A 72,089-nucleotide genomic window follows, 5' to 3' on the forward strand; every position below is an offset into this window, starting at 1 on the left:
CATGTTGGCCCAGCGTGAGACAGGAATGCAGGATGTTGATACACTAGTTTAGCAACTTATCAGGAGATGGTTACATGAGCTTTGCAGCAGTGTCTTTGAACAAAAGAGGCAACTGAGATGCAGAAGGAGAGAAGGGGAGGGGGTTCTCTTTTTTGTTACATTAAGCAAAAGAATTTTCATAGTGTCTAGCCAAGCATTATACAGCTCCTTACTTCAGCAGGGAGCTTTTGCAACTCCCGCTCCTCAAACGGAACTCCTTGTTTTTATAATACAAAAGACAATGAACAAACATTTATTGTGTATTACAGTTTGGATAATAGAACTGGAAATTGCTATTTTTTTCCAAGAAAACATTATCTGAGCTTGGATTGGCTTCACTATTATTTTTATTCTATAGTAAAATTCACTATTTCATACACATTTTAAAATTCACTATTCTATTAACCTAAAAGTATTGATTTTTCTGGTCTTGTGGCCTAAATTTATGTTGACATCTCCTCTCAGGCTGTCTATACAGTACATGGTGACTGGTTTTGGCTTTAGCCATCCTGATTTTTTTCCCTGCATATGCTGGCAACTTCCTTGTGCTTTTCTCAAGTTGCCTGTCCCTTCTTCCACCGGACATAAACTCTCTTTTTCTCCTAGACACCAGGCAGGGCAGACCAGGTCAGTGGCGGGAAGCCGCCGGGCTGCCGAGGCGCCCCGGGGCGGCCGGGCCCCGCGTGGCCGGCGGCGGCGGCAGCAGCAGCAGCAGCAGCGGGCCCCGGCGGCGGCCCCGGGGGCTCGGCAGCGAGCGCGGCCGGCGGGATGAGCGGCCCCGGCCCGGCCCCGCCGCCGGCGGCCCCGCCCGCCCCTGCCGCGGCCCCTCCTCTTGAGGGCCGGGAGCTCCCGAGCCGCGGGGCAGGGTCGGAGGAGCAGCGGTGGAGCCATGGCGCCGCTGAGGGACTGCAAGGTCCGGCGGGGCGGAGGGGAGCGGAGCGGCGCGGCGCGACCAGGGGAGGGCCGGGCCGGGCCGGGCCGGGGGAGCCCCGGGGGTGCCGGCAGCCCTCGGGGTCGGGGTCGGGGCTGGGGCTGGGGCTGGGGCTGGGGCTGGGGCTGGGGCTGGGGCTGGGGCTGGGGCTGGGGCTGGGGCTGGGGGAGAAAAACAAAAAGCTCCTCTGGGTGCTGCAGGTTCTGCAGAGCGCTGCGAAACGGCCGCGCGGAACCAGAGGAGTAAAGAGGAGGGATCGCTCACAGCCGGCTGGCATGGCAGCAGGGACACCGCTAGAAGGGAAGAGTCAGCAGCAAAGCAGCAGCAAGGGCGAGGCTTTGGTCTGGTCCAAGAGAAAAGGCAAAGCAGGAAAAGGAGTGGAGGCAATGGCACTCTCCTCCAGGAAGCCTGGCAGCGGGCAGTCTGTTCTGGGTTTAGGGAGAAGGATGAGGGGAAATGAGCGCAAGGAGCAGCAGAACCAGCATGTGTGTTTAGGCTCCCTAAAAGTTTTGACGACGATGGCATTAGTTAGGTAAGTTAGGAAGGAAAGCCCCTGAGGTAGTGAGATGACAAATGTGGTGGTTGTGTGGCCATCCGGTTTAGGAAAAGGCAGTATTGCTTCTGTATATAGAAACCTGGAGTGTTCCTTTCCCGTGTCACTGTTTCATATGAGGTGTATCTTCAGCAGAGGCACCAGCTCAAATTTATGTGCAGGGAGTGAAGTGTGGTCCTCACCTTGTAAGGTATACAGCCTTTCAAATTCTACAATTTATAATTTTTGGTTCTTTATCCCCACTGCTAACCCAACAAATTGAGATGTATGGACAGGTGCACAAAAAGTGTCTGCATATGCTAACATTGTTCTCACAGCTTTTTCCTGTTTTGAAAAAAAAATTAAACATTTGAAAAACATCAGAATGTCACCACTCTGTCCGTCATCTCAGTGTGTGAAATCCTTCGTTTCTCATCTGTTGTGCAGGCCTGGCAGGATGCTGGACTCGGCCTGTCCACTGCTAGCAATGAAGCCTGTAAACTCTTTGATGCAGTGCTCACCCAGGTATGATGAAAAATGGGGTCTGAAGGGACTTCTGGATAAACCAGTCTTTGGTGTAGCTGATTTCTACATTCCTTTACAGCTGAAAGATTAGACAGAAGCTGTACTGAGTTTTGTTTCTTGAGGAAGGCATGATTAGGCAATCACAGTGTGTGTGTTTGTGTTCATGTATCTGCATTGGTTCTTTCCAGTAGCATGTGTGTTGGTTAGCTACTGGCTGTCAAGTCTGACAGGGAAGCTGTGGTATCAGAAATGTTACGTTCTCACACATGTTCTTCAAATTGGGCTGAATTCAGCTATTAGCAGTCAGCAGAAAACCCTCATAGCAAAGAGTGATGCCAGACACTGTAGCTGTAGGAAGAACTTCAGGTAGTGTGCTCATCCCACTGGACCCTGGACCCATAAGCTGCATAGAGAACAAAGGCTGTCTGTTCTGCTGGTGGCCAAGCTACCTTAAAGAAAGCAGCTTCTGTGTTTTCTTACTGAACTAATTGTATCTGAATGTAAAGGTTCTCTGCTATCATTTTTCTTGCTTCTGACTTTCACGTGGCTGGGAGGAGGAGAAGATGCCCAATGTCACTGGGGATTCCTTGACACAGTCTCTCTCTTTTATAGTATGCAACCTGGGCCAATGATGAGGGTCTTGGAGGTATCGAGGGATGTCTCTCCAAGCTAAAAGCAGCAGATCCAAATTTTAGTAAGTATAATCTTTAATGGTTAGTATGGAAAGTGTTGCATAATTCCTTGCCTCTTTGTGTTAACTGTGCTTTGTTTAGGCAAGTGGGAAGCAGTGGGCTGCAGAACTCTGTGAAGATTCTTTATAGTCGAGAGCAGGCTGGGATGATGTGTTTGGTTTTGTGTTTTTCTTTTCATTTCAAGTCTTCTTAAATGCTTATCATGAAGGGCCTAGGAAACTTCAGGCTTATAAGCCTTTCTGTCCCCTGTCACTACAGATCAGTCCCATTTTAAAACAAAACAAAACTGTGTTAATGCTTCTGTAGAGATGAGTTTCTTACAGTTCCGAATGGCTCAAGTTGTAATGTGCTGGTTTCTCTAGCAATGGGACAGGTCATCGCAAATGGTTTGGAGTTGATTGGTACTGGAAGTTCAGTGCGGCTCAACAAAGAGCTGGACAGTGCAATGAGAACAATGATGACACTGTCAAAATCCCAGCCTCTCAGTGAGCGGGAGAAGCTTCACGTATCAGCGCTGGACATGTTTGCCCACGGGTAAGTGTCTAGCCCTATGGGGAAGGGGGCAGGAGCTGGTCTTGTCATTCAGAATCTCCTTGCTGTTGCTGTGTACCACCTTAGCACGTCCCACTTGCTCTTCTGTTGTCGCTTTCCACCCATGTAAAGGACTGGGAAGAGTTTTACCTACCACAGGTAGAGGCGATGCTTGGGAGTGGTGTTGCCTAGCTGTCTAGCTAGACAACTAGTGAAGGATCAATGTGCAGTGTTGGTGGCTGTGCTGCAATTTATCTACCCAGGCTCTATCACCATGACTAGTTTTCCATCAGAACTGTAGGAGGGGAAGTGCTGTATGGCCTCTATGTTAAAACGTAAAGCACTCCTTGTGTTAAATCTGTCTTAGATCTGTCAGTGGAGTAAATGGTTTAGAACTAAGATACTTAATATTTAAGTACTCTGATGTCCAGTATAATATAATACACACTTGGACCCACATAAGTAAAGTCTAGAACAGACCTTTCTTCTCCTCTCTGTTGTCTTCCTATGTCAAAATAGATTTCCTCTGAAAAATGGAAAGCCTGTCCCACTGCATGGGGTTTTTACAACCCAAGTACAGCACGTGGCATTTAGCTTTGTTGCATGTCATGCAGTTGGACTCAGCACGTTGATTTGGCCTACCCAGATCACTCTACAGAGCCTTCCTACCCTCAAGCAGATAACAGCAGGTCTCTGTTCAACCCCATAAGAAAATCTTTAGATTTATGGTTGAGCTACTGTTTTTTTCTGTGCAGTTTATAGTTTGTTTTTTTTAACACAAGAATATTTATTTTATATTGTTTCCCAGAAAGTACCCAGTGAAGATAATGTCATTGTTTCTTACAGAAAAAAAAAAACAAACTTAAATTCTTTCAAGAAAAAAAAAAAGTTTTTTGATGTTGAATTTTCTCTTTTTCAGAATAGCATGAGTTTAGAAGTAACAGTAGAGTTGGGTGTGTGTGCCTTCTTTCAGCATTCAAAATATTTCTATATTTCTAGCCAGCTCCCCAAAGCTTGTGATCTATGGGAACAGATTCTACAGAGCCATCCAACGGACTTGCTAGCCCTCAAATTTTCCCAGGACACTTATTTCTATCTGGGATATCATATACAAATGAGAGACTCTGTTGCAAGGGTTTTTCCTTTCTGGACACCTGATGTTCCTCTGAGCAGGTAGGTCATGCTTCATTTTAAAAATAGGTCTTTATCTGGTGTAAGGTATACATGCTTTGTCTTTTTAACTTCAAACACATCTAAAGGATAGGATCTACTGAATAAAGACACGTAGAAAAGATCACAGCTTGTAAGTGAAGTCAAGTGAATTATAAGTGACCACACCTAGAACACCTCTCCTATATCCCTGCTGATACTGTTAGTGATTTTCTGTTTTGTTTGTTTTAGAAGTGAGCTTTAGGTCAGTTAGTAATTTTTGCTAGCAAATGTGGCACATCGTGTAGCACATAGGATAGTTTTTCTTTGCTTGTTTTATTTCATTTTATTTATTTAGTTAAGTCCTGAAAGTTTTGGTTTCCCAAGGTTAATTTGGGGTAATCTGAATCTACTGACAAGCAGTTAGTTGACAAAAACAATTACGTGGGGATAATTCTTTAAATTATTTTTAAGACCTGTTAAATTACTTGAAAGCTGCTAACTTTATGTAAAAATCTACATCAAACTATACATCAGTGTATACATTTAACACTTAGAATAGACCCTCCATAGTCAAACATAAATTTCTAAATGTTCTGTGAATATTTACATGTATGTAGACCCATGCTCTGTATCTTGATATCCGGTACAATCTTTTCTCCTTTTCTCTTCCACAAGCACTGTAAAGAATATAGACTGAATGCCTATATTCTTATAGAATGTCTATATTCTCATTCTTATTCTCTACAATCATAATAATGAATCTAAAGCATGCCACAAAATGTCTCATTTTTCCAGCAGTGTTATCTCAATTTAGAAAAAAAAGTAAAATACTTTGTTCTTCTTAACTACAGTACGCTGATGTCATTTCTTGGGGAAGTAAGACTCCTTAGCAGCTTTGACTGCATTTTTGTAATTTTTTTCTGGACACAGTGTTATAAAAGTGCATTCGTTGTCCACTTAAATGTAAATCAACAGGAAATACCCATATATTAAACATTTCTTGAAGTATAGAAATCTGACAGGCATGTAGAGTTTCGTATGAATCGATACCTTGACCAAAATAAAAAATCAACCTTTATTCCTCTCAAACCATGAAATAAATCAGATGCAATGTACCCCACATGTTTTAGTATTTTTTTTCTGCCTCCTGAGTTTAAAACCAAAACTCCAGCAGATACTTTGAGAAACAGAGATGTATCCAGTAGTGTTTTGCAATCTACAAATCTGCAAATACAATAGCAGTTAAATATTTCTTAAAATGACCACATCATGTACATGCACAGAAGCATACAACTTCCCTAATTTTCCTTTACATTGGACTTTTATTGCTTAACGGGGATGCCTTGTGACTTTAGAATGACGTTAACCAGTTTTGAAGAGCCACATCACTTAAAGGCACTTACCTATAGGTTAGTGGGCACTGGAGAAAGTGCAGAAGACTACAGCCATATGCATTGCATTTGAGATATACAGATAATTTTGGTGGCGGTATTTTCTTGCTTCTGACCATCTAGTTCTGCATTTTTATAAATGTTATAGAGATTAGATTCTTCTCTGCAACTCTAAATTCCAGTTTATCCAAAGAAGTAAATGTCAGCTCTCAAAACACTGGTGATGTGCATTTTGTTCCTGATTTCCATGCTGGTGTCTCTTGGCCTCTCATTTCCTATGAGAGCTAGCTTATTGTTCTGTATTCTGCAAGCTTGAGCCCTTTGAATATTATCAGTGTGGCTTACCACCACCAGCAGCAGCCTGACAGTGAGTTTGTTCTATCTCCAGCCTGTTGTATTGGGGGAGCCAGAATAGCCACTTTATACAAACCAGAAAGTGTTTTGACACATTCCCACTCACCCACTCACTGTTTCTAACTGTAAATCTTAAGTCACTTGTGGGTGCTTTTTTTTTTTTTTTTTTTTTTTTTTTTTTTTTTTTTTTTCCTGTTGGTAAAATTCAGTATGCTTCAGAATGTGTTGAATTTGAAAAATGCTAGTGGTGGTTTAGACTACCTACAGAAAAGCAGACGTTGAGTCTAAATATTGTCTACATACTCTACAATTCAGAATCAAAAACACAGTGTTCCCAGTTCCATGTGATGCTCTGGCTAGCACAATAAATAGATTGCATGTTTTTTAGTATACATGTTGGGCATGAGGAAGAGTTGGTCTTTTGTTAGATACACATTTAAAATAGATGGGATCTGAGCTCTTTGCATGGTTCAATATAAAGTGCATTGTAAGGACTGTTTTGAGTTAACTGTATGTTCTGGTATCTTTTTCAATCCTACCTTAAATCTAGTTCTTAATGATGAAGCATTGTTCATTTCTCTTTTGCTTAGCTACGTTAAGGGCTACTATTCTTTTGGACTCATGGAAACAAACCTTTTTGATCGTGCTGAGAAGCTTGCCCTTGAGGTAATTGCCTTTTATTGATGGTAAAATGTTTTAGAATTCTTAGTCATGCTCCCTATCTCTGAGTGATGTTTTGTGCAGATACTGTAAACTGACTCATCGTCATCCCAGTTGTTAAGAGAAGTAGCAAAGAGATAAAATTTAGCATGGAAATTCTCACAATTTCACAAAGAACTATTGATTAATATTCCTTAGAAAGATTCATATATCTATGCCATACCATGGCAATTTCATCTTAACTGTATTGCCTTCATTTCCTTACAACCATGCCATGCAAGATGGTATCAAAACAGCTGTCTAAAATCCACGAATATTGAATTTTCTGTTTCCCCCATGTATAACTGTCTGTTGACTCCTATTAAAGAATGTTAGATTGACTTGACATAATTTGCTCTTGACAATCCACCCTGTTTGGGTTCCTCCTCCATTTTTTTTCTAGATGCACATTCATGAATTATTGAGCAATTAAGTCTACAGTGTTCCTGGGGATCAAAATTACTTGGTGTGTTCCCTTTTTATGAAGACAGTAGTTACACCTGACTTTCTGCAGTCCTCCAGGGGTCTCAGATACAATTCATCTTTAATGGGTGTTTTTGCCAAGGTTCTGTTAAATCAAATGGCTGAAAGTGACAAGAAAGACTTAACTTTACGAAATAGCTAAAACTTATTGGTAAATGGAGTGGGAAAGAGTAAATTGCTCAATAGTCAGAGCTGGACATGTTCTTAAAGGAATGATTACCTGCAAGAATGTGCTATGGGGTATATTATGCCTGTGTATGCAATTCTTTTATGGTTTATATTGACATATGCCTTTGAAATAAAACATCATTTGATAATCTTCATTAAAGCCTGCATTCTAAAGCTGTTCTGCACATGTTTATCTCTGTGCAGTAGAAGTCAGGAAGTGAAGTCAGCCAATAAACATTTTCTTCCTTTCTGTCCAAATCAGTCTTCCAGGCTATGGTTAGTAGGAATAGTGCAGGGATGTACTTAACGTGCAGCTAATAAATACAAGTCTCTTGCTTCTATATCAGCAATAATAAATATGTTTATTTGCAAGTTTGTAAGATCACATTTTCCCTTTTTGACTCACAGGCTTTGGCTATAGATCAGACAGATGCGTGGTCTGTTCATACTATAGCTCACATAAATGAAATGAAAGCAGAGGTGAAGAAAGGGTTAGCATTTATGAAGGAGACAGAAGCCAACTGGAAGGTAAACTTTCTCATAGCATCTCTGAAAAAAAAAATCCTAGGTCTTCTTTATCTCCTCTAGTCAAGTTCTCTGATTCTTCATCTAGTTTATTCTTGTCTCCATACATGTTACAAGCAATGCAAATTTCCCACATTACGAGAAAAATCACTTGTGGTGCTGTTATCTGTGCCAATTTTGAAGCATAAAAAAATTGTATATTATGAACAACACATACTTTGAACCACTTTATGCCATCGTAACTAGGACTGCTGAGATTACACAAATGCCAAACACATTGGTTGGCCATGTTTCACAAAAAGTCTGTCTTTTCACACTGCCTTGTTTTATCTAGAAATATTGAAAAAGATACTGCTTTTCAACAAGTTTGTACACACACGCACCATAGTTTCTTTTTCTTAAGCAGATGGAACTGGCTAAATATTTTATATCTCATAAAGTCATGGCCATTGCTGGAAGATGAAATATTAGATATGAAAACTGATTTATTTATACTTGCATGTTTATAGAAGTAAAATGACAAGTGTTATTTTCATGAACTTTTTGCTTAGACTGAGGCTGAGCAACATGCATCAGTTGAGGAACCTATGTGATCTTCCTCAGGGGAACCAGCTCTGAGATAACACAGGCAAAGCAACATTTCAGAAAGCTCATGTATTTAATGAACTTTTTGATTATTTTTGTTTGTTTGTTTTTGTTTACTTCTTGATAGGAAAGGATGCTAGGTGAGCTGTAAAGAAAAGATAAATTATGCTTTTGTCTCTTTTCTAGTCTACTCAAGTTACTTCATACATCCAACTTATTTGAGTATCTCTCAGTGGTATATTGAACAGTTTTGTTAATTTGTCATGTAGTCCTTTGCTGTAAGTGGAGCTTAATTTTTATTTGTGTTGAACAGCATGTCTTTTCCTAATGATTAAATGAAGAGCAGATAATAATATTCAGAGCATAAGGTTGTGGAGTTTGAAGTTGATAGAACCCACAAGAGTTTGTTTTAGAGTCATCTCAACTCACTGTACCATGTTGCCCAAAGAACAGGGCTGGATAGTGAGGCTAGAAGGATGATTTTTTTTTTTTTTTTAAATTAAATCATTGAGGTACCAAGCTTGGATATGCAAGCAGTCAATCCTCTCTTCAGGTTCATATCTTTGATGTCTCAGAAAGGATTCTGTCCTTTGACATATTAGTTAATGAAACAGTGATACATGGAACTTACAGTTTGGGTGACACCTTCAAAACTACCAACAACCATTTCTGAAATCAGCCCCTGACTTTTGGAACCTGTTTGAACTCTGTTTCTTAAAATAGTTCCATTCTTCTGAGCTTTATACCCTTTATCCAAATAAAACGAAGTGCCAGATCAGTAAGTGGAATTGTCTAGAATACCCTCATGTCCACTCCAGTACAGTTAAGACTTATAACTGCTGACATTGTCATAATGATAATGTATATAATCACTTCTTTTATGCAATATTTTTCATCTTAGCCTTCATGAACCCATCTTTTCATCATGAACCCAGTTAAAATGTAATCATGTGGAAAAAAAAGCAGGGCTTTCTAAGGGCTTATGTTTGGCCTGGTGAATTGACAATTAGTACTTCTTTTAATGACCAGGATCTTTTATATCTAGCACCACTAGACTCCTTTTGGTGTTTTTAATTCATCTTTCTTTACAGTAAGAGTCATAAAGAATTTGTAAGGTTTTTTTACATGGTAGTTTACTTTTTATTGTTCCTCTCCACACAAAAAAATAAGATGCCTTTTTTTTATGTATGTTTCAGCACAAAATCAAAAGGGGCAGATTATGTTACCAGAGGGGGCCTCTGTGCCAGTACTGTTGGTTATTAAATGGGAAAGTTTTTCTCCAGAGCTATTGCAAAGAGTTCTCATAGTCTGCTTTTATTTATTTTAGCAGTCTGCAAGCCCACTTCTGCCTTAGCAATTTAATCTCATTCAGAACTCAAAATCAGCAGCAGAAGAAAGGTTTTGTTTTATTCAGTGAGGTAATCCCATGTTCTTGTTTATATGGCATTTGGTATTGTGGTATGGTAGTAAACGTGATATTATCAGGTTTATGCCAACCCCTTAACTATTTTAGTTGCTCATATTGGTTTTGTAGTATAATATTAAACAAGTAAAGATTACTAGAGGATTTATATTAGCACCATAAAGTTCACTGGGAACCTTTGTACTTCCTGAAAGTGAAGCAGTTTTCATCATTACAAGGAAGATTTTTCCACCTGTAAGAAGATTAAATTTAACTACAGTGTTGTAGACTATTAAAGAATATTTAAAATTCTGGTACCAGTTGAGAAGTAGGGTGCAAAGTTGGTACAGTTCAGTGAATATTTATGATATTCAGTTATAATAAATAATAATAATAAATATATATAATAAATATAATAATAACAAATTCAGTTATATAAACTTCGGTTTTCATCCTGAATTTCAAGTAGCATATGCATAATGAGAAATTTAAAGTAGACAAGCTGATTTAACGTTCTTGTCTCTTCTGTCACTTGAAGTACTCCTTTATGAAGAAGAAAACAGAAATCTGTCTAGATACATTTAAATGGAAAGTTATTTTGTATATAACATTTTTATTTTATTTTATTTTATTTTATTTTGCAGAACAGTGATATGCTTGCTTGTCATAATTACTGGCACTGGGCTTTATACTTCATTGAAAAGGTATGAGACATTTTCATACAGATGTTTTATGGTCCAGACAGATAATTGATCTAATGCTATTTAAAAGGCAGCCCTAGCGTTTATTTATTTTTTTTTTTCAGCTGTCTAGAGGGTTGTGTGTTTTTTTTTTTTGTAAAATGGCACAATGACATTTTTACAGGATAGTTCGCTAGTACAATTATTTTGAGAATAATTTTTTTGTAATTACATTGAACAAAGATCCAGTAGCTTCGTTGGAATGTTGAAAAGTTGCTTTATTACATGATTATTACATGTTCAAAGATAAAATAAGGTCACTAATTACATTTGGCACAATTATTGTATAGAAAGGTGAACCTGGATCTCTAATTTTTAGACAAAAACTTTGTCTAAAAATAAAATTCTCTTCAAATTCAGTACTTTGTTGTTGAACTCAAAATTTGCTGACACTAGAAAAGAGGAAGTACAACAGCTCTAGATTTGATAGCTAATGTTATTAGTCAATGATACTAATTCTTGCTCTTATAGAGAGATCAAATTTATTGAAACCCTTTAAGTTGCAACTTACCCAACCTATCAGGCTGCAATGCAGAATTTCCTTGGACTTGATAATTCTTTGTAGTTGTGGGTCTCAATTCATTCAGGAGACAAATGTGTCATCATGGAAAAGGTGCTGTATGTTGGTCAGCAAACAAGATAACTTGCTGATGTTCAGCACTATTAACACTATTATACAGCTTTTGTATAGCCTGCTTAACATTAGTTTTATTCCTACCTCTTTGCATAACTTCATGATGCAGTAATGTCTGCAAAGAAACCTGAAAGGAAGATTAGAATGAGAGGTAACACCTTGTCTTTCTCCCTCATGTGTAACCTATGGCAGGATTAGTTCTCATTATTAAATGAAACCTAAGCGTAGTGGTTATTTTACCTAGTAAAGCCTGTTTTATCTTAGTCTCTGTTCTTTCTTTTCAGGCCTCAAGGAATTCATTGACTTTTTTTTTTTTTTTTTTTAAACAAGTCATGAGGCAGTGAAGTAATATGGCACCTATTAATTGTATTTATATGTTTGGTTACTACCCATCACTCTTGTTTTCTCTACCTGAATGTTAATGATATGGTCCTTGATTGCTTTTACAGGGGGAATATGAGGCTGCTTTGACAATTTATGACAATCATGTGAGTAGGAGCCTTAATCTTTACTGGAGAACATGCTTAAGGCCACAATACGTACTTTATTCCTTCTGCATGAAATTGAAACCTATTGCAATTGCCATATTATTTTATTATATTATTTATATCTGTTGTTTGGGAAGCTGTTTGTCAACTACTGAAATGCCCCAAATACTCAAATACTGATTCAAGCCTTTCTTATACTTTTGCTTGAAGTAGCTGTAATGGCACTGTTGGTACTGTTTTCCAGGTGTCCACGTATCTTTTTCATGATGTATAGGTCTAAATGCCCCTGAAAAGAAACTTTTTTAAAAGGATGTGAAATAATTTTCTTGTAAAGTCAAGTTACCTTTATAAAGAAGTGATTTTTGCATGTTAGCTACTAAGTCAACAAAAACATGTCTTTTTATTTCTACTTAATATGTTATGGTGCTTTACTGCATAGATTTCAAAACAATCTTAGTAAATAAGTGCTATCAAATTTCGGTAGTATAACATTTTTGTAAGGTTTGTAAAAATAATGTTGTCATTAAGAAAGCTGCTGTGCAGATTCCGGTCTACTAAATCTGGCAAAATGAAATACTAATTATGGCACTGTACTGGAAGCAAACAAAAAAACACCTTGATGACCTTCCATGCTTACTGAGTTTAACTCCATAACATGTAAAGCAGCACAAATGAAGCAATATGTGTGTTTGTCACTGCAAATTACCACATTCAGAAAAGATGCAAATAGGGCTATTGTCAGACAGGTATTTTTGGATGAATAAAAAGATAAAATTAATTCTGTACTTTGAATATAAGTTTGATTATCTGAGTAAGTTCCTGCTAGCACATCAGTTGGGCAGCTTATGAATACCTGTGATTACAGATTGCTCCTCAGTGCCTGTCAAGTGGAAGCATGCTGGATATAGTAGATAACTGTTCAATGCTGTACAGGCTTCGTCTGGAAGGTAGGATATCCAACTGTTCTTTCTTAATCTGTAAGAGGAACAGTTTTCTTTTTGCCTTCCTCTCCCTACCCTCACCCCACAATACACACACTGGCATGTTGGAGAAGTTCTTAGAGATACTTACAGAGCAAGCTTGGTCAGTGTTACAGAAGAAATCTTAAAATTTCGTTCTTGAGAAAAGCCTCAATGTGAACTTTATAATATTTTGCTGTTCTGCTTTAGTTGGGATAGAGTTAATTTTCTTTATAGTAACTCTTACGATCCTATGTTTTGGATCTGTGATCAAAGCAGTGTTGATAGCTCACAGATATTTCAGCTATTACTGAACAGTGCTTACACAGCATGAAGGTCTTTTCTGTTTCTCATGTTGCTCTGCCAGCAAGTAGGCTTGGGGTTGCACAAGAATTTGGGAGGGAACGTAGCCAGGACAGCTGACCCTGATTGACCAAAAGAATATCCCATACCCTAAGGTGCTATGCCTAGCAATAAAAGCTCGGGAAAGAAGAAGGAAGAGGGGACATTTGGAGTTACGGTGTTTGTCTTCCCAATTAACTGTTAAACATAACGAGGCCTGGCTTTCCTTGAAATGGGTAAACATCTGTCAGCTGATTAGAAGTAGTGAATTAATTCCTTATTTTGCTTTGCTTGTATGCTCAGCGTTTGTTTTATCTATTAACCTGTCTTTCTCATCCCACAAGTTTTCTCACTTCTGCCTTTCTGATTCTTCTCCCCATCCAACTGAGGGGGAGGCAAGTGAGCGAGCTGCTGGGTGGTGCTTCGCTGCCTACCAGGGTTAATCCACATCATGTGCATAACCTTTCTTCTTTCCAAGATATTTTTTTTTCCCATGCCAGCACAGTATTTCATTCAGCTCAAGCTAGCAGAGGTTACATATTTCTTTTCTGGAAGATTTAACTTATATTGTCCCTGGAGATCTGAGGCTGAATAATTGAGTACATTAGCTTCTAAAATGCTATAGAGCTTTCTTGACGTAAATTTCAAATTAAATACTTTATATTGTGATATTGGTTGATATAGCAAGTGCACATCTATTAGCCTCTGGCTTTTGTGTACTCTCATAACTCTGTGTCATTTCTTCTCAACTTTTTAAAGCTAGAATTTGCACACTGGAGTTCCTGAAGGGTGGTGTTGGAGGGTGCAGGGTTTCATAATATTTTACTGAAACACTAATGGTGCATTGGGTTTGTTTATGCAATCCATCTTATCTGTCTGTATAATTTGATTGCTATAGGCAATTCACTATGAACATCATCTCCAAGAAGACACAAGCAATCTTGTATTAAAGCCAGAACCTTGCTTAATGCAGTCTAGAATACTGGCAATAAATTACTGACAGTCAATAAACCCTTTGCCCAGATATGACAGGCTGTAACTAAGCATTACTTATATTATTATATTATAATAATATTATAATATAATTTTGCCACTCTAGGGTCTGTTTTCTTGAGTTTAGTAGCAGTGCTATCTGTGCTGTGTGATGCTGGTTACAAAGTGATGCTTTTGCATGTGGTATTTTTATTGAAAAAAATATCTTTTACTCATAGGTGTAAAGCTTGGAGACAGGTGGGACAACGTTCTCAAGATTACAAAGAAACACACCAAAGATCACATTCTTTTGTTTAACGATGTACACATCTTGATGTCTTCCCTTGGAGCCAAAGACCACAAAACTACTGATGAGCTTTTAACAACTCTTCAAGAACTTGCCAAGTAAGTAAATGAATTAAAATGTTATACTGAAAAAATATTTTGTCCTCTGAACTTTAGGGTGGTAATGCCTCTGGCTTGCAGAAGTGTTACAACATATTCTTCTCTGCCTTAGAGTGTTAGTGGGACAAGTCTGGTTTGAATCAGCTGAAGTGCAATTAGAAGATCCCTGTAATTATTTTTGAGTTCTATCTAGAGGGGCTTCTGTTTTGTTAAGCAAGAATCGCTTACATTTGAACTCATGAGCACTAAGTGAACATTTGCTTTGTATTTTCTTTTGATGAATTCATACTAAGCTGTGTTACATACAATAAGTAAAGTATTTCACCCATATAGTAATGAGGACATTGCACAATATATGTTAGCTCTCTGTGGTGGTTATTTCTGCTCTGCTGTAAAATATTCTTTAATCATGGATCGTTAGTTGGTAGCAATGTTCTAATAGCTACAATTTGGTGCATTGTGAAGTATCTCTGCAGGAAAGCAATTTTTAAATATTGCTAAAGCAGTTCTAGAGAATATTTTGCTTTGAATTATGTGCAAAATTTGCATATTGAAGTATTTCAACTAAACAATGTTTTTTCTTTATGTTCTCTTTTGTATTGAATAACTGTAAATGATAGTAATTCTTTTGAAGGGATTGATCTATAGATTACATGTATGTAAATGCAGGTGATAGATCCTAAAAACAAGTTACTGGTTTAATGGTATAGTTTTAAGCACAAAATTTAGTAATTTGCAAAGTTGTAAACAGTAGACCACCTGATTAGACTCTGCAGCAAACATGGGAGAGAAAAAAGATTAATACTTAACCAATACAAATTTATATCTAGTTACTCTTAATGAAATCTCTCTCATAAGTGTGAGTAATGGTTTTCAATGTATCAATGCCGAACAACTGAAAGTGAACAGAAAGCTGCTGAAATCTGTAGAGATTGTGTCTGAGAACACACAGCTGACCTATGGGCTTGGTAGGCTGGTAAAGTCACAAATGGCAGTCAAATAACATCCCTTTTTGCCCGGCTTCACTGCCTTGAGTTACAGTACCACCTTTCCCCTCCTGCTTTTGGCCATAACATCTTAGGAATTTCAGCGTATCCTGCTCCAAACCCATGATTGCTGGTATGGCAATCATTGCCAGTTTAAAATTTCATTCAGTTCTTCCCCCATATAACTTGTTTTTCCCCTGCTTCAGCATCTATTGCTTCCCTTCCCTTAGAAAAGAAGGAGGAAGAAGAATCTGAAATTCTCACAATTTGTTTCTGACAATAATGTTTCTCAACCAAAAATAAATGTATTTAAGAGTAGTTACGAAAACAAGGATCTGTCAAATCAAGCCTAAGCATGTCTGATTTGACTGAAGTAGGAGACAGTGGATATCTTTCATATAATTATATTGATATGTAAGTATATGTAAAATGTGTAAAACTGCACACACCACTTCAGGAAAGCTGTAACACACTACGTATCTCTCCACCTACTGTTTTCTTTTGCCTGTGTTCAGCCTTTTGTAGTAATAGAACTGCACGTTTTTAGATGTAATTTGAAACATTATGAAGGTTAATTTTGTTATTTCAGAAAACTGACTGTAAGATGGAGAAATTATTTTAATTGTTTGGATTAGTGGATTACAGAATCACAGAATCACAGAATTTCTAGGTTGGAAGAGACCTCAAGATCATCGAGTCCAACCTAACGCTAACAGTCCCCACTAAACCATATCCCTAAGCTCTACATCTAAACGTCTTTTGAAGACTTCCAGGGATGGTGACTCCACCACTTCCCTGGGCAGCCTGTTCCAGTGCCTCACAACCCTTTCAGTGAAGAAGTTCTTCCTAACATCTAACCTAAAACTCCCCTGACGCAACTTAAGCCCATTCCCCCTCGTCCTGTCACCAGGCACGTGGGAGAACAGACCAACCCCCACCTCGCTACAGCCTCCCTTGAGGTACCTATAGAGAGCGATAAGGTCGCCCCTTATTTTTTAAGGGGGATTAATTTGTGAATCATGAATATATTGTATTCATGCATGTAAATGATATCTAAGATGTGTTTTACTTGTGGCTTTTTTTATTTATTTGTTTAAAATGCAGTCATAAAAATGACCCAGACCAAATTCATTTGGGGCTTTAAAGTTGACAAGAATTACAAGCTGACTATAGACTGGCACATGCATTCTCCAAAATCCCACAAGGCCTAGGAAAGCTTGTGTTTCTTTTTTGCTAGTTGGCGGAGACATAACTGTTATTTTGTTGATCACATCTGTCGGAATGTGATGACGTCCATCCTGACATTTTACCCCCAAGAACTGGATTTCCTGTGCAGGTCCCTTGACCTTATTCTGTTTAATGGCAAAGCCAGCTTTCAGGAGAATTTGAATTATTTTCTTCCCTTTCTCAAAAACTTCTTCTGCTGTGTTAAATCTCCTTGAGGCACACACTTGATATCCCCATCTTTCTGCATTACCCACCAGGTATAACCTGGTCCTTGGGCAAAGACAATCCCACAACTGGGTTTGCCTTTTCCTTTGGCGGGGGCAACCCACACCGCCTTCTGTGGCGCTCTTTGGTGGTTGGTATCCCATGTTTATTTTCATGGATAGAAATGTTAGTTAATGCAGGGGCGTATATTGTTCTTCATGAATCAATACTTCAGATCAATTGCAAGAGGAAGTAAAAACCAGTCTTTGATGTCTGTGCATTTTCTATGAGAGCTGGAAGAATCGTTTAAATGAAGGATTGTTTCATCATTTTCAGCTATCTCAGACCACTTCTTTAAAATACACATCTGTTATACACTTTTAACTTTCCAGAGGAGGCTGCATGTTAAGGAATGATAAACACATTGGGCAACACTGTATACATAAAAATCAGCGTTGACCTAGAGGACAATAAGGGAAATTTATGATTGTGAGTCAAAGGGAATATTTAGGGCAAAGCTTAGTGCTTTGAAAAGTAGATTGTTAAAGACATTTTGATTGTTTATACAGAAAGCGTACAGATACACACATTTTATTTATTTATTTATTTATTTATCTATCTATCTATCTAAGGAGTGAACTGTAGCAATGGGGCATTTACTGAGGTGTTGCATAGCTTTCTGTTTACACCAGTGTGTACATTTTGTATCATCAGATTTTTGGCTTGGTAAGTTTAAAGCAGTATTGTGGCTTTCAGCTGTGGTTGCAAGCACTTTAAACAGAAACCAGTGACTAAAGTTACTAGGCTGATTCCTCAATGTTAAAGACTTAATTTGAAAATTTACAGAGAAATCTATTCTAAGCAACCAATGGAATTCATAGCATTGACCTGTGCTCCGTATTCTCAGGAATGGATTTGTATTGCTGGCGTCAAATAGCTCTCTTCCCCTTCTGGTACTGCCAACCAAGCTTTTGGCACCTACATGCCACTGCCTCCAGCTGTCAAGGTGTGATCACTGTCAGCTCCTTTTGTAGCAGTGGAAAAACAATTCCACATTGTCCCATTGCAGGTATTGCCTATAGACCAAACGGCTACAGTTTGGCTACTTATATTTTTACATTTTTTAATATTGGGAAGGATGTCTACTAAAATGTATACATCTTCTACAGGCTTATTGTCATGCTCTATGTCTCTTTCACTCTTAGACGGGTTAGGTTACAAGCATTTAAAAGAAAAAAAAAAAAAAGAGAAAGAAAAATAAAGAAAAACAAGTGCTATCTAAAATCCCTTGCTGTTTTTGCATCTAAAAACAGTCTATCGTGTTGAAAATAAGAGAGCAGACTTTGAGAGCTGTCATTCCCAGCTGTCACTGGGAATGCAGTGTATATTCCAAAGATGGTGAGGCACTGTGCTGTGTGGCAAGTTCTTTTGAAAGATTATTATTTGGAGCTCTCTGCAAGAGACTGATTGCCAGTTTTGGCAATGGTAAGGACAGTCAAAGAACTAGCAATAGGATGTTCTGGTGAGAAGATCAGAAGAGAAACTAGTGTAGAATTTTCTGGCTTTTTCTTAGCCTAAACTATTTATTGCAAAGGCAGGAGGCATTGGGCTTGTGACTTGCAAATATGTGCAGAGGAATAAAAACTGATTAATGAGTAACAGAGGTGAAGGTAACATAACCACACAGAAAAAATATTATCCTAGTACGGTACCTGAAATATCAGGCTTTGCAGGGTAAAAAGAATAACTCTGTCTGTAGGCAGTGACAGACTGGCACAGAAATATGCGTGTTTATCATTTGACTTATGCAAGTTCACCACTTTCTCTTTCTACAGAGCACCTTGTGAAGACCATGAACTTTCCCTGGCTCCTAGTTTGGGGTTACCACTGTGCCAGGCTTTTATGGAGTTTGAAAATGGAAATTGTGACAAAGCAGTAGATTTGCTGTACCCAATCCGTTACCAGCTAATCCAGCTAGGAGGCAGTAATGCTCAGGTAAAGGAGGTCAATAAAAGATGTTTTGATACAACTTAATCCTCTTCCAGTAGCCTCCCTTTGATGCTTACGTTATTAATAATACTTCATTCTTATAAAATGAAGAATTGTGCTTGTGACTGAATCCTGTTTACAAACACTTACTAACAGTGTTAGCTATTTAAATATGTCAACGAGAAAATGTTTTCCTTGGGGGCTTTTAGTAAACAAGACATTGTAACCATTGTAATGATGTTCATGTAAGTCTAAATTACATATTAATTTGTATTTTGCTAACTTTTTTTCTGTTTTCAGAGAGATGTTTTCAACCAGTTATTGATTCATGCTGCTTTAAATTGTAAATCAAAAGCCAAACAAAACCTTGCTAAGTAAGTTTTTTTCCTGATTTTTTTAATGGAAATAGTAGTTTTCAAAAATAACGAGTAGTAGCAAGTATACTGAATTAGTGCTGAAATTACACACAAGCATTCATGGTTAAATGTTGCTACATTTATCAAGATAAAAAGTGCAATTGCTTTCAGTTCCAAGTGTGCATTCTTACAGTCTGGATGATTTATCTATATTTGTTTAATGGCAGTTGATTTTCAGAGGGTTCTGTCTTAAACAGTGGCCTCTTGCCTCATGGTCTGTGTACTTAATGGACTCCTAAACTTCAGCAAACTGCTGAAAGTCAAGTCCATCCTAATAATAACAACAGTTTTACTGGGAAATATGATTAACAGAGTCTGATGTGAGCTTGCCTCAGTACAAATTACAAGTGTCTTGCTGGGCAGAAATCACAGATGTTGCTCATTGACCTGTATGGAGTTCTGTTGAAAGTCATCAACTGGGCCTGCCTGTGCACTTTAAAGAATGGATCCTCAGGACAACGTAAAGCTTTGCCTGTTCCACTCCTGCAGTCTCTTTGAAACATAAATATTAGGCCCAAAATCAAAATGATTCTTTTGTACACCCTGACTGCTCATTTTCAGTCTCTTGTCAGTGCTAAGAAGCATGCTCTTCTGCCTAAACTTAATGCCAAGGCTAAATGTTTCCAATAAAGGAGATACGCACCTCAAGAGCAGGTCTTTAGGTATTCTTTTCTATCTCTTACAAGGACACTGCAGATGATCTTACAGGAAAAAATGATGTACTCATGACCTTCATCCCATTTATGTGCTACCTATTTTCCTTTCTCAGATGCCTCCTGAGAGAACGTGATGTGATGAGACCAAACTCACCAATGACAGAGCGACTTATGAGGAAGGCAGCAGCAGTTCATTTAATGGCTTAAATCTGTCCTCTGTGCTTGAGATGAGATAGCAGTATGCTTAGCAATCAAAGTCTGGGTGTGGGGAGTGGAAGTGTTCTGTGCTGTAGCCCATGTTCGAGAATCACAATTAAGAGTACCCTAGGAGCTAGAGATCTGATGACAATTTCCTTAAAAGATTTAAAGCTGTTGCATTTCATGTTATATCTTGGATGATTCTACAAGGAAATAAGAATACCTGCTGATAATACACAGCTATCAGTAGCATCCTGAGGCACTACTTTTCTGGTATCACAGAATCACAGAATTTTCTAGGTTGGAAGAGACCTCAAGGTCATCGAGTCCAACCTCCAACCTAACGCTAACAGCCCTCCACTAAACCATATCCCTAAGCTCTACATCTAAACGTCTTTTGAAGACTTCCAGGGATGGTGACTCCACCACTTCCCTGGGCAGCCTGTTCCAGTGCCTCACAACCCTTTCAGTAAAGAAGTTCTTCCTAACAACTAACCTAAAACTCCCCTGGCTCAACTTAAGCCCATTCCCTCTCGTCCTGTCACCAGGCATGTGGGAGAACAGACCAACCCCCACCTCGCTACAGCCTCCCTTGAGGTACCTATAAAGAACGATAAGGTCACCCCTGAGCCTCCTCTTCTCCAGGCTGAACAAGCCCAGCTCCCTCAGCCGCTCCTCGTAGGACTTGTTCTCCAGGCCCCTCACCAGCTTTGTCGCCCTTCTCTGTACCCGCTCATATTTCCTTGAAATATGTATATAGGTATATTTCCTTGAAAGCTCCCTTGACCCTGATAATATTCAGTACAGAAACAGTGCCTGGATTTCAGTTATTCATTGGCCTGGTTTATTACTTCATTAATACGTTAAATAGTGAGTGAACGTTTTAGGTAATTCAAATAGACCTCAGCATTGTCGATGGGCAAGTGTAGGGCCAGAGCCAACACAGACATAAACGGAATTCCATTTCAACCTTCCAGCCCATTAAGGCATGAGTTACCTTGGCATTACAGATCTGTCTGCATTCAGGATCTTTTTCCAGATGCTTTTTTTAAATTTGTCTCTTACAAAATATTAGACTTCAAGATAGAGGCCCAGAACTTCTTGAAATTACAATGTGGAAGAGCCAGACAAGAAGAACAATGGCTGACTGCTGGTTAGGACTATTTTAATGTGGATGATTGCTTGGCACCCTTAAATCTTTCAGGAAAAAATGAAAAAAACTGGATCTCAGCTAAAAGAGTGCTGTCTCTGAATAGTAATTTGGGCGGGAATCTTTGTGCTTAGTTTCTAATAACTCAGGCCTTACTGTCATCTCAACAGCAAGAGACACTTTGTTTAGCAATGTAAGCTTTAAAGCCAATGTTCATGAGCTTTATAGGAACACTGGAGCATCTCAGTGCAGGTGAAAACTGCCAAGGAACTCCTCCAGAAAGAGAGCTAATGGGAATTGTCAGAAAGCTTTGTCCTGGCATGAGTGATGTGACGAGCCTTGGTGCTGCAAATAAGGCATGATAAAAGACATAAAGCTCCATGAAGTTCTTGTGCTTCTCAGTTCCTGCAGTGTAGCAGAGTTAAAAGCTTGTCTTGCAAGAGTAATCCAGAAATCCCTAATGGAGAGAAGATAGTATTTCAAACGAAACCTAATGCCTTCTGTTCTTGTTCCTGTATAGAAATGCCACACCCTTTAATTGCCCAAGCTCTGACTTTGGTATCTACAAGCACTCCAGGACATGTCTGCCCCTCCTTCTTCTCTAGCTTGGGCTCTTCCACATGTCCCACAGTAGCCCCTTTTCACACAGAATCCTTCTGACCTAAAGCACTTGCATAGCTGGCCCTATGCTCGCCCTGGAGTTCCTACATAATAGAGGCTTAAGATATGCAAGTGTCTTGCTGCTTGCCTTCTTCCCCCAACCATCACTGGAGGAAAAAATAGTTTAGTTTAAAAAAAATGATAATTTGTGAACCCATATAAGGGTATTTCAGCCCTTGCTTGCAGCCTTTTGAATGCTGTGGACAGTCATAGTTCACTGCTCTTCAGATATGTCACTACCTTGTCTGTCCAGCCATGACTGTGATTGGCTCACTCAGTGATAAAGTTAGTGTGTTTTTTTTTACTGTTAATTTTTAATCACTGCATGTCAAGCAATGACTTTAGACAGATAAATTTTTACTCAAAAGATGTAACAAATCCTACTATCAAACCGAAGTCTGAGAAATCTGCTGGCTGCTTATGAAGTGTGTAGTATAAGTGATGCATTGCTACGTAAATCTAAGAGTGATATTTTAGTAATTCTGATATATTGTGATTTAGAATTCTGTCTGCTTTACATTAATAAATTCAAAGATGTCCTCAGTTGTGGAGCAAATATATGACGTCTTTGCCTGTATGAATGAAGCTTTTAAATGAGTTGACTCGAATTTGTAAACCTATAGTAGGATGCATTCTCTTTCCTTCTATGAATGTGACTAGAAGCTCTCATTCAGCTAGTTCTACACATCTTGCTATAAGTGAGCATTTCTGTTTTTCAGCCTTGTCATCCCCGTTTTATTTGAAATGATCCAACCAGTCTTTCTGTTCAATCTGTCTTGCTTCACCATGCTGTGCTGAACCATTTTCAACTACCGTTATAGTAAATAGATGACAAAACACATAGAGAACAATAGGAGAACCAGAGGAAGAACTTTACTAAGGATTGTGTTGACTCCTAAAAGACCTGATAGGAGCCTTCCAGCACCTAAAGGGGGCCTACAGGAAACATGGAGAGGGACTCTTTATGAGGGAGTGGAGTGATAGGACAAGGATTAATGGCTTTAAACTAAAAGAGGGAAGGTTTAGATTAGATACAAGAAGGACATTCTTTACTCAGAGGGTGGTGAGGCACTGGCACAGGTTGCCCAGAGAAGCTGTGGATGCCCCATCTCTGGAGGCCAGGTTGGATGGGGCTTTGGGAACCTGATCTGGTGGGAGGTGTCTCTGCCCATGGAAGGGGGTTGGAATTGGATGGTCTTTAAGGCCCCTTCCAACCTAAGCCATTCTAGGATGCTATGAAGAACACAGCCCACAAGTGGCAGGGTTAATAGGCAATGCTAGGATTGCCATAAATAAGCAAACGTGGCTTCTGTTCAGAGTCACTAGTAATGAAAAGAATTGTTTCCAAAATTATGTACTTTATCATGGATACACTTTGATTTAGTCTTACCTTGAAGCTTGCTTGTTGCAGCAACAACTGGAAACATAATTCAGCACTGTGGCCACCTTGATGTTTAATGAAGCATTATTCCTGTCTTCTTCCACACTAGGTCTTTTAACAAGCTCAAAGGGCAAAGGATTACTGTGTGCCTGTTCTTGTAGCTTTCTTCTCTCTTCAGCTCAGTTACACACACAGAAGTTTTTGTCTTCTTTCCTCAGAGCAGCTCCCATCTACAGTCTGCCCCCGCCCCCGACCTTGATTAAATAGCCAGTATCCTGTGCATCAGAGAATTTTGGCTTTACCCAGCATGTAACACTGCCACACTATGGAAGTGCAATTTGACAACGTGAAGCATAGCACTGGAGTTCCAATTTCTTCCCTTGTCCTTCTAGATTTTGTAGTTTGGACTGACTTATTTGTCAGCATTTCACTTCATTCTTCATATGCTTGCCTGTCTTGCAGATTATGGTGGATCGTGGGGAGAGGGAGGGAAGTGCAGCACTGTGTCTTGCAAGTGTTCAATTCTTTGAAAGTTACTTATCTAGGTATTCCAATACATCCTTAGAATAAGTCAATACCTGAACATTTTCCCCACATTTTAAAATCAGTTCTGCTACTATTTTGCCTTATTGGTTGTTTTTTGTTTGTTTGTTTGTTTTTGTTTTTACTTTAAACAGCTGCTAATAGCAGCTGTTTATTGCATGGAGTCTAACCAAACCACCATAGTACTTAATATCAAGGACATCTTAGCTACAAAGTTAATTTACATAAATATACTCAGTTATTGTGGTTTGGGCTAGGATAGAGTTAATTTTCTTTGCAGATGCTTGCATGATGCTATGTTTAGGATTTTTTTAATGAAAATAGTGGTGATAACACACCGATGTTTTTAATTGTTTTTAAAGAGCCAATGACTTTTCACCTTCTCATGCTGCCCTGCCAGCAAGGAGGCTGGGTGTGCACCAGGAGCTGGGAGGGGGCACAGCCAGGAGAGGTGACCCAGTCTGAACAAAAAATATTCCATAACATATGGCATCATGCTCAGCAACTAAAACTGGGATAGACAAGGAGGAAGGGGAGGATGTTTGGGGTGATGGTGTTTCTCTTCCCAAGGAACTGCTCTGTGTGATGAGCCCTGCTTCCCTGGAAGTGGCTGAACTCTTGCTTGCCAGTGGGAAGTAGAGAATTTTGCTTTGCTTTGCATGCAGTTTTTGCTTCACCTAGTAAATTGTCCTTATCTCAGCCCATGAGTTCTTGAACTTCTACCTTTCCAATTCTGTCCCCCATCCCACCTGGGGAGAGTGAGCAAGTGGCTTCTTGGTGCTGAGCATCTACACTAAAATGCAAAACTACATCCACACAGTTGTCCAGTTTAGAAACATGGATGAAAGGAAGACAGTAAGCATATGTATTAAGTAGCTAGTTTACTAGATGTGTTGAGTTTTGCCATCCTTTTACACATAGAGACAAACTGCACACTAACAAGCTGAAAAGTGACTGAAAACACATTTTATTTGCAAACATGCCAAAACCCAGTGATTTAGGAACTCTACAGGCAAACCAAAAGTGAGGGAATTTGAATATAGGTAAAACCTTCCCATTTAGTGCATTTGTTTTCATTTAGTTCTAAAACAGTCATTCTAATAAGATATACTAGTTTTATATATTTTCCCATTCTCTGGGTAACTTTGAGAATTTGAGTAGTACACAGGATTGAAAGACTTGTGTTCAAGATGCAAATTACTAGGAAACTATTTGTTTTACTGTAATGCTTATCTTAAATTAACCGTTAGTCTTCCTTTAGCCTCAGCAACAGTTTGTCTGTCAGTAGCTGCACTGCCAGAATAAGATATCTTTCTACAGAAGGTCTTTAATTTACTTACGAATTCATTAGTAAAATTCAGTAGAATCTCTATATGACATTATCCTTTTGGGATGAGAAAAAACATCTAACTTAATTAAAAGGGTTTAACCACTGTTAGTATGGTTGTACCTCACTAACAAATACGAAAAAGAAAATTACCAAAAAATGGACCAAACTAATCAGTATCCAGGATCACCATGCTTGAAGTAGTAAGAGGAACTACACTTGACAGTGAATTCTCAAATGAATGCACTGTGTGCAACAAAACACATATACGAAATACCAGTAGTTCTACCACTGGCATTGAGGTAAAATAACTGGTCTTTTCCAGTTATTTTTTATTTTGGGAAAAATGAAAATTAACTTACACAAGTAGGACTGAAAAGATCAACATTTCTTAAGATGTTTCTCTGGTCCTACAGCATTTGCTAAGCAAGTGTTCACAGTGAGAAAGTACATGGCCACATTCTCTTGAAAGCCTAGCTGACTGTCGCACAGCCTTTATGTATGTACAACCATTAGCTGCAGCCAAACCACCAAATTTTAGTTTAGCTTATTCACAGATTGTGACTTTCATAGTTTCATTTCTGATGTATTTCTGTATAGGTCACAGAGCAAGTTACTACAAATCTGCAAAAATTATTTGAGCAGTTTCCTGATCAAAACAGCAGCTGCCATTGTACAGACAAAACTTCTCCAATTGAGAATTTACACCATAAAGTTAAACTGAACTTTTCATTCTTCGTTTTACCGTTTTAAACTTGAAACTAGTACTGGTATTAATAAACAGCACTTCGAAAACTAAGTCAAGTCATTCTTATATACACTGACTTGTTTAGATTCGTGATAGACAAGAGGATTGAGTACAGTCATCTTCTGCACTGAAAAGAATTTTCAAGTCTCTACAAAGCCTTCAGCATTGCAAAATGCTGTTAGAATCTTGAGAACTGTTAAAAAACAGAGAGCTTAAAAGCTACCATACCATTAATTGTTCTCTTAACCAAACCTGTTTATAAAGAGAAATCCTCTATTTCCAAGAAAATGTGTTTATGATTATTTATCTACAGAAGTTGTAGCATTCAGTTTCCTGTCCCATGATTCTGATTTTTCTGCTATGGTTATCCAAATGTCTATGCTTCATTTGGGAGAGAAAAGGGAGAAGACAAGGAAATTAGTCTCAACAGGTATAACATCTGTTTTGCCAGCCCTCCTCAACACAAAAATTCTTTGGATTAACATTCAAAAATGTTGTATTAAAAAGAAATATGAGAACACCTGCAATTTTGAAGATAACACAAGGGATACAAACAGCTCTGATCACTTTAAGATATAATACATTTTTTTCCTGCCTCCTTATATTCTATCAGATACTCTGGGTAAATTTGATTTTTTTCAAAGATAACAAAAATGGAGGGATTTAACTTGTTGTCTACACAACTGTCATAAAAACAAAGCCCATCAACAGACTTTGGTGGGGGGCGAACGTAGTCTTCCCTGCCTCGAACATAATCTCCAACCAATACACGAGCCATGAACATGACGTTTGGTTTCACTGCAGACTGACAGTACTCATGGGAATATGAAGCATCTCTAGAAAAGTAACTTCCTAGAAAAAGGTAAAAAAAATATGGTTATAAGGGATGTGTATAAAATGACGGTGAAAACAGAGCATCACATCCTTTTTCAGGAGGCATTTGACCCAACTTTCAGGTCTCTTCTTACTCAGTTTACACAATACTGTAGATGCATTTACTTATTTATTTTACAAGAGAAAGGGTTTCACCTCAGAACTTCTATTTGGAATTTGCTATTATACAAATAATTATAAAGAAAAACCAAACACAGCATAAAAACACTACAGGTATGTGTGTTGCTATTAGAGGGATAGACAAGAAAACACAAAGACCTTCCATGATCATACTGAGAGAATACATACCTTCTTGTTCCCTGCCATGAGTAGCAGCTATTTCTCTGGCAAGTCTAAATCATGACCTTGAATGTTTAGAAGATCCCACCTCCAGCTACAGAGGCTTTTTCAAAGTCCCTCAACACCTTGTGAAAAAGCATATCGCTGCACAAAGCAAGTTCTTGTCCTCCCCAGAGAGAAGGAAGATGCTAACACCAATTCCTACCTTATTTATTTATTTGTTTATTTATTTATTTATTTATTTATTTATTTATTTATTTTGGGGCGGGGGGTGTCTTCATCTTTAAAGACTTCAAAATCAGGGGGTTCTGAGGTCTGACACTCAGTCATTTCCTACATACCCTTTCCATAGTTGGCTCCATTGCTTCCACAAGTTCTCCAGTCAAAGTTGTTTATGCAGATATCTTCCAGGCGGGCATCCTTGGTTCCATGGAACAGGAGCCTTTCGTTTACTTCCTTCTTTCCAGCTTCCTTCTTCATTTGCTCCTTTTTCCTATCAGAAAAAGGTAGTATGGGAGAGCATGAGCCATGGAAGAAAACTGAGAAAGGGTTTAAAAAAATAATTAAAAGTACAGGGTGTATATGTAAATATTAGCTGGGTAGATTTCCTGTCTGCTTTCTCCTCTCAGCTTGGAAGATGAGACAGACTAGCAGCATGATGAAAAACTGCAAGACGAATGATCTACAGATACCAGTGCCCAGCAATTCTAGATCAATTCATTGACAAAAGCCAGAATTAAGCAAGCATTGACACTACTGCAGTCCCCACTGCTTTTGCTCCTGTGCAGGGTCATACTAGTTCTGCTTCAATGTCTCCTGTCCCTTCCCACATACACACACAAATGCTGCAGGGTGGAGGTTGTACTAATCCATGCTCCAGCATAAAGCCTAGAGGCGGCTTGTTCTTTGCTCCTTCAGTAGACTGAAACTGCCATGCACATGGGGCCAATCACACTGCAAGAGGACAGGGCTGTGCTGAGACAAGTTTTCTGCATGCACCTGACATTCCCTGTATCACACCTTCCATCATAACCCTCCACCACCCTGAGATCCTGCCCCTGCAATTCTGCTGAGGAGACAAGAGCCAGGAAGAGATAAACTGACCATTCCTTCACCACTGAAGACCTTATTAATTTAACGCCAACATCAGACGGCGAGCTATGAGCAGTAGTATCAAAAGAGGAAATGACAATGGGAGACTTAACTAGTATCTCCCATCACTACTGCACAGCATCACGACCTCCCACAGATTTTCAGAAGCTGCTGAAGTGGACAACAAAGTAACATTCTTCAGGAAGTTATCAGCTACAAAGTTAGCAGACCAAGGTAGAGGGGAGAATACTTCCAACTTTGGAACTGCCTTAGTAAAGTGATAAGAACAATGGACTACAATTCGTTGATAGAAAACTTCATAACTGTGTCAAACTCTGCCTGGTTAGTTTAAATACCTCATTGGGGAAGGATAAAAGGTAGACAAAATTACATGTTTCCAGGTGCCTAAGTTTTGCTAGATAGAAGTGTTTTATTGAATTAGTAGCCAATAACTTCCAGGGTTCAATTACTTTACAGGTCAAAGTAATTATTTGAGAAATATTTTTCTTCTTCATTACCATTTAGAATGGTAATGAAATGGTCCTAGAATACTTCTAATATGTAACCGTGCTTTTGTTTTAAACTAGACAACTGTTCTAAGCAACAACTTAATCTGACGTGGTCACTGTCCCTGGTGCCAGCTCCAATCTGCAGGTATGTGTCTTGGCACAAGTACCAAGAGTTTGAGATCACTGATGCAGATGGTGAAAACCAGAAAAGAGCTTTGGAAAACAGATCATTATCTTAAAGCATAAGGATGCACCATTCTCAGTGAACACTGACTTCATTAAGAAGAGAAACTCCTGAAGAAGCCTTAAAAAAAAATCTGACTGGGAAAAAAAAGGGGGCCTAAGCACCCTTACCTTTACCCATTTCTTTTTTCACACAGAATCACACAGAAGGGTTGAGGTGGGAAGGGCCCTCTGCAGGCTGTCTGGCCCAACCCCTGCTCCAGCAGGGCCACCCAGAGCAGGCTGCCCAGGACCATGTCCTGGTGTTTTTTTGAAGATCTGCAAGGAGGATCTGGAAGATAGTTTCCTGACACAGCTGGTTAGTGAGCCTACCAGGGGAGGTGCCCCGCTAGACCTTCTCTTCACAAACAGAGAAGGACTGGAGGGAGATGTGGTGATCGGGGGCTATCTTGGGCAGAGTGACCATAAAATGGTAGAGTTCTCTATTCTTGGTGAAGTCAGGAGGGGACCAGTAAAACTGCTGTCTTGGATTTCCGTAGGGCAGACTTTGAGCTGTTCAGGACACTGGTTGGCAGAGTCCCTTGGGAGGTGGTTCTGAAGGGCAGAGGAGCCAGGAAGGCTGGGCACTCCTCAAGAAGGAAATCTTAATGTCTCAGGAGCAGTCTGTCCCCACGTGCCCAAAGATGAGCCGGCACAGAAGAAGACCGGCCTGGCTGAACAGAGAGCTGTGGCTAAACCTTATGGAGAAAAAAAAAAAAAAAAAAAAAAAAAAAAAAAAAAAAAAAAAAAAAGAGTGTTTATGACCTTTGGAAAAGAGGGCGGGCCACTCAGGAGGACTATAAAAATGTTGTAAGGCTGTGCAAAGTCAAAATTAGAAAGGCCAAAGCTCATCTGGAGCTCAAACCGGCTACTGCTGTTAAAGACAACAAAAAATGTTTTTACAGATACATCAGCGCAAAACAGAGGACTAAGGAGAAACTCCATCCTTTACTGGATGTGAGGGGAAACTTAGTTACAAAAGATGTGGAAAAGGCTGAGGTGCTTAAAGCCTTCTTTGCCTCAGTCTTTAGCTGCAAGACCAGTTGTTCTCTGGATACCCAGTACCCCAAGCTGCTGGAAGGGGAGCAGAATGTGGCCCTCACAATCCATGAGGAAATGGTTGACGACCTGCTACAGCACTTAGACGTATGTAAGTCAATGGGGCTGTATGGGATTCACTCAAGGGTACTGAGAGAACTGGCAGAGGATCTGGCCAAGCCACTTCCCATGCTTTATCAGCAGTCCTGGCTATCAGGGGAGGTCCCAGTCAACTGGCGGCTAGCAAACGTGACGCCCATCTACAAGATGGGCTGGAGGATAGACCCGGGAAACCATAGGCCGGTTAGTTTAACCTCAGTGTGAGGGAAGCTCATGGAGCAGATTATCTTGAGTGTCATCACGCGGTACTTGCAGGGCAACCAGGTGATCAGGCCCAGTCAGCATGGGTTTATGAAAGGCAGGTCCTGCTTGACGAACCTGATCTCCTCAAAGTGACAAAGTGCTTATCCAAAGTGTGGAAGTGATCTACCTTGACTTCAGTAAGGCCTTTGACACCATTTCCCACAGCATTCTCCTCAAAAAACTGGCTGCTCATGGCTTGGACTGGCATACACTTTGTTGGGTTAAAAACTGGCTGGGTAGCCAGGCCCAAAGAGTTGTGGTGAATGGAGTCAAATCCAGTTGGAGGCCAGTCACTAGTGGCGTTCCCCAGGGCTTGGTACTGGGGCCGGTCCTCTTTAATATCTTTACTGATGATCTGGATGAGGGCATTGAGTGCACCCGCAGTAAGTTCACAGATGACACCAAGTTAGGTGCGTGTGTCGATCTGCTGGAGGGTAGGAAGGCTCTGCAGGAGGATCTGGATAGGCTGCACCGATGGGCTGAGGCCGACTGTATGAAGTTCAACAAGGCCAAGTGCCGGGTCCTGCATCTGGGGTGCAATAACCCCAAGCAGAGCTACAGGCTGGGAGAGGAATGGTTGGAGAGCTGCCAGGCAGAGAAGGACCTGGGAGTGATGGTGGATAGTCGGCTGAATATGAGCCAGCAGCGTGCTCAGGTGGCCAAGAAGGCCAACAGCATCCTGGCTTGTATAAGAAGCAGTGTGGCCAGCAGGGCTAGGGAAGTGATTGTCCTCCTGTACTTGGCTCTGGTGAGGCCGCACCTCGAGTACTGTGTTCAGTTTTGGGCCCCTTGCTACAAGAAGGACATCGAGGTGCTCGAGCAAGTCCAGAGAAGGGCGACAAAGCTGGTGAGGGGTCTGGAGAACAAGTCCTATGAGGAGCGGCTGAGGGAGCTGGGCTTGTTCAGCCTGGAGAAGAGAAGGCTGAGGGGTGACCTTATCGCTCTCTAGAGGTACCTTAAAGGAGGCTGTAGAGAGGTGGGGGTTGGTCTATTCTCCAACATGCCCAGTGACAGGACAAGGAAGAACGGGCTAAAATTGTGCCAGGAGAGGTTTAGGTTGGATATTAGGAAGTCAATTAGGATATTAGGAGTCACCATCCCTGGAGGTCTTTAAAAGGCATTTAGATGTAGAGCTTAGTGATATGGTTTAATGGAGGACTTGTTAGCGTTAGGTCAGAGGTTGGACTCGATGATCTTGAGGTCTCTTCCAACCTAGATAATTCTTTGTCTGAGGAGACTCCACTACTTCCCCGGGCAAGCTGTGCCAGTGCTGCATCACCCACAGAGGGGTTCCTGATGTTCAGAGGGAACCTCCTGTCTGCCAGTTTGTTCCCACTGCCTCTTTGGCACAAACAAGTGTTTTTAACAAGTACTTTGTATACTATAATGGATAAACATTTGTGCAATAGGCAGTTTCTGCTCAACCCCTCTGACAATATACTATTCCACGCCACTGTTGATATCCTCATCACAGTTTTGTGTCATTCATGTATTTCTGTCACCCCCTCCTTCACCTTCGAAGGAGTCATGCAAAGGAAAGCTCTCCCTGGCAATATGGCTTTCTCTGGTCCATCTTAGACTGATAGGACTTAATCACTTAATTTCACTCCTCAGTCTGCCCCTAAGAAGGAAATACCAGTCAAGTTAAAGCACAGGTGGCAACCTCTTTCACTTCATAGGAAGTAGATTTAGGACACCAGTTCTTGCAGACCCCCTGCCCTGAAGGATGACAAAACAAATACTAACCACTGAAATACTTTCCAGAGTGATGGATTCTGAATCCTTTGTACTCTAACGATGTTGTAGGTTTTCATAGTCTGCTCAAACTGCTTCTTTATTTCTTTGTATTCAGAGGATGTATTACTGATCTCCACTGCCTATAAAATATAAACCAAAGCAGAAAGCATGAGGCTTCAGTTTGCTCATAACACAGAGAAGCCTGATTACAGCAGACAAACACTCAGAATGGCCCTCTTTTAACTTAATGGCCCTCATTAAGTTGATATAATGATTTAGATTGTTGAGAATAATTAGGACAAACAATAAATATATAAATCAGTATGTCACTCCTGCTCTGCAAGGACACCTCACCTCTCTTCAGGAAGGACACTGATAGTGAAGAAGAGGTCAATTAAATTTTTATCATCTCCAAGTAAGCGTTGACACTGGTCGCTATAAATCGCAATGAAAGTGTAATCTCAAAAAGCAAACTTGACTGATAATTTCAGATAATATTTGTTTTATGAACAAAGTTGATTAAGAACAAAAGTATTAGATAACAATTACTATTTGTAACGCACATGCGGTCTCCAAGCATCAAACCCCCTTAGCTTTCCAAAGCTAACACTTGGAAAGTTGCATTTAAATATAGATTTAAGGAAAACAAGAAAAAAAAAGCCACATTTCTAAACATGAGAGCAATTAAGATTCTAATAGGAATGTTACACTAAATACTCATGTAAACAAATATATTTCTTCCTTTCCTAAAGAAAACAAAGTCTATTAATCCATACTTTGTGTTTAAAAATCCATGAAGAAATGCACATTTTTCCCAGAGAAAAGTTAATGTAAAACAATTTAAACACGATTTGTGCTCTTCCGCTTACATCATGAATAATTTTCCCAGTTTTCTCTGATCTTCTAGAATGGGCACTTATATTCTGTAAACTAGGATGAAAATGCCTAATGCTGGCAGACTGATGTCATGCAGTAGACATGCAGTCATGCAGTAGAGATCCAGCAGCCCACCTACCAAAGGTAAGAAGGAAAGCTGTGGTCATTCAGGGAGGTAATATGAAATCAATACTTCAGCCTATCAGTTGAAAGATGCACATTTTAGAAGGGTAAGTTTGTAGAGGAGATAAAACAGGGATTAAATTTTACAGGTGCATATAAATAAATGAGTGTTTTTCTAGACATCATGTCTAACCCATGCATTAAATACTTACTGAAGAAGAGGTTTATTTTATGAGAGTCTTATAAGGATCAAGAATAAAGTCAGCTGCACAAGGAAGAATTACTTCTTTGTATTTATTAAAAAGTTTTTACACAGTTGAAGAACATTTCCTACGCCCTAATACAAGAATATTTTGCAAAGCCTCTTCACAATGCAACACAAAACAATTTGGACCAGCTAGTATTTATTATCTGCATGCTTTATGACACCGCAGCTTACTGTCACCTACAAGATGAAAATTACGTCAACAATTACGTCAATTTTAGTACTACATCTTTTATTGATACATAAACAATTCTTACTTGGACTATAAAATATGCATTTGCTATGTTCAATCTTTTGTTAAGGAAGTGTAAACTTTCTAGGTACAAAAGAATGTCAGGTACAACAGAATGCCTAAAGCTGTAAGATGGGTACTTCAATTATTTTATGATGTGATGGCTTCCAATCACATCAAAGACAGTTCTACTTTGCATAAACTCTCTTTTGCAATAGTCTTTATTTCCCCAAAGACACAACCCCTACTAACAAAAGGTAACACCACCTTGCTGTAGCAGGTTGGTACTTAGCAATAACAAAAGTTCTTTAGCTCTTTTCATCTTCAAACTTAAAAAGGAAAATCCTAGCAAGGAGAACCATTTGCTAACCCTTTATGACACATCAGCTCTCATCCTTGATACAGCACAGCAGTCTTCAGCACACCAGTCTTCAGCACACATTGTCAAGATTCTGAAACATTGCTGCCACATGAAGACTAATCCTCTAACATAAAAACACACCACCTTCATCACACACACTTCTCAGTCCTACATTAAAGATACAATTTAAAACCCAATATGAAAAGAAAATATCAATTCCTTTTTCGCCTTTAAAAGGTTTATCAGCTACTAACTTCACTTTGTCTGTTAAACATAGACAGCAAAGAGATTCACACCAATTTTCCAACTGGTGTTTGTTACCAACATCTAACATGCTTTTCATATACTCTACTTTCTATAGCACTATGACTAAATGATTTACAGATTAAGACACTGCAACACTCAAAAAAACAAGCAATGTTACCAAAACAGAGCTGCTCTTTTTAAGCAAGAAAGACTCTCTCCCTATCTCATAGGTGTTCCTTTTTGTAACGGGTCACTTCCAGTGCTGCAATGTTTGTCAGGATTATTTATCAGTATCTGAAGAGAAGGTAATTCATCAGGTCGTAATTGTCAGATGTTACGATGGTCACCACATGCATGCAGAATCCCAGCCAGTCCATATTACCTACTGCAAAAAACATGCTTAGGGCCCCACAGAATTATTTAATCTAGCCCAGGCTTTCATTTTTAGTATCAAAAAGTACTGTGGGCTCTGTCATTTTTATATACAGAATTAACTTTTCCTTTCATTTGAAAGGCATTCATTTTGTAAATTAAGAGACAGTTTTCTTAGGTCACAACTCAGCAAGCAAACTGAGCTCTAGGAAACAAAATGATCTTTAATTTCACTCATCCGCACAAGTTCCACCAGAGATACCACGGATCTGCATGTCACATTCCAAAGCCTCTCACACTCACTTCAGCGACTCCAGAAACATCAAACTGAATGGACTCAACTAAAATTCAGACTGAAATTTTCAGAATAAATAAGGGAAGCACTAAGTGCATACAACTCATAGACCTATAAGGAACTGAGCTACCTGTCTTCATGTCATTCTTTTGAAAAAAATCAAGCCTACATTAAAAATCAAGTCTTACTCAGATAAGTTGCTAAAAAGCCAAGGGAAGAGCCAATGAGCTGTCTTTGTTATTGTGACAGAGCTCAGAGTATCACAGGTCCAAATCTTCAAAAGGTCTGGCTGCTAGGTTCCCACACAAACTCTTACTAGTTCAACCATCAGGTGCTAGACACCTGAAACTTTTACAGTCTGAAAAAGTTAGTGGTTTTGTTGTCGTTTGCCTGTTTGTTTTTCTACAAATTGTGAAAAACAACTATATGAAGGGAGCTAATGTACCAAGCAATTGACTTAAACTTTACCTATTTTTTTTTAGCAGAACTGTGTTTAGATGAATTTGCTATACACACACACAGACAGATACTAGTACTACATTCAGTAAGGCACAATCCAACAGAAGGCAGTCAGTGTAAAATTAAACATTCAGGACAAAGCAGAGTAACAGAAACCAGACCATGGAAGCTAAGAGGCATGATAATTCTGGTTCTCATGCCTTTCCCAATGTATTAGCACTAGGGAAAATCAAGTACAAGGAGTGAAAATAGCAATGGAGCTCTATGTCAATTGAAAATAACCAGAAGAAATTATTAGTCTGAAAATATATTACTTCTGTCCTTCCCTTAGCTATCAGTATGTCTGTGCCAATACAATTTGAACAATATCACACAAGATTTTGTAACAGTCATTGAGTAAAACCTCTTGTGCTCAACACGATGCACTGTTCCTTAATCAGGGTCAGAAACAGTATATGAAAGGACAAATGTAACACCAAGAAGCATTTTTTTTAGCATGCTGTAGGACTTCAATAGTCTGTGTTTCTCTTCCAGAAAGACTACTTTTTAATATCATTAGAATGAGTAGTTAAAAAAAAAAAAAAAAAAAAGATACCTTGTATTTTAAGTCAGCCAAGTCAAATGGATCCCAGTGGGGAGGACAGGCTTGATTTGGAATAGAAGAATCCCTCTGACTGCTAGCAAAGGGAAAGAAAGTGCGAAAGTGTTATCATTTGTAGTCCTGCTCTGACTATTCAATTTGGCAGCATCCCGTTTGGGCAATTCCTACATTTAAAAATAAACAAAATAAACCACAGAGAAATTGGGAATCACTCATTTTGTAAGCTGCCATCAGTTGTCACAGCCCTCTTTCATGTACCAATTTAAGACATGATTGTCCATCACCAATCCTGTGGACGTGGTACCTGGAGTAACGTATCCCAGAAACGAGGCAATGCACTGAGCAGGCAGCTCATCATTTAGCAAGTGGATATGTTTTCTTCTAGCAACAGCTGAATTCTCTGCACAATTACTATCAACACTGGCAGCAATTTTGCCTTATAAATACTTTTCAAATATGAAACAACTTGAGATCATCATTTACCTTTGCTTTATCTTCTGCACTTCTTCATAAGACACAAACTTTGGTCGCCTGCAGACCTGTCTTTGAGTTTTAGAATAAATGTTTGTCTGGGTCATTTCTAGAGGGAAAAAGAGAGAGGAAAAGGAAAAAAATGTAACGAATAAGTATAGCTGATAGGGTCATTAATTAATGATAATCATTCATTAATGAAAAATGGCATATTCATTGTCAATGTTATCTGCTGAAGAATAGTTGCACAAAGCTTATGTAAGCTTCTTGCCCTTCCCTGTAACTCTTATTCAGCCTGTACCTATCTTACTGGCTCCTATACGTCATTCGTGCTCTTCAAAAGTTGTTCCAGCAGCACAGAAAGGGAGATTATCTCACTTTACTTCAGTTTTACCGTGACTTTATGTGAAGACTTTGATCTTTTGATTTCTGTTCCTATGTGAGTCTAAAGAGCATCAAGGAGTAAGGGGGAAGGGTACTTCTGTAAGGAATCACTTCTGTCACCACCTCATTTCCAGTGAGCAAATCTGGTAACATAAGTAAAGTAAGGCATAGCCTTGAAAAGCTGGGATAGTTTGCAAATTAACTTCTGTAAAACCCTGCATAGCTGTAAATGAGAACCTTTAAAATGAGTACCTTTAAAATTGAGCTGGTAACCATACAAGCCAGCCTGGAAAGGTATGGTGGCATCTGGATCTGCCAGATACAAATTCTCAAGTATGTCAGAAGATGGCGAGTTCACAACATCACCTTCTCCCTTTAGGAAAAAAACGAACAAACGAACAAACAAACAAACAAACAAAAACAACAAGAGAGAGAGAAGAGTAATGATTAAACATAGTCAAGACTAAACCTTAGATATCTAGTTTGGGTAGAAGGAAAGAGGAAGCAATGAGAAGGATGAACAGGGATCCAGCCAGAACTGTCGTGGCCTATTGTGAGTACCAAACACTCCTAAATATGTGGAGATACATAATACTGGACATACAAGTATCCCATGTAAATCTCTATAAGAAATATAGTTCTCTAGTGTACAAACCAATGTAAAACATCAGAGTATGCTGATGGAGATGCTTTCTATCTAAGCTGCTGATTGAGATCAAGGCCCAGCTTTACCACAGCCACTATATATATCATATTCCCCTGCCTACCTTTCCCTGTCCCTGGATCAACTCTGCATTCAGCCAAGAAAACCGTTTGTGCAGCTACACTGTGAACCAGGTAGGGAAAACTGATCTTCCTGAGAAGAAGGAGAGGTGCCTTACTTATTTCTTTTCCTGTATTTCTCTGACCAGTGCCCCCTACTCCTGATCCTTGGTAATATGGTTATCATAACTAATGCCATTTTGTAGAGTAAGCAGCCATTATTTGTAAGTGAGATGGTCATATATCAGCCCCCCCCTTTCTCCCTCCTCACTAGCCTTGAAGGCCCTGGGGTGCCAAGCTGACTTCTTCCCTCCCTTCTGGTCTTGAAGACTCTGGGCATCAGGCCAACTATTTCCCTCCCCGTCAGTCTCCAAGGTCCCAGGCACTTGGCCAAACAGGACGTGGTGACCCTGCTACAGCCCAGGGAAGTGTAAGAACACACTAAGGACTGCCTGTAAAGTCAAGCAGCTACAGGTCCTAAGTGGGACGTGGACTGGAGCTGCTGCTGGATGCCAAAACCCGTGATCCCCCAGCAGCCAGGGCTGCCTCCACCACTGTGCTTCCTTCAAGGACTGAGTGACTCATAATCCAAGTATTCCAAGTGTAGATTGTGACTGTTATATCACATGCCAAGTGTTAGGATTTGACCCTTTTGTGGAGTAGTTCTTCCTCCAAACTCAGCTGTGGTTCAAGATTAACTAATGTTACATCATTCTTCTATTGTCAATGGGCAACAGGTGTAACAGGTGAGTACAAACAGGTGAGTACAAAACTCTTTGATTATGTTCCAAATCCTTATGGCCTGGATCATAGCTGAGTCTATGAAGTACCAGAAATGGACATTCTGGAAGATAACAGAATGGCATGGTTGGTGGAAAATACCAGATTTACCTTGTCTATCTCATAGCCAGGATGTAAAAGTACTAAGAGTCAATCATCTTGTGATCCTATAAATACTGGTCATAAGCAAAGAGCCCCTTGAGCTCTTCAGGATCGCAGTGGGCTATGAACCAAAACTCCCCCTGAGCTGGCATGCCTCTCAGGGCAGGCTCCTCTAGATTCTAAGATATTCTGCTGCATATGCTGAAAAAAGAGGTAAGTGAGTAATTCACCAAAGGCCAGATTGTTGAGAGTCAAAGATCATCTGCTGAATATGCCGATGAAACAAAAGGGTAAGTAATGCACCAAAAGGGAAAATGTCCTTAAAGCATGCAACTAAGTTTAAGAAACCCCTATACCTTGCAGTAAGTCTCATGTGAACCTTGCCATTCTCAAATCTTTAACTAAATCCCTTAATATCACACAAACTAGTTCTGTGGTCTACCATAAAGTGTTAATAAAACCTAATTCCTGTTAAGTTCTAGCTTGTCCAAATTAATTTGTGACAGACCCAGCCTGCAGGGGGTTCAGATGCTTAGAACAAACACTAATTAACCATAAGATATGCTGATTATAAAATACTGTGCTATGCTGATCATAAAACCTGGTGCTACATTAATTACAAAATTCTGTGGAATAATAAATCTTCAATTATAACTACAATTTAGTAGCATCTTCATTCTGCCCAGGATCCCTAAAGAACCATCTGTCCCCATAGCATCAGATGGCAATTTTTCAGATAGATCACTCTCCTATTAAAGAGGATTTGGCCACACAAGGAAAAAAGTGATGTTTGACCTGAGACAGCAATCCTTACATTTCTGAGGCAAAAGAGCAATGCTTAAAACAGGCAAGACTACTTCCTGAATAATTTTAAAAGGTACGTATCTCAGGGATAGTATGTAGAACACATGGACAACTCCAAAACGGAATCTGATGGCAGAAACCAACAAGCATCATTAAAAACAGTCAACATAAGCTGAAAAAAAAAAAAAAAAAAAAGACTATTTTGTCTTCTTGCATTCACCATCAAGATCTTTGTCAAGAAAGCAGATTTGACAAATCATCCAGGTACAAGGAAAGACAATTGCTTGTACTGAATCTCACACTAAGAAGAGGCATGTTCCTTCCCCTCCAGCCTGTTACCATTTTACTACACCTGTTAGGAACATCTGTAGCTTTCCTATCTTATTTGACACTGAAATTCAAGCACAAGTATTTACTCAATGAACCTTGCTTGTGTAAAGGGAAGTGGAGGGAAGAAGCTCCACACATACCTTCAGGAGTGATTCAAAGCACAGGATGAGGAAGATGTACAGGATATTGACTTGCCTGTTCTCCATATTCAACCCACTGGCCTTGGTCATTCTGCCAATACCAAATCCACTTTGTAGTCAATACAAACATGGGTTGTGTGACGGATGATGGTGTAGAGAGACGTCGAAGCAATGAAGAGGAGCAGGTCATTGTCTGGAAATTAATGTTCTTATCTGCTATACTGTAAGGACAAATTCAGAGATTTATTATAGTAAACAGTACGTATTTTAATAATCTAATCCCATGTTTAATCTGCTGCAATCTTCTTTAATATAATGTGACAGTCTGAACTTAATTAGGCCTGAAATAAGAGTATTTTCCACAGCATGCATAGCAGCTCTGAAAACTGCTTCCAGCATTCAGAAGTGAGCTATGGCCTGCGAGAGAGCGAATATCATCTCAGTCACTAGCCACATTACATGCTGCCAGCTTTACAGACAGTCTGGGGCTACACACACAACAGGCAAAGATTTTTGCAGTAAATAAACGCACACAGAACATTTTTCTTGGTAGAAAAATGAAAGCTGGTAAGCACTTTACTAACTTGGCCAAAAATACCTGCAGCTTATCAGCTTTGTTCTTTTTCTGTGGTTACAAAGAACACAATCACAACTGTGAGTTTTAGAAATCCCACTCCCTGGAGCTACGTGGAATTTTACTCTTTGCAGTCTTGAAAAATTAATTTGAGGCAGCCTCATCTTGGGAATCTTGCTTGTGATTTGCACCACCCAGCAGCCTAGTCAAGCAGCAAACCAAAATAATTTTCTGGCTTAAAAGGCAAGAGCCAAAATGACAATGTCAATTTATCAAGGGCAAACTTGGGGTCCCCTACCAATCCAGCTGACTTACAGTGTAGAATTCAGAAAGGAGTTAAAGGAATAATTAATGACCCTAGCATACATTGGGAAAGTGAAAGGGCATTTCATAATATAGACCAGCTCTGAACTACTGTTAAGAGACCTAACTTATTTTTACTAACTAAGTTCTGATTTATTACCTGAAATACTAACGCTCTAAGCACTGAATTCCAGCTTACACTTATTACTCTGCAGAGAGTTTTAAATGCAAGATACTGACATGTTATACTTTAGAAGATGAAAATGGGGTGATATTTACATGCAGTCACTTTTACTTTTCTTTTTAGTAAGGAAAAAAAACAAAAACAAAAAAAGCCCTCATCTTTGTACATTCCTCCCAGACTCTGAGAAGCTCATTAATCAGAAGTTATAGAAGTCAGACATCCCTAAGAAGAAATCAAGAGCTTTCCCTCATAGGCTCAAGCACAGCACTTTAAGCAACGAGTCCAGCTATCAGTATACCTGTTCATTTTTGGGTCACAATAGGCCTTTTCAATTTCCTCCATCATGGAAAGGTCATTCCAGGTGAACCCATTAAATACTTGCCATCGATATGGCAAATGGTAATGAATCGATCTGCATTTGTCTGTAATGAGATCAGATTTAGTCAAGAGCTCTGCAATCACAGAAAGTAAAACAAGATAAGAGAAAAAAAAAAAAAAGGAACAAACACTGTTTGCATTCTTTGGCTTTACCTCCTGGGCTTTGGTATGAGCAATAAAGACAGACCACTGAAATTAGAAATGTGTTGAAACAATAGTGGTGTGTGTTTATTTAGTATTATCTAGGAAAGCAACACAAGCTCTCATCCTGCCAAATGTATTAAAAAAAAAAAAAAAAAGTGTTTATGTATCACATCACCATGTTTCTCAGCTCTAAAGGGGCAAGTTTACAGGCACTCCAAAACAGTTACTTCTCTTCCCCTCAATCCCTTAGAGCTTCTGACCTGGTTAACAAGATTGACTGTTAAAGTGTTTTCTTTAGGCCCAGTCCAACGAATGAAGCAGCATAAAGGACTGCAATACTCCACAGAATATGCTGCAAGAGACTCTACATTCATCCTGGAACATGCAGCACACAGGCCTACTAACAAGACTGTTAGACACTGTCGGAATTGCTACTTTGCTTCTCAGAACATGGGAAGCAACAACTTCAGCTGCCTTGTATGTGGGACCTGCGTTACACAGAAATGGGAAGACTTTTTAGGTCTGTGCATTTGAGTTCAGACTTTAATGTCTCTGCATGAATGCATGCTGCTCTATACAGGCACAGTCCGACCTCCATGCCTCCCTGTTAGGGTAGCTGATGTGCACTCCACATCCGAGTACGGACCAAACCTCTTATTCACAACTTTTGAACCAAACATCGTATGGCTAAACACACTAACTCTCCAGTGGTTGGGTTTAGCTGTTTGGTGGTCACAGTATAGTTGCTTTGAGCCTGGGCACACCATTCACATCATGCAAGTCAAAAAGCTCATAACCTTCACCCTCAAGCCTGGTCTTAAAGAAGCAGAGAGAGTCTGAGAAACATGATACCAGGCTGGGGTATCTGCTGCAGAGACAGGGCCAAAAAGTTTTATCATTCCTTTCCCTTGACTTTTCTGACCACAGAACATATGACAACTAGCCCTGGTTACGAAAACAGAATAAGTCACTTCTTTTTTCTTTTTTTTTTACTTCTTTCTGTTTATAGGGGTGGAACATACCCTGTCTTGAAAGCACCATCTTTAAATTAACTTGAAATGCTGTAGAAAAACAAAACAAAACAAAACAAAAAAACACACTTAGTCTCTCTGGGCTAGATTTCATTTCTATGGTTCATAAAGTACCCATAAAAGGTATCATTTATTTTTAAAGCACTGCCTCTCTTCCAAGTAATGGTGAAGAAGAGGCATTATCAAACCCTAAAGTGGGAAAGAGTATTTTACTCATTTGAGTCAGAAAAGGAGCTTCTGAGAGGAGAACATCTTTACAAGAACACAAACCCACTACAGAGATGTTAAACACACACAAACATCTGAGACCAAAGTATCTTCAAGCAACTAACTACACACTTCCTAAGCAAAAAGTGAACACAGTCTGACCTAGCTAAATGCTCTTTTGCTGAGACAAGGAAGTCAGAAAGGGAGTAGAAATTTAGAAAGTGACAAGTTGACCAGAAGACAAATGTAATGCTACATCCCTCTTATCCAAGGAAGCCTAAATCACTTAGGGCTTAGGAGACTGTTCTGGGACTTTCTCTGAATACAATTATTATATTTTCCCCAGATCCCTATTATGATCCCTATTATTGGCCACAGCAAGAATCACATTTAGCTTACATAGTACAAGTACTGTATTTTCTTAAGTCATTGTAACAGATCACTTTTTAAAGGACTTAATGGTGCAAGAATATGCCTATTATCAGACGTATGTAAGACACAACAGGAATATAGGATGACATATTATCAACCGTCAGTGAGGAAAGCATAAGGCCAGTCGTTAATTTTATCTAATAGCTACAGAAAGTATAACATTTAACAGTTAAAGGGTTTTACAAAATCATGCCCAAGGCCTGACCTCATCAACATAACTGAAACAGACCGCAAACATGTCATCAAAAGGAGGGAGGGTTTATGTGTATCCACTTGAATTTCCTCTAATTATGTTTGCAGTTCTGACAGAGTTCATTACTGACTTGGAAACAAAGTGAAACAGTGAGAATGTATAACTGGCCATGGACAATGCTGAGGTGCTGACATGCCATGTGCCTCCACTAGTCAGAGCCATCAAGTGGACAGTACCTCTTCAGACACTGCTCTCCAAAATACTATTACTTCTAGTAAGGCTTACCATTATGTTTGCAGTACTTCCAGACATAGAACAAGCAGATCTCTTCAGTGTTATCTTCCTTCTTGTCCTTCAAAATGTTCGCAGAGGAATCGTCTTTTTTACCTAACAAGAAGGTAAACATCAGTCCTTTATTTACCCTGTGAAAACACAACCCCACAAGAAAGATACTGCATTTGGCATTTCATCCCACATATAACAAGGAGTTGACTGTAATAGCCAAGCCAAGCACTTCAGGATCTGACTATCCCTGTATTCTGAATTAGGCCTTTGAAGCCAAGGCCCTTCTGCCCAGGAGGGCAGGAGATGCAAGAGTTCCTATTCACACACTAGAGCGTGTATCAATATGACCGCTCTACTGCTAAAGCTGTATCCATTCCTTGGGGACAAGGAAAAGATCACAGACACACAACTCTCTCTACCTCCCAGGAAGGAAGCAATGGGTGCAGAGCTGTTCCCGATTGCTCCCCAGACCGGACACACACATGGCTATGCTGCACAGTGCTCAGACAGAAATCTCAACACTCCTCTGCAGGCTGTCTGACACTTTCTGCATATGGTAGGGTAAACTCATAAGCTGCTCTCCCACTACCACAGGGAGCTGTAGGACTGTATGAAACCAAATCCCGGTGAGAACCCCTGATCTCAGGACTGGAGAGTAGAAAAAATCCATACCTTCATCTTTACCTCTGGCACCTGCTGGCAGCTGGAGTTGGCTCTGAGTAGGTTCGTTGCTACTGGGATCTGCATGAGAAGACTGAATGAATAGCAGTGCTGTAACAGAACCTCAGCTAGCTGGCAACATCCCAATTTGTGTGTTGAGGATTACATTCAGCACAGATCATTTTACAGGGCACTCCACTGCTGACAGATCAGCAGTGACAGTTAAAAATTCCAGCTAGTCACAACTATCAGCAGCCACTCGATAGCAATATCACACACAATAGGAAGGCAGCTATCCCTCCTACATGACTTAGCCATGAATCCATTCCCAAATGCAGATCAACGGCAGAAGGGAAAAAAAAAAAAAAAGGCCCATGTTGTAAGAGGGGAAATAGGAAAAAAACATTGGTATTTATTTAGATTTACCTTTTGAAGCTTTTGAAGGTGGTACATGCACCCCGGAGCCCACTGTTGTTTCTAAAGGTAGCTTCTGTTCTTCACTCATTGTATCTGCCTGTTTTTTCATCGAAGTTTCTACTGGCTTACAGGAGTAAACACGGAAGTGATGATGGGGTTTAGCTGTGAGGTAAGGAAATAACAGCTTCTACAACTGTCAATCTCAAAATCTTATTTAAACCCATTTTTTCTTATAACTTACTTTTCTCCTTGTTCTGTTCCTTGTTGAACTCCACATGCTTGTGATCATATATAATTTGGAAGTTTGCAACTATCTTTGCATCAATGCCTGCAGTTTCCAACACTCTCAGTGAGTGTTCATCCAAGAGCTTATGGGATCTCTTGCATGCAAAAAATTTACATTTTCCTTTGAGATAGTGTCGGCAAATATGAAGCCTGCTGCAATTGTTTTTCTGGTTGCAGACACCACCCTTTCTGTTGTAAAATTGGCAGACCTATAAACAGGGAGAACAGATATGACACAAAATGGAGACGCACAGTAGATTCAGTGATTTTTTTCTTTGTTATCTACAGGCATTCAGCTTCTATGGCAGAAAAACTGATAAGAAGCACTTCTATACTGTGTGGGTGATGTTCACTGGCATAGGTTGCCCACAGAGGTTGTGGGGTCTCCTGCACAGCACAGGTTTCCTGATGTTCAGGGGGAACCTCCTGTCTGCCAGTTTGTACGCACTGCCTCTTGTCCCCTGGCACTGGGCACCACTGAGAAGGGCCTGGCTCTGTCCTCTTTGCACTCTCCCTTCAGATATTTATAGACATTTGTACACATTGCTCAGACTCCCCTGAGCCTCTAGGCTGAACAGTCCTAGCTCCCTCAGCCTCTCCTCAGGGGAAAGATGCTCCAGTTCCTTCACTGGCTTAGATCTGTAGGCCTTGGCTGAAGAGGCTCATAGGTTACCACTAGTGACAGCCAAGCAACAGGAGAGCATACTGTGAACATTAACATGGACTGCCTTCAACAACACAACCTGTATGTACTGTTTATAAGAGCATGCTCCTATGGAGATGCATAAATGCATAATGTGCTCGGTGAACCTTGGTGTACTATACAAAACATTCAGTTCTGTATGGATAAAAGACCAATAGTGGTTTTTTTTTTTTTTTTTTGTTTGTTTTTAAATACTATAAAGGTGTGAAGAACAGCAAGGGTGTTGAACCTCACCATGGATGGGGATTCTGCACAGCATGCCATGGCCCCACCATAGGTGTCTGTCTGATGCTGTATTGTCACGTGTTCCCACAGCATCAGAACAGACTCATAAGATGTCTTTTTGTAACAATCATCGTAATAAACCACAAAACCAGAACAAAGCTCTGCCTCAATTAAACTGAGAACACACTACTTAGCTGCAGTAAGAAAACACACTGTTCCTTGCATTTGCCAGCAAAAAGAAAAATGAGAGTCAGAGAGAAGGCGAAGGAAAGTATAAGAAAATCCTGATTCTGGGGTACTGTTGCTTTTTCTTACCCTGCTCCCAAGTTCAGTCCACAGAAGACAAAAGATTCATTTTGCTTGAGGGTTTTCATTTGTCAGCAGGCACACATGCAGTTAGCATTTCTAAGCAAAAAAAGTGAAGCAGGCTTTCATACCCCTGCCTCAGCTCTCAGGTTTCAGAATAGCCTAAGTCAATGTTTTCCACTGATTGAGCTATTTTACTCAGTAACAGGAGTTACAGTGCTCTACTAGGGGTAATTAATGATGCCCTCCAGAAGTGGGGACTGGACAGATCTACAGATAAGAGTGTAAGAGTAATACCAATCAATGATGGCTGATACTATCTGCTCATTACTGGGAGTAACTAAACAAGAAACATTTAGGTTGTAGATGCAGCCGAGCTGGATGAAGATTATTAATCCTTCTTGCTCATCACCATGATGTTCCTTGAATCTGCCAGCACGACATATTTTAAAACACCAAAAAAATGTTCTATTTTGTCAAAGTCCATCACTGTCACAGCAGGGAATAAGAAAACAATAGAACTGTTATGCCAACAGATCTGCGGAGACTATAACTTCCAAAAGACAAGAGCAGCAGGCAGCACTCCAGTAATTTCTTAATCAGGAACAGCTGTAGCCAGAATAGGATACTCCTGGCTTTGAAACAGTACTTTGAAAACTGAAAATTGCACTACCCATATGCACATGCACACAAAACCAGAGATTGCATTGTTTGGCCAAACTTAACAAAAGCAATTACTTACATACAAACTGAACACATGCTGCTTTGTGGGAAAGTAATATACATAAGCCTCAGTGCACTTTGGAAGGGACAGATTTTACATGAAACTGACTGCAGCCAGTTGGTCATTTTCTCACAGATGTTTCTCACTCTTCTATGCCCATGAACATCAAAACATGCAGGCGTATGTAGGCTGGACAAGGAAAGGGGTGCTTGCTTCCCAGTTTCCATTATCTCTTGGCTAAGAGCCAGCAAAAGTGGTTTTTTTTGCTAGGCCTTTATACCCTGTATGCATGTATGGTAACTGTGATCTTTCACCTCCATCTTACTTCACCATCTGTAAATCTCTGATGAAGTTGCTGACATGTTTTGTTTGCTTGTTTTGAGTAACTTTATAGGCATCCTGTTGGGCTAACAGGAAGAGGAATGGCACGCAGAACAGGCCAGATGGAAGCTTGCTGTACGTTTCCTGCTGTCAGAGGGTAGCTCTTCTGCTGACAAGTTATATGTGACAGGACCTAAACCAAGTGCAGGCCTTCTGCTATTTAAGCAAACAAGATGCTCCTCTGTGTTTACCAGTTTTATTGCTGTCATTTTTTTTTTTTAGTTATCAGCACATGGCATTTCTACAACCCTTGCTCTTCAGGTGCTTTCACAGACAGCCATTCCCATTCATAGTTCATTCAGACTAATCCTAATATTTCTGGTACTATATAACTTAAGAGCCTGAAATTGAGATCAGACCCCCACCTTCTTTCTTACCCTTTCCTATTCCTAATAAACAAAAGCTTAAGAAATCAGAACAACTCACATCAGGAAGGAAGAAAGGGTCATTTTGGAGAAGCAGGACTCGCAGCTCATCCTCACTGAGGCCAGACAACTCATGGGTCTTTAGGACTTTTTTGTTCTCGGTGCTGCTGATGTCATGAGAGTACCTACAAGCTCTGCAAGAAAATAGACAGAAATATCATGTGTACACTTTTTCAGTCAAATTGGTTTAAAGAGCCTTAGATAACATACAATTTGATAAAAAACATGGAAATAAAGGAACTTTGGCAAAAGCCTCTGTGAACATGCAGATAATAAATTAGCAAGAGTATGAAGCAAGCAGAATAATCACTCTGAAATACAGTACTGTTATTATCTCCATTTTTAACATAAATGTGGCCAGACTGCTTGTAAGAAAGCACAGACACAAAGCCAAGTCTGTCTGCCCCACACTTTCTTCCTCTCCAGTAAAAGGCAAGTCAAGTCACACAACCTGAACAGCTGGAGGGAATGCTAATTTTAGAGGATATACATCAGCAGTGATAGAAGTTGCAATGAGCTCGATTTCATGCATGTAAAATGTTGTCCTAGGGACAGCATGTAAGGAAAGATGCAACAGTCTGAGAGCCCAAAACAAAGAGATAATGAAGCTGAACACAACACGATATTATCTCTGCTGGGTGGGAAGTTTTAAAATAACAACAACAAACCACAACATCCATGGAAGTTCATGAACTTGGAGTTTTGGATAAAGGAATGCTTAAAGGACACTAATGAAATGCTGGTACTACTTACTAACTCAAGATAAACATGTTTAGTGAGTATGAATTACAAAGAAAGGGAGATTCTATTTTTTTGCATTTATTTGTAAAGATATTTCAAAATCAATGGTACGAAGAGAAATAAGGCATATCTACGCAATAATTTAATGCAGTAAAATAGTTTCATGAAAGCTTGCCCTTCAAAAACATAATTTGATATAGCTTTAAGGCCATACATATTCAACCAATAAGTACCTGTTACCCTGTCAGACTCAAACCTCTGTTCTGTTTCTTCCTTTTAGCCACTAGTTAACTACTGAAGATTGTGATAACATTTTACCTGGCATGCTGAATTACATTACACAATTTTATGTAGACATTTCACCACCCAACTGTAGGACACATTGCTTTGTAACCAAATAAATAAGAATGCAGGGTCTGAAGGGCGGGAATATGCCACTGTCCTGAAAAACACTCTTATAAGGATACCAAGTTCTGCAGCCACTTGATGCCACCAACAGCCACACAACAATCTATATCATTTGAGTATTCATTTCTAAGTCAAAGGTTGAAATAATCCAGAAATGCTATGATGAGTCATCAACTGTGGTTTAGCAATACATTTAGAAAAAAGAAAAAAAAAAAAAAAAAAAAAAAAAATGAAAAGATACTGGTCAGACACAAGTTAAAAACTAACTTAACAGGAAGACCCCAGTAACTTGCACAGATGTTTTCCTTTCCAACAACAAAGGATGCAAGATCTAGAAGCAAGCCTTAATTCTATCCCATGAATTAAAAATTAACCTGTCTTGATCCATGTGGGCCATGTAGCCTCTTTCTGTCTCCTCATTTTAATCAACATCCTTCATCCCCTAAATACACCTGAAAGGTGTATCCTTACTTGTATTAGTTATTAATACACACAAAGGCAATTTTAAACTCTTAGCACTACTGAGAGGGCAGGAGGCTGCCCAGGAGCACTCCAGCATGACATGATTTCCTTAAATCATTGCATATTTCTGTTCTTCCAGTGGGGGTGCCTCTGTGCACCTGAAGATATTTCTAACTGCAAATCCTACGTAGCCTTATCTTTCCAAGTCATCAAAGCAACAAAGAGTAACAGAGTTTTAGCATCCTAGTATTTCACTTGTACCATTTGGATACACACTAGGCCTTTCCCCTCCATCTCCTTCCCATCTGAGCATGTGAGGAACTGCTTTGTGGAGGCAGAAGTCCAGTGTGATAACACCCCAGGACCAAGAGCTGCAACAGAAGTCTCCAACAGGAAATTCTTCTTTCAAGTTCATTCTCATTGTACCGCTTTCCATTTTCATTTCTGCATTTGTGTTTCGTTTTCCTGACTTTTTTGTTTGTTTATTTACTTAGCTACCAGATTTGGTTAGCCTTGGGGAAGGAAAAAGAATGAAAACAAATCCCCTGAAAGGCTGCTTGGCCTGCCCTTTGCATCCCCCAAGAAGGGCAGAAAAGGGGGTGCTGAGGGCAGGAAATGAAGCCCCATCCCCAGCAGCACCTATCTTTCAGGGCCGTTTTGCGCCTCACCCCTGGCACAACGTTTCACCCATCCACACACCCACACACCCACAGAGCAGACGGAGGTGCCCCCCTGCCCCCCAGCCGCCCCCCAGCCAGGGGTGCCCACCTGGGACCCAGGTTGCACTTGCCCCCGAGGTGCAGCTTGCAGAGGTGCAGGCGGTCGCAGCCCGGGCACTCCTTGAGGACACAGACCCGCACGTCCGACACGGCCAGCACCTCGGTGGGGAGGCCGTCATCTCCAGTTAGCAGGAACCGCCGGGGCCCCGCTGCCCGCAGCGTCTCCATCAGCTGCTGCTCCGACAGGTCGATGTGCTCCCGGAGCTCTGTGAGCCCCAGCCGGCCGCCCTGGGCACACAGGGTCTTGGTGAGGAAGCTGCACACCACCGGGTCGCTCATCGTTGCCTCTCTGCCTCGGGAGACAAGGAGGCAGGCGACGAGGCAGCCTCTTGCCTTCAGGAATCGAAACTGAAGGCGTGGGGCGGAGCGCCAGAGGGCCCGCCTTCTCTTTGCATATTGTTGTGTGTTTTGTTTTGTTTTGTTTTGTTTTTTTAACTTTAATAAAAGAGAAACTTCGCAGCTTGATGTAATTCTAGTGTTCATGTCGTGCTGCTGTTGGTTCTTCTGTCTTCTGTGTTGGCAGGGAGCTGCTTGCAAGTGCCACTGTTGCATCCTGGCAGAGAGTGCGGAGCCAAGAAGCGGTTCCTGATAAAATGTTGGAGTAGGAATGCGAAAAAGGAGACACAACTGAATCAGAAAGATGGGAGGGGGCTGAGCACCAGATCCACCAGAGTTCAGCTTTAACCTTCAAACTCTCTGGCAATGCAAGCCGAAGAAGCAGGCAGGATCACCTCCCCCCCCCCCCCCCCCACCTCAGGAAGTTAATTACCCCTGACAGAGAAACGGATGCCAGCTTGTGTTGCCTGGTATACATGGCCACCGTGTGAGCGATTGCTGGTCATGTCACAGAACCTCCCCAAAGATCAGGACCGAGATGTACCCTCTGTGGTTTTGGAAAGTTGTGGAAGGATCTTTCTATCAGGCATGTTTCCCCATACTCACCCTCTTGCTCTGATATCAAAATAAAATAAGTTATTTAAATAAAAGAATAGAAAAGGAGGGGTAGAAAGAGGAGTGTACCTTATCAACTCTAGTTTCAGAAATGTGCATTGGTGGTTCTGGGCTGGCTTGTGTCCCAGACATGCATATATACGTGCGTTCCCAGGTTGTCAACAGGTTGTCAGAGATAATATAACTCGGATCCATACTTAATGTAGGTTTAAATCTGACTGATAAAATAGAAAATAAGCAGTGAGTCAGCAATCTATTGCCAATGCCACGCAGTAGAAAATAATAATGAAAATGGCAAACCTTTCAGTCATTTGCTTATGTTTATTTGTCTTCTGTTTTTCAGCCAATTCATGAAAAGATGCATTTGCACATTAATCCACTTAGAAATGTGAACTATGTGAGCAGAGGAGTTTCCTGGTTACAGCTTTGGAACAGTGTAACAGCACGAAACGGGGAAATGAAAGCGAAGGACTGCAAGCAGAAAGAAGCTGCAAATACAGCCCTGGCAAGCATGTTCTATTGCTCTGAAATACACTTCAGGAGGGTCTGTGGTCAGTCCTCAGTAAAAGCAAAGAAACTTTACTGGGTGTATTCTGCTTGTTGGAATAATATTTTGCAAACACAAATGCCCAGAGTAGTTGACTTCCTCACCAACTTCTTCAGACAGAACCTGTTTATGTAAAGTAGCACAGCTGGGTGAGACGGCAGGAATTGCTTTATCGAGGTGTCCAGGAACAGCAGTCTTCTCTCAGGGCAGCGAGTGTTTCTAGCTATAAATACAAAGACATTTGCTGAAAGTTAGAAACTATTGAAAAAATGGCTGAGCAGATGTAACCTCTTGCTTCTGCTGAAAATGTACCCCCGTACCTCTTTCTCTCTGTGGTCCTCTACTTCCAGCCAAAATGCCTCCTTGTTTGCTCTGACTCTGGTATTCCTCTGACTCCTCAGTAAATTGAGTCAGCTTTCAGAGACCTGCAACAGGAAAATTGGCTGGTATGAGGGAAGTATGAGTGGAAATGGATGTGTCCAAGCATCAGAACAGTTGAAACAACAGCCTGTGTTGATAACCAGAGATATAGTGCAAGGCAGTAAAACTGAGAAGTAACTTATTTCTCTCAAGCCACAAAGACCCATGCTCTGTAGCATAGACAACTTGCCTGCAGAAGACTCTACAGCCTGTACAGCACATCACATACCATTTATTTTCCTGTCATTACAGCAGGAAGGCAGAATATAGCCTTGGGAACTCAAAATAAAGAAATAGAAAATGATCAAGAGAGTTGCCTGAAGTGTATGGAGGCAGATGTAGCCAGACTGTGAAGCAAAAGGGTGATGCCATAGTAATTGCTTGGTCCTGCTAACTTGGGATTTGGATTTGCCTTCCATTTTCTTTCTGGCTACTGTCCTAGATTAATTCCTAATCTTTGTAGCCATTGATCCCTTTGCCATAGTTAAGGGGAGACAGCAGAGGGGAGCTGTGAACGGAGGAGGAAAGAGGATTTGGGTTTCAGGAAAGGCCCTTTTCATTCTAATGAATGAGAAGAAGAGCAGAGGCTTGCAAGGGGCCCACACTCTGTAGAGTTAAACTGAACAGGATTGTCTGTCGAAGAACAGTAAAGGGAGCAGTGTCCTGGGATCATTGGTATTCACTGTCAATACAGGCCATTCTTTTAACACTTGTTCTGCTGTTTCTTCTGGTGCCTTCACACACACATTTCCATTCATGCTGCATTCATATCAGTATGCATATTTCTGTTTAAAATCTGTATGCTTGTACAACTTTAACATAGAGTCACAGCCAGCCTTATGCATAGAGTTTCTTTTACTTCTGTAGAGAAAAAAAAAGTCTCCGAAAATTAAAAATCTGCTAGGAATACGTTCCTGTTATGAAATAAAAAGTCAGAATGCAATCTGCTTTTAAGGAAAGTCATTTCCCCAGCAGAGATTTCAAGGAAGGAACAACCTAAGAGGTGAGGCTGCTGCAGATCCATGTCCCCAGGTCCAGCCAGCAGTGAAGCTGAAAATGTATTCCCAGCAAGCATGTGCATGCAGAGCACATGCTTACACCACATCTGTATATATATATATATACAGATATATATATATATACAGATGTAAGCATATATATATATGTAACATATATATATGTATGTGTAAGCATATATATATACAGGGGTGGCCACACAGTTCACAGACAGACTTTCAAAGCACTCACATGAATATAAACAGCACCATAGGCCTTCACCTGCTCCCCTCTCTGGTGAGCAGAATGGAAGTCCACCAGTGGGAACATGCATATGTACAAGGTGGGTCCCTCCAGCAGCTGATCCCAGACACCTGGTCTGCTACATAGCTGCCCCTCAATTTCAGTCTTCCCAGCTGTTGGCACCTGGGCTTATGATGTGCCAAGGTCACAGCCCTACTCCAACTGCTGGTACAGATGATCATGTAAACAGGTGGCCAGGACTTTCCAGGTGGGCAGATATCATCATCATATCATTAACATTCCCATCACAACAAACACAGTGCCCTTGTGTATGCCACTTAATAGTACAATGATGTGCGAAAGCTCTGGTGATGGATTGCAGGGCTGTCATTCCCCTCCTTTCCCTCCTCCAAACCATATTCCTTGGTATGCAGCAAAGGGGTTCTGCACCCTTTCAGTCAAAAACCCACACCTCTCAATGCGGCACCCAGTTCCACATGTAGCCCTTGACATTCAGGTGTAGATACCAACACTGATACAAGCACAGACCCATACACTTACCAGGTTAGTAAACGAGCAGTGCAGATGGACTGTGCAAACACAAATCCAACCACTAAAATGTGTTGTAGCACAGCTCTGGTGACTGCAGGGGCTTCAGAAAAGCAGATTTTGGTCTGCTCAGGTTCTTGCTTGGCAGGATCATATATGAAACTGCTCTGCAGGGAGAAGGAGCCCCAGAGAACTAATCATGAAGCACAACTTCCTCAGAGCCCATGAATGGCTTGTTACAGTGTGCAGAAAGTGGAACAGTCATAACAGAAGGCCAGCGTGGATAAAAACTGATCTCCAGGCTAAGCTGAGACACAAAAAGGAAATACACGGAATGTGGAAGCAGGGACAGGCTATCTGGGAGTAATACAAGCATGTAGGAACGTGGATATGCATGCCAAGGCTCAGATGGAGCTGGAACCAGTAAGAGAGGTGAAGAGCATTGGGAAGCGTTTCTTTAGAGACACTGGTAACAAAGGAAGGCTAATCAGCTTAACACAATTTCTGATCATTATGAAAGCTTCCTTGCAAAACCAAACCCTTAGCAGATCTAACCACTCTATCAGACCTGGTAAATATAAGAGACAGGATGTATGTTGGAGCTTTTTCCTGGGGAAAGGAGATTCTCTGTAAGCATTTTTACGCATGTGCATTTGTAAACAAAATCTAATGGGTAGTTCCTTCTCAATAGACTTGTACTTCTTTTTTTCTGTGGGAATACCGTGACTTAGGAGCATTGCACTTCAATATTGTATCACTAGAGGCATGGTGTTGTCAAAGATCAAACATTTAGATACCTTTGAAAATACACTCTTATTGTGCTCTTGCCTCTGAAGAGCACTTGATGTGAAAACATCTCCAGAACCTATTGTACAAACCTGAAGGTTAACTGCTCTCATTGATCTGTTAGTAGGGACCATATAGCCCCTCTTACATTAAACCACCATATACTTTACTCTCAGTTCAGTGTGACATCTTTAACTGTAGCTTGACATCTTTAACTATTGACTCTGACCTCTGCAGAACTTTCAGCTCATCCTCTAAAACATCACCAGTTTCTGTTTGCACAGCCATTACTGAGAAAAGGCAGGGTATAAGCAAAAGTATCTTCATGCCTTCCCTAGACTAAGCAATCTAATCACACCCTCCATTACACAGTGTTCTTCCTGCAGGGTTTAAAGTAACTGTCAGGGCCCTCACCTCCACCCCATGAAACTGGGCTGCCTGGACTCTGGACCAACACTGATAAGCTCCTGCCTGCCCTTTAACAGAGCTCTCTGAGACAAAGCTAGCAGATGTCTCACCGGGGCTGCCCCCACTTCTCCTGGGAACTGTGTTTAAGCTGAAAGCCATGTCCTCAGCCCTTGCTGGAGCTAGGCTGCAGCTGCAGCACAGCCCTGCCTTTGCCTGGCCACTTACCCACACCCTGCCCCAGATCCACAGGCAGACTTCTGAGCTTGACTTTGGACCCATCTTGTCACCATGGCCCTGCCTGGCAGTCTGGGACTCTTGGCTGTGCCTGGCTGCTGTTGTCAGACCTGCTGTGCCTTGTCTGAGTCCTTGGGGACTATGTGCTGTGCCTGGCTCCCCTCCCCAAGCAGAGCAGCCAGCCCTCACAGCTCATGGGGTGGTAGCCACCAAGTGGGGTGCAGGAGTTGCTGGTGATGGGGCTCCCTCTGCTGCACTGCACTGAGGTGTCAGGGTGGCTGCTCTGCAAGGAGCAGGGAGCTGGGAGCAGAGTGTGATAGAGCAGAGCAGTGAGTGATCCCAATTATTCTCTAAAAAGCTTCCTACCCCCCTCTCTCCCATGCCTTGGGACATCTCCTGTTACTGACAGAGCCCTGCCACTACTGCATCACTGTACCTGTGCCAGGCTCCTAGGGCTAGGAGCCATCATTTCAACTGTGGCTGTTCAGTGCTTCCCTAGTGAGAACAAAAGGAATGGTATAACATGCAAAATAAAGTCCAGATGAAAAATCCACCAAAAGAGGAAAGTTTAACCATATGGCCCCGAAGTAACAGGCTTCTCAGATGCTGTGGCAGTCATAACTGCTTTTATTTTTTAGTACTTTTTGTTGTTGTTAATAAAAGAGAGGACTTTGTTTTCAGCAATCTAAGCTTTCCACAGAAGTCAGCATAATGTCATGCAAACCATGAACTTTTTAGAAAGGTTAGCAGAGCCAGCAAGCACCACAAACACATTTGACATAGTTTTCAGCCACCCTGTGGTTGTACTAGCAGGAAGTCCCAGATTAGAAACCAGGCCAGCCAAGCCTGGCAGTAAACCACCCCAGCCTTTCCCTAGTGTCTGGGGAGTTACGCTCACTCAGAATTAGTTGTAAGAGCCTGCCCCTTTGCCTTGAGGACCATTCCTACAACCTATGCAGAATCCAGAGTCACTGTAGCTGAAACTCTGCTGCGTCAGCAAACACTGTGCAAACTTAAGCCTACTATACATGGGGAAGTCTGCTCAGAAATCTTTGACTTGCTTTTGAACTATTTCCAGTCACTGTTTTTGTTGGCTTCGTGGTGGAAGAGAATTTTAATAGCTGCCTTTATGTTGTACTTTGTATGCCAACCAGTCCTTTCATTCATCAGCCTCTCTGGACTAGCAGATCTCTACAAGTTTTCCTACTTCAGAAAGTTTTTGTTGTTGTTGTTGTTGTTTTTTTGTTTTTTTTTTTTTTTTGTTTGTTTTTTTGTTTTTTGTTTTTTTTTTTCCCCTGATTATTGCCATTTATAAAATCTGAATTCATTTGCAATCACTGATGATGAGAACTCTTTTCTCTATTGCTCCCACTTTGGGGAATACATGTATTGGAGAAGATTTTCAGGAGGTACTCATGGTGTCCAGGGGATGTATTAGTTATGCAGGCAAGTGACTTTCTACATATTTAACTGGAGTTCTGCCCACAGATTTGAAAGGAAATGACAGACAATGCCACAGCTTATAAACAGTAGTCCTTCGCACGCTTCGTTGGGTTAGAAACTGGCTGGATAGCCGGGCCCAAAGAGTCGTGGTGAATGGAGCCAAGTCCAGTTGGAGGCCAGTCACTAGTGGCGTCCCCCAGGGCTCAGTGCTGGGGCCGGTCCTCTTTAATATCTTCATCGATGATCTGGATGAGGGCATCGAGTGCACCCTCAGTAAGTTCGCAGATGACACCAAGTTAGGTGCGTGTGTCGATCTGCTTGAGGGTAGGAAGGCTCTGCAGGAGGATCTGGATAGGCTGGACCGATGGGCTGAGGTCAACTGCATGAAGTTCAACAAGGCCAAGTGCCGGGTCCTGCACCTGGGGCGCAATAACCCCAAGCAGAGCTACAGGCTGGGAGAGGTTGGAGAGCTGCCAGGCAGAGAAGGACCTGGGAGTGATGGTGGATAGTCAGCTGAATATGAGCCAGCAGCGTGCTCAGGTGGCCAAGAAGGCCAACGGCATCCTGGCTTGTATGAGGAACAGTGTGGCCAGCAGGGCTAGGGAGGTGATCGTCCCCCTGTACTCAGCTCTGGTGAGGCCGCACCTCGAGTACTGTGTTCAGTTTTGGGCCCCTCGCTACAAGAAGGACATCGAGGTGCTTGAGCGGGTGCAGAGAAGGGTGACGAAGCTGGTGAGGGGCCTGGAGAACAAGTCCTATGAGGAGCGGCTGAGGGAGCTGGGCTTGTTCAGCCTGGAGAAGAGAAGGCTGAGGGGCGACCTTATCGCTCTCTATAGGTACCTCAAGGGAGGCTGTAGCGAGGTGGGGGTTGGTCTGTTCTCCCACGTGCCTGGTGACAGGACGAGGGGGAATGGGCTTAAGTTGAGCCAGGGGAGTTTTAGGTTAGATGTTAGGAAGATCTTCTTTACTGAAAGGGTCGTGAGGCATTGGAACAGGCTGCCCAGGGAAGTGGTAGAGTCACCATCCCTGGAAGTCTTCAAAAGACGTTTAGATGTAGAGTTTAGGGATATGGTTTAGTGGGTACTGCTAGCGTTAGGTCAGAGGTTGGACTTGATGATCTTGAGGTCTCTTCCAACCTAGAAATTCTGTGATTCTGTGATTCTTGTCAGCTGTGTACTATTCCAATCCTCGTCACAGGAAAGCCAGATATAGGCAGAGCTACCAACAGTTGGTAGAACCATCAGTTCTTCAAACAAGCAGATACTGAAGGATACATTCATGCCATCTGATGTAAAGCATCTTTCTTAGTCTGTGATTCAGATGGACACTCTAGGGACTACACAAGGAGCCTGAGAGAGCTGACTGAAACATCAATTTATGTTAATGTAGGCAAATGAAATATATTGATTGGTGTCAAATGAGCTGTTGGATGAAGTTTCCTCCTCATCTCTCCAGCCTCTGCCATCACTGCTTGACTGTATTTTTATTCTACTGTTATTGTTTTGGGGTTTTCACTTTCCTCTTTCATTCAAGACAGAGAAACCACAGAAGGCCAGCAGCAATGGGCATAGCCACATTTATAAACCACACACTAACATTCATGGCCTGACAGCTCTGGGTGCTTTCTATCAGAGAAGGCTGGGATCATTGCTAGAAGGTCAATGCATCTGAGCTAATCTGTGCTGTGAGGGTTGTCTCAGGGAAGAAGTGCTCAGTTCAAATAATATAAATCAAAGTCAGGGTCAAAGGGGTTTATGCATTCATTAATGGCACACATTTAGCCACCAATCAGTGAACTATACATTCAGGGTTAATAATGATGAAACAACAGGTAAGAAACAGTACTAGATACTCATAAAATCTCAGTAACTACCAACTTATTTCTAAATATCCTTCTCGTACTAATTTTAAGGTGGTCTAATTGTATGTGCACATGCACACATACACACAGTCATGCAGATACATGTATATGTAAAAATCCTCCCCTCACAGGAAAAACAATTCTCCTTCCACCTTTCTGGGAAGGTTCCCCTGTTTGCACATGTATTGCTCCGACCTCTTGGGTACCCGCACCATATCCTACAACCCACTGGTCACACAGTGGGGAGAAAACACCCCACAAGCTCCCATAAACTTCCAGGTGTGGGTCCCTCTGGCTGGACCCATGCTGTGGCTCTGCTGGCTGGCTGCAGGCTCCTCAGCATCCAACAGGAAGGCTGCTCTGTCTGGCCTAAGCAGGAGTCAAGGTGCCAGCAGGGTGACTTCTGTCAGTGCCTAAGCAGCTTTTGACTGTTGATGTTTGTGGTCCAAGGTCTGTCCCCTCCTGTTACAAATTTTCATACTTCTCTTCTTTAAATGCTTTTTCTTTGTTTCTAGAACCTCCTTGAAATTCCCAGATTACTGTTTAATCTGGGTGATGGTCATGTTCCTCTTTAGCATAAGCGATTCTGGGCACCTGCTCTCCAGATAATTTTTGTATTTGATCATATGCATGATATAAATTCATATTTTTATTCTTACAGGTGAGCTTCTTCAGGTTATTTGACAAGGCTGGGCCATGAGCACCCCAAAAGAATCTTGATGTGAACTTTACAACTGCAAATCCTCCAGGTAAGCTTATGTCAGCTGTGAAATATGTTCATCTGATTCGTGTCAGTATGGGACAATGCTAGGGCCACATGGTATGATGAATGTGACCTTCTGTCTTACATACCCTTGTATAATCACAAGTCCAAGAAAAACGGAGTGGTTAATATATATAGTTCTTGCAAAGGAATATTTTAGCAATTTGTGTCAATAGAGAGCTTGAAGGGAAATGTGTTTGTAGGCTTTTCCTTGAAGTCTCTGATATCTGGGGGGGTTTCAGAATAACTGCTAACTATTATGACTATTGCATGGGACACTATGCAAGTCTCTGATACCTGGCCAGGAGATTAAGGAGATGGGGAGAGCTGAAGAACAACTAAAAGACAAAGCTTGCAGGGGACGCTGCACAAGTCTCTGACATACAGCCAAGTTTGACAAAGGAGAAGGACAAGAGTGAGGAAGACTATGAGCCTTCAGCACGAGAGACCCCCAGAGACCCCCAGGGGGACCACTGGAGACTGATACGCATGCTCCAGTAGGAGGGTTTGGATTCCGGAAACTAATTATAATAACCCTGTTTTTTTTAGAAGTAGTAATGAATATGTATTAGCCTAGGAGCATAAAAATCAGCTGCTTGATGTAACTGGGGTGCATCTTGGTGGAGCAGAGACTCCTGGTGCACCCAGCACTGTTTGCTTACCTCTATTCCTTTAATAAATTGTTAACTTTGATTATAGTCTTATTTTGAAGACTGAGCCATTTATTACATCAGCCAAAGGAGACTGTGCTAGTAGAGTTAAAACAAAAAGCATCTTTTTCCAATTCAGGTAGGATTCTCATGGTTGGTGGTAGTGAGAAAAGAGGGAAATTTTTCAGCTCTGGATAACATTTTTCTCAACCCTTCTGAGCAAAGAGATGCCAGGGAAAGCCTTTAAATGAAGGAATGTTAAAAGACCATGCATGTGGAAATAACCTCCAGTCTCCGAGAAGAGTATAGCACAGACACTCCTGGAAATTCATTTAACATGTTGGTTAACTTCTTTGTTAATTACCTGGTTGATGGGAAAAAGCATGCCCTTACCAAGCTCACAGACTCCAGGAGGAGCACTTGCAATGCTAAAAAGTAGGCCTGCCACTCAGAAAGGCAGTTGCTGGTTATTTAGTTTTTACACTCCATGTTAGTCTGAGCCACATATTCACTCTCCTGGCAAACTCAGGGAGCCAACCACACTCTTTTGATGAACTCAGGGAGAAACATTTATGTCACCAGGCAAACCACTCAACTGTTGGTTGATTTTTATCTAAAACACAGGCCACATTCCAGTCCCCTTTGTGTTTAAAGTTAGGTTCCTTGCAACAGCCATGGTCAGTCACGCCCTGCATTCTCTATTGAGAACATATGTGGCCTTCATGCATGCATCGCCCTTGCTCATCTCCATCAAATCTTCTTCCATTGTAGAGGTTTATTCAGTGAGTCACATTCCTCTCCTTGGGGCTTATTCAATGACACAAACCCAAGGAAGTGATCCTGCCCCTCTACTTGGCACATATGTTACTACATTTGGAGTTCTGTGTCCACTTTTAGGCTTGCCAGTACAAGAAGGATATTGACACATTGGCATGAAAGTAATGGGAGACCACCAAAAGCTGTGTGAGGCTCTAGTGCATGACATACTAGAAAAGGCTGAGAGAGCTGGGTCTGTCCAACCTGGAGAAGACAGGTCAAATGAGACCTTACTGTGTATTCTATCAGAAGTGTTGAGATAAATGGTTACACAGAAGGAGCTAGATTCTTACGATGCACAGGGAAAGGACAAGAGGCAACGGATCACAAACAAGAGAGATTCTAATTAGATATGAGAAAAAAAACACCCTCATCCAGTGAGGGTGGTAACACACTAGGACAGATGCCCAGAGAGGCTGTTGGATCTCCATTTTGTAGTCATTCAGAGATTGATTAGGCAAGTTCCTGAACAAAATCCATCTAACCTCAAAGATAGCTCTGCTGTGACCAGGAGGTTGGCTGAACAGTCCTCTAGAGGTCTCCTCCAACCTGAAATATTCTGCGATTCTCTAATAAGGGGAAGAGAAATGATAACAGCTGCCACTCTATAGTGGAAATTTCAGCTTGAAACCTCAGCTAGTCTACTGTTGTGGTTTAACCCAGCCGGCAGCTAAACACCACACAGCCGTTCACTCACCCTCCCACCTCCCTCTCTGGGATGGGGGAGAGAAATGGGAAAGTGGAGCCTGTGAGTTGAGATAGAGACAGTTTATTAAGACAGGAAAATAATAATAACAATAATGATGATAATAGTACTAATAATAATGTGTACAAACAAGTGATGCACAATGCAATTGCTCACCACCCACTGACTGATGCCCAGCCTAACCCCAAGCAGTCCGGCCCCCCCACCCTGGCTAGTCACCCCTATATATTGTTTAGCATGACATCAGATGGTATGGAATATCCCTTTGGCTAGTTTGGGTCAGCTGTCCTGGGTCTGTCCCCTCCCAGCTCCTGCTGCACCCCCAGCCTGCATGCTGGCAGGACAGAGTGAGAAGCTAAAACGTCCTTGGCTTGGTGTAAGCACTGCTCTGCAACAATTAAAACATCAGGGTGTTATCAGCACTCTTCTCATCCTAAGCCAAAACATAACACCCTACAATCTATGAAAAGGAAAACTAACTCTTTCCTAACTGAAACCAGAACATCTACTAAAGACTCCAACCTTTCAGTCACAGGAATACAGGTGCATACAGAACAGGACAATGAGAAAGAACATGCTGTTCTCATCTGTAGTATCATGTTCCGTGCTTTGGGAGAAGGACTAATGCTTCTAGTGACAACTATTGCTCTCTCTAATGACACATTGACATCTGGGCCCCACTGTGCTGCATTGTCTCCAGCCTCTTTGTAGCTTTCTATGATCTGCCTTTTTGCAGATACCCTTTTTGGGGGGGGGCTTCCAGGGTGTCTTGCTTTCTTGAAAGAGGACAACCCACCTTGTCTACTGCTCTTCTTATCTATGTATGTATGTATCTATCTATCTTTAAGATTCTGAAGGACAGACAGACTGGCCTCTGTATTCCAATATTCTCATCAGCCAGGTCCCTTATATTTGCATTATCCTAGACTACAATTTCCTCCCTAGTTCTGCACAGGTCAAGACCTTCCAGCCATCAGCTAAAGATGTTTGTTACAGTGCCCAGCATGCTCTGCTATAGTCATTTTTCACAGTTGTTCACTTTCTGTACTGTCAATCTCTACAAACACTAGCTAATAGTTACCAGTTGTTAGCATAAGCCTGAATTCACAAAAGTTAATCGTAGAGCAACGGCAGCATGGAGAGCTTCCTGAGCACCTCAGCCTCTCTTCAGCAATCCCCCTTGCTGCGAGATAGTGGGATGCTAAAAATTTGCAGGAGCTTCTTGCAGCACTTTCGGCTAGATGAAATATTATCATGATTTAGGGCCTGTGGAGTAAGCTAATAATAGATGAAAACAACAAGAATTTAAAGAGAAGGGGAAAAAAAAACTAAGCTAATGAAAATGAAACTAAGCTCCAACCCTAAACAAGTGTTGAGTGGTTGTTTTTTTGTTTTGTTTTGTTTTGTTTTGTTTTTTATTAAATCCATAGAAATACCAGTCACAAAGGCTGAAAACTGAGTGAAGAAAAAAACTATTAGGAGTAAGAGGGCAATTCACAGGCTAGATTGTTTGTAACAGACCACTAAATCTCATTGTGATAAATTAGTAGGGGTTTGTTCATTGTCCTTGAGAATTTAAAGAATCTACTGAGGAGATAAGGTTTCACAACTCACGGCATTGTAGCATGGGGACAAAGCAAGACATCCTGTTTTGCCCCCACCTGAACACAAGCACAACGCATGATCACCGGAGGAAGAACAACGACCCCCAACAACAGACTGCGCAATCTCAGGACAGGTCTCGACAAGTCGACAAGTCGACAGGTCTCGACAAGTCTCGACAAGCCGGAACTTCAATGCTATAAAACAGCGACACTGGAAAGGGGAAGTTGCGTGCCGTGGTGGAGCAGAGACTCCCCAGCCGCCCAGCGCTGTTTTGCTTGTGTCTGCTTACTTGATTAATAAAATAATTTCAATAGACCAGTAAATTGTGTGGTCTGATTTATAACACTCATGCTGACAGTGCAAAGCATACAAGGTTGTCACTTAAGTCTTCCTAATCTCTACTTCCAGCTGTAGGGTTGGCATCTCACATAGCTGTGGTACCAGGCTGCAGCGCCTCTCCTCAGTAGGTGCTTCCTGGCCCTGAGCCCCGAGAAAGGAACAAAACCAAAGCAGTGGCTGGTAGGAGAAAATCTGAAGGGCGTAACGTGCCAGAAAAGGAGGGGGTCAAAGACGGGTCAGAAACTAAATTAGGGACCGACTCTGTGGTGGTGACACAGTAATAAAATTGTTGTGTCACACCTTCCTCACTGTTTGTGGGAGAGAGGGAGAGAGGGTGAGAGGGAGAGGATGCAGTAAAAGCAATCCATCCCAGAGGCACGTCTGCTGGTGAGCTTTTGACCACTAGGTGGGACCCGAACTCTTTTCACCGACTCGCTCACCAGCAGCAGGCAGTTAGTCCTAATTTTAGGTAACGCTGTGGCTCCGGTAGCTGTGTGTCAACACCTGTGCTCAGTAGCACAGGGCTCGTGCAGACACAAAGAGAGCGCCCAAATGCGGGTCAATAATTCATTCGCGCCGCTGAGCAGGGATGCTGAATATTCTATGTGCAAACTGTGGGAATGTGACTGGTTCCTAATGCATGACACTAAAAACGCCAGTGATTTGACAAAGAGCTCTGGGGTGCATATCCTCTATGAAGGAGGACACCAGCACAATTTTGGGGTAAGTCATTTAACATGCCTGTGGCTTGGTTCCACCACCGCTAAAGTGAATTTTGAAACCCTCTGTGTCAAAGTGTGCTGGGTGTCAAGTGTGTTATTCCTGAGATGATTTAATATCCTTGGGAAGGGTACATCCTGCTCATCTGCAGTGGCAGACAGAACTGTGGTTGTCTAGAAACTGCTACTCGGCCACAAATCCTGTGTTCTGCCATCCTCTAGGTTTCTGGGCAGGAGGAAGACGAGACTCCAGGCTTACTTCCCTACAGCCCCCCATATAAACAAGCTAAATAAGAGTTACCTCTCATTTTTAAAAGGCAGATACAGTTTAATTGTTATTAAATAACAACCAGTATTAGAGAGGCCCCAGGTAAGATCAGGTCTCTGTTGTACCATATCTTGTACAAATGCAGAGTAAGAGGAATTCCTTCCCTTAAGCAGATTACAGTCTTCATAGACAAAATGTGCCTGGGGACAAAGAAAGCAAGCAATGCCCTCCTAAAAGCAAACAAGCCATCATTTTACATAAGGGAACATAAAGGGAAAAGAGTAGATCTGGTGTAAAGCTGACACAGCACCATTGATGTTGTGAGTTATAGCAGCCAAGAATATGCCTAAAGTAGGCGAGGCGTCTTTCTTAACATCATATTCAAAGTCTAGCCTGGAGTTGAACCAGATCCTCAGAAGCCTCATCACAGGGCTTCTCTTTTCATGTGCTTGCTTTCCCACTGGCCAGCTCTTGGAAGATCAGCTTGCTCATCTCAGACTGTGGTCCTCAAGGACTCAGCCAGAACATCATTGTATGTGGCTTGTACGAACCTAGCTGGGATTTCGTATAGGCGTACATACCTGGAAGAAAGCCTAGTTCAGTAAAAAGCTATCGGTCATGGTTTTAAAGGAAAGATGGAAGGAATGTAAAAGTCTTGCTATTAAAAATTGCTATTTAAAACTTGCTTAGGCAACTTTTAAAAATAAATGCATATTCTAAGCAATGTTTGATCATTAAATGCTGTGTTTTCTCACTGAATACAGAGTGATATATTGCTGTCTATTCTTTCATCAGTTGAGTTAGGTATGAACTGAATGTATTGCTCCAGATGAATTAGCAGCCTACAAAAGACAATAAAGATTATTTTTTCATTAACTGCATCGGGGTGATATTGTGACTATACTAATAGCAGCCATGTAACACAGAACAATATGGAGATATTTGTTTTCTCAAAACACATGGGAGCTGGAGTGTCCCAAAATATTTTTCAACTTTACCTTCCAAATAAAAAAATGGGTATAACCACTGACTAATCTGAGAAATGTTTATGAGGTATTGAGCAGAAGATTTAAAACAAACAAACAAAACAATTTGCATATACAAACAAAAGACATGCCAAGAAATTGGTGAAATTCAATGAAACACTGAGAATAGAGCAGGAAAGTCTGCTGTAGGAGATTGGTGATCCTTCTGGTATATTGTCCTTTAGAGAAATAAAAGCCAACCATCTTAACAAGTACATATAACCAACTGCAGAGTGCATGCAGGGAAAGCAGTGAAGTTAGACAGCTTAAATGAAATATGTGGATTAATAATGGAACAGTCATAAATTGTAATTTTAAAGTTTTTAGACTGTTTAGTCTTTCAGACTTCCAAAATCAGATTGTGCGCTTAACATGAATAGCTTATAGAACCTAAGCTGAAGCCAGTGACATTTCCTTTGGAGGGGTTCAGCTGGGACAGTAAAATTTGAAATAAAACATTACAAGGGTGAATTAGTACCATTCACACACACAAACACGCAAAAAGAAAAAAAAAAAAAAAAAAAAAAGGTATGGAAAAAGAAACAGGATGAGTGCCATGCCACCAGAAAGCCAATCCTGATTAACAGACCAATCTAAGACCATTGCATTTCCCAGTGTTGGCATTTCTTCCCACCGGTGTAACGTTTTTAAAGCAATACACAAAACTTGTGCTTTGCAGTGATAGCAATTAGAGGAAAACAGTCAAATGAGGTGCTCAGATTGAGAATAGGTTTAACAATTTTTTTTTTTTTTTTTTTTGGGGGGGGGGGTGAAGGGTGGTATTAGTATTTATTTGTTGTATAGAAGCTTGTTCTGCACATGAATTCTGAATTTTCTGGCTTTAGTCTGTGCTGTTCACCCCCAGTTTCACAAATGCTAACAAATGGACAACTCCATGCTCCAGCTTTTGGAAAAAAAAAAAAAAAAAAAAAAAAAAAAGCAGTTTGTCTCAGACACTTTCTGCAGTATTCTTGGAAATAAGGACGTAAATGAAATGAAGAGAGCAAATGAATTGTGAAAAATAGTAGGGTTGTTGTAATAGTCTAATGTCTAAAAGTCTCAACATCTAAAAGAGACTGTGGCTGTAAGGAGTAATGGTACATTTTATTAATCTGATAAAAAGTGACATAGCTTTAAAACAACAAGTAACATTTTATCAACTAATTTCTGATCTTCCTAAGAGAGTAAATAATAAATGCTCATTCAGCTCTTTCTTCACAGTCATAAAACTGTGTTTTAGAGTGACCACAGAAATACTATCTTCCAGACTGAGACTACTGACATGCATTCACAGCTTGTGCTTAATTATAAAATCCCTGTGGTCATTGCTGGAGCCAGTTTTCCTAGACTTTGGGCTTGATTATTTTCTGTGATCTGCAGGCATCTGTTTGTTGGAGGACACAAGTCCCTATTAAGAAAGCCTGTTACTGCTGTGCAACATTCACAAGTGATTAAGTCTTTACATTTACTTTAATCCCATCCCAATTATTCTGAAATTGTTCTGTCTTTAGGAAAGAGCAGCTAACTGATACTACATTTCCAAATAATAGTTTAACAAACAACAACAGATTTAAAAATGAGGTGTGTTAGCATGTGTTTCTTCACATGGTCTGTCCTCTTAGGCTTGGGAAGGAATTGGAAATTTCGTGGGGGTTACATACTGCAACTGTGGGATCTCACCAGCATCAAGATGCTACTAGCTCTGGCTCTGAACCCCCACCAAGTGAAAAGATGATGAGTGTTGGCATCAGAAGCAAGATGCAAGAAACAGGGGTGGGATGGTTTAGTTCTGGTGATTCCAACAACAACAACAAAAAGTGTTTTTATTTTTCAGCCTTTGGTTGTGATTATGAGTCAAAATCCACAATACTAGCTGACACAGGCCTCTTACACATTGTAAAGCTCTGTCTGACCGGAGTAGGTCCAGTGACAAAGCTCTGCACACAGGACTGAGTCAGAAGAAGTGTGCAGGGTGGCCATGCTCCCTGGTCTCCATAGCAGGTACAGTTCTTGATGATATAGCTGCAGGACCCCAGAGGGTGATTCAGCTGGTCAGCCATGATGTGTCTACATTAGGGTGACGACAAACTTGTGTAGGAATGTGTGTTAAAACAGGCAAAATGCTGAAAGGAAGGAGGAAAAAAATAGATTAGGGTAACATTCACTCTGGATTAAAAAAGCATTGATGTTTTTCAGGCATATGGGAAAGCCAATGCAGTCTAGGGCAGATAAGGTTGTGGCATGAAGTAGGAATCAATGTTTAATTTTTATTTTTTTCTTATTTTTATTTTTTATCTTTCCCACAATTTTCCTTCAGATCTGGTCATCACTTGGACAGGCATGGGACTGTTGGCTGCCCCATGTCATTTATAATGGGACAAAAGATCTGTCTCAGGGACACTAAATTTACTGGTATACGTGTTACCTGAGAGTACCAGGTAAAATTTAGATGCACTAGCTAATTAACCTTACTAGGAGAGACCAGGTAGAATCCGCTGGATATGTATAATATGAATGTCTGGAGTCCTGAGTGAACACAAAGGAAGAGAATAAACCTTTCTCCCATCCCATGAACTGTACTGCCCCTGAGCTCCCTGTGACACTTGCCAGCTTTCCCTGCTCTCAGGCAGAACACACCAGGCTTTCTCCTGGGCTGAAACTTTTTCCTGTGCCATAGACAGGCCAGCAAATTAGCCCCTAGACATCTCTCTTGGCTTTCAGCCCTTTCCAGCTTAGGAGAAACTAACAGATGTGCCCTTTTGCTGTTCTCCTGCTCTGAGCTCATTACAGGTTTCCAGGCAGGGGAAATTAGCAAAGTCTCCTTAGCATCTGCCTTTTCCAGCTGAGGAGGAGCTGCCTGCAGAGAAGCTTTCCAGCCCTGGCTATCTGCTTGTGTTTGGGCACACGTCCTCCATTGCCACTTGTGCCAGCCCCAGCTGTTCCTCCCAGGCGTACAGCCCTAAGTGTTTTCACAGGGGAACTATGCTTGCTTGCTCAGCCCCTTCATGGCATTGATTCAGAGAATGTGAAATAAATTTAGATGAGGAGTCAGAAAACAAATAAACAAAAAATAAATCCTCTAAGACTTTAGTTACATTTCTCTAATGATGTAAAAGAAGCTGTGGATCTGTTGTCAATCAGTGGCCATGGTTATTTATTTTTTCTTAAAGCCTTTTTCTTTTTCTTCTTTTCTTGGGTCCTAGAGCCTGGTAATTACTCGAGAAACACAGCTTTTGTTTTAAAATAAATTAAAATAATTAAAAATAACAGCTGTGGATAGAGTGGATAGAGACCTGGAAATATTCTAACACGCAAAACAAGAAAATTAATGGGGAAAAAAAAAAAAGAGGGGGAGGGTAGAAGAGGAGGCAGATTAATTGAATGGGTATGGAGAAGGATGAATAATGGCTAACTGGGCCACATCCTGGGTGGCATGTCCCTGCACCAGGTCACCCGAGGAGGAACACCTCAGTACCGATCCATGCGGTGAGGACCCATGGCAGACCTGGTGACGTGAGGAGGAGGGGAAGCACTGTCCCCTCCACTGGGCCATACACTGGAGGCTGAGCCACCCAGGGAGGAAGGTCCCTTCCTCCTCCCCTCTCCCATGGCCATGGGCTTAGGTCCATTGCTTCTCCTGGCTCCTGCACAGGCAGTAAGTTATGAACCAGTGAATTATGAACACTTGCAGAGGGGAACGGGAGACAGGGAATGGTGGGTTAATTGCAGATCCCTCATTTGGCAAAGCAATGCTATGAAGTAAATCTTGCTGGTGGTGCTGTAGAGCTGGCTGTTTTTAAGCAAGCATCTACATGGGGAGCAAAGGCTTTATCGTTGATCAGCCGTTATTGTGATTGATAATCACAGGGATTGTTAACACTGTTGAACCGACCATGACAGTGCCTTAGAAAAAACTATGTCCTGTATTGTGAGACAATGCCCTTGCAGCTTTTGTTTCCTTGGAATAATTACAAAATTAACAACAAATTCTAGAAAAACTCTTTCCCCAGCAGAATATTACTGGGAACAAATATGATACTGTTATGGTTTCTAATGCAGGGGCAATGAGCTATAGGAAACTCCCACTGAGGATGTAGATGAGCTAACTCATGTTGTGGGGTGGGGTTTGAACCAAGAAAGGATATTAATTTTCTGAAGAATTTGGTCCTTTTGAGCCTCAAACTATTGGAGCTTGGTGCCGGAATTAAATGAAATCCTTACATCCTGTGAAATGCATGAGGGTGTATGAGATGATCACAACAGAGGTAGGAGATGATGAAGTCATTGGAGTTTACTGTAGTTTTATGCTGATATAAATCCTTCTATGCTAAGCCACTGGCCTTATTGCAACAGATGTCGTGGTCCTGTAACTGTTCACACCTCAGGGGGAGCCAGACAGCACTGCTTCTCCTGCTGGATATATTTTTAGTCTTGGAAGAGTGTGGTCCATCTCATCTGCCACAGCAATGTAGAACAAAGGCAAATACACTGTGAACACAAATAGGACAGCTTGGAATATGAGTCTGCATGACATTGACTAACTGTTTAAACTCCTTCTGTAGTAAGTGGAGAGAAAAAGGAACTTCACCTATTCCCCTGACCTGTTTCAGCTGTCTGCGGTAGGATGAGATGAACTTCCAGTTGCTAATGCAAGATCTTCCCTCTCAATGCCACAAAATCATAGGGGAACAACAGATTTGCACCTGCCAGCTCTATTGATTGCAATGATTTTTTATTTATTTATCTTTTTTTTAAATTATTATTTTATTTTTATTTTCTGGGTGTTCATCAGTAAAATTGACAGCAGAATTAAACCCAGTTTGAGGAAGGATGGGACATCTGAATTTGGTATGTTTTTTATGTAGGTTGAATTATGTTTGGCCGTAATGAAGAACTGATCAATACTAGATGTGTCTATAGGTTTAGGAATCATCCAGGTATCAGAACAAACACTTAAGAATATTAATAAGGGAATCAACCATTTAGTTTGTGTGAATTTAAAATTATATAAATAAAAATCTAGAAGGATGAGATCAATGGGGTAAATTTTATATTACAGCAATGATATCTGTACTGGGCTGTTCCTTGCACTGACCCAATGACACTCCATGTGGCTACTTTGGAAACACCAAATGACACACTTTGGCCTTTTTGTGGCAAGTGGAAAGAAATATCCAACAAATTTTAATTAACCAAATTACGTGACGGTCAAGAGAAAGAAGAGATGAAACTCTCATTTAAAATTAAATCAAATACCTTGTAATATGACACAGATAAATACTTCACAATTACAGGATGCAACATCAGTGCCCGTAGGGAAATACAGAACAATATATTTCTAATGCCAGACACTCAAGAGACTATTTATTTAAATTGTATTAAGATTTACACCCCACTAATCTCATTATGGACCTTACATAGGAAACATGAATTGAAACACATTACATGATACAATTGGACCTTAAAAGATAATCACATTCATAAGGATCTTCTCCTAAATAAAAGTAGCAGGACGCTTTATTTTGCAACACCTGGATCCAGAAACCAATGCTGTTAGAAAACATTAATGCTGTTGGACTTGTTTAACGAGCAATTTATCTTCCAGGATTTCTTTTTTCTATAGAAAACCATCATTAACACCTGTCAGATCCATATAAACACATTCACCTTTCAAATCACATGACCTGGTTGCATTATAGCTTATGTAGGTTCTGAATTTGTGTCTCTGAGGGTGGTAAATTAAGTGACAATATAAACCTTTTCTCCAAGGCAACGATAATACCCAGCTCACGTGCTGTTTTTTTTTTTTTTTTTTTTTTGTTTGTTTGTTTGTTTGTTTGTTTGTTTGTTTTTTCCACAGTATGTGCTCAGCTGCTTTGCTGTTATTCTCATTTAGGTTTAACTCTAATAGCTGTTACAGAGAGGTGAACTCACATGTGCAAAATCTCCCAGCAAGGTATCATACCCCAAGATTTTGTGTTCTCTGAGACTCTGGAAGTAAGGAAGGCACACTGCTGTTAACAACGTGGTAATTCTCACACAGTAGTTCTCAGCACACTGCTGATAACAATGTGGTAATTCTCAGCTGTACGGTCTGACCATCTCCAGCATTGACCAACACCTCCACGCACATTGAACAAATTTATGATCAGCAATGGACGAAATGGCAACTGTGATTTGAAACCAGGCACCTAGTTAAAAATACTGAGGAGCCATTAACATCTTTTTTGTAATCAATCAACCAGCACCATTTGGAGGACAATTGCCCAACTGGGCATTTTACCCACTGTGGCTCACTGCATCCATATAATAATGACTTAAAAAAAAATAAAAAAAACAATCGATTTTTCAGACCTCAGGTAACTGTCAACCTTCACTGTGCCACATAAGTGCATATTCTACACAGGCATCCAAATTGCTTCAGCTCCTGGAGCTCAGATCAAAGACTTGTGCTTTCCACATGGTGCAAAGAGGCCAACAAGGTCCTCCCCCACAGATAGGAATGTTTCAGCATAAGCATTGCTGGAACATGAAATATGCACGTGCCTTATCAATCTCTTAATTACTTTATCTACAGAATCAGGGTACGGGTACATCCATCATGTTGTAATCCAGTTAGGGCCTCAGTAAACAGCAAAGTTACTGCTGGGACAACAATAACAATTAATCTAAAGCTCTGACCAGGTTCAAGGACAAGAGACCTGTCAAATCTCATAAGGTGAGAGAGAAAATCATGCTCCTG

General features: G+C 40.9%; 2 protein-coding genes across 4 annotated transcripts; one reads left to right on the forward strand and one right to left on the reverse strand.

Annotated features, from left to right (window-relative positions):
* The first annotated feature begins 872 nt into the window (after positions 1-872).
* TTC38 (tetratricopeptide repeat domain 38) lies at positions 873-22,574 on the forward strand. Its single transcript, XM_082765556.1, has 14 exons — positions 873-952; positions 1,950-2,027; positions 2,640-2,721; positions 3,082-3,253; positions 4,250-4,423; positions 6,738-6,813; positions 7,906-8,025; positions 10,654-10,713; positions 11,833-11,871; positions 12,737-12,818; positions 14,384-14,549; positions 18,802-18,961; positions 19,256-19,329; positions 20,141-22,574. Exons 1-14 carry the CDS (start codon positions 929-931, stop codon positions 20,232-20,234), a joined length of 1,401 nt encoding a protein of 466 aa, XP_082621682.1. The 5' UTR covers positions 873-928; the 3' UTR covers positions 20,235-22,574.
* Positions 22,575-22,707: 133 nt separating this feature from the next.
* Positions 22,708-50,528, reverse strand: LOC309880519 (protein mono-ADP-ribosyltransferase PARP12-like). Of its 3 annotated transcripts, none has more exons than XM_082765532.1 (14): positions 50,008-50,528; positions 47,630-47,762; positions 44,821-45,073; positions 44,589-44,699; positions 44,175-44,243; positions 43,503-43,604; positions 41,131-41,254; positions 39,827-39,992; positions 37,106-37,226; positions 36,482-36,578; positions 35,993-36,074; positions 32,178-32,308; positions 27,549-27,700; positions 22,708-26,886 (listed from the first exon to the last, which is right to left on the reverse strand). In XM_082765532.1, the coding sequence occupies exons 1-14, from the start codon at positions 50,499-50,501 to the stop codon at positions 26,603-26,605; spliced, it is 2,319 nt and encodes a 772-aa protein (XP_082621658.1). In that variant the 5' UTR covers positions 50,502-50,528; the 3' UTR covers positions 22,708-26,602. The 3 variants fall into 3 exon arrangements, with proteins under 3 accessions (XP_082621658.1, XP_082621657.1, XP_082621659.1); XM_082765531.1 differs by having other exon boundaries at positions 44,589-44,741; positions 50,008-50,527; XM_082765533.1 differs by lacking the exon at positions 32,178-32,308 and having other exon boundaries at positions 26,752-26,886; positions 44,589-44,741.
* Between the last annotated feature and the right edge of the window lie 21,561 nt (positions 50,529-72,089).

Source organism: Aythya marila (assembly GCF_965140915.1).
Source record: "Aythya marila genome assembly, chromosome: 1".
Lineage (NCBI taxonomy): Eukaryota > Metazoa > Chordata > Aves > Anseriformes > Anatidae > Aythya > Aythya marila.

What these genes read in the sequence shown, in the direction of transcription:
- LOC309880519 (XM_082765531.1), bottom strand. Translation starts at nt 50,501, where the DNA reads ATGAACACTAGAATTACATCAAGCTGCGAAGTTTCTCTTTTATTAAAG. An exon ending in AAGTGCAACCTGGGTCCCAG is followed by an intron (nt 47,763 to 50,007) that starts GTGGGCACCCCT and finishes ATTTTCTTGCAG; the next exon opens with AGCTTGTAGGTACTCTCATG. An exon ending in TGGAGCCAACTATGGAAAGG is followed by an intron (nt 26,887 to 27,548) that starts GTATGTAGGAAA and finishes ACCTTTTTCTAG; the next exon opens with GAAGTTACTTTTCTAGAGAT.
- TTC38 (XM_082765556.1), top strand. Translation starts at nt 929, where the DNA reads ATGGCGCCGCTGAGGGACTGCAAG. An exon ending in CGCCGCTGAGGGACTGCAAG is followed by an intron (nt 953 to 1,949) that starts GTCCGGCGGGGC and finishes TCTGTTGTGCAG; the next exon opens with GCCTGGCAGGATGCTGGACT. An exon ending in AGCAGCAGATCCAAATTTTA is followed by an intron (nt 2,722 to 3,081) that starts GTAAGTATAATC and finishes TGGTTTCTCTAG; the next exon opens with CAATGGGACAGGTCATCGCA.